Source organism: Mytilus edulis, chromosome 11, assembly GCF_963676685.1.
Source record: "Mytilus edulis chromosome 11, xbMytEdul2.2, whole genome shotgun sequence".
In the NCBI taxonomy this organism is placed as follows: domain Eukaryota; kingdom Metazoa; phylum Mollusca; class Bivalvia; order Mytilida; family Mytilidae; genus Mytilus; species Mytilus edulis.
The window spans coordinates 19,755,389-19,827,477 of record NC_092354.1 but is presented as its reverse complement, the minus strand read 5'-3'; the positions used below and the strand labels follow the sequence as shown (position 1 = coordinate 19,827,477).

General features: G+C 33.6%; 1 protein-coding gene and 1 long non-coding RNA gene across 3 annotated transcripts in view; both read right to left on the bottom strand.

The window, feature by feature from the left end:
* Nucleotides 1–22,950, bottom strand: part of LOC139495289 (uncharacterized) — a 28,800-nt gene extending 5,850 nt beyond the window's left edge. Inside the window, exons 1-2 of the long non-coding RNA XR_011657310.1 lie at nucleotides 22,843–22,950; nucleotides 7,226–7,364 (exon numbers count right to left, since the gene is read on the bottom strand). This is a non-coding gene — a long non-coding RNA (uncharacterized lncRNA). The remainder of the gene's footprint in view (nucleotides 1–7,225; nucleotides 7,365–22,842) is intronic.
* Nucleotides 22,951–38,965: 16,015 nt separating this feature from the next.
* LOC139495295 (uncharacterized) lies at nucleotides 38,966–68,935 on the bottom strand. 2 transcript variants are annotated; one of them, XM_071283604.1, is made up of 7 exons: nucleotides 68,585–68,724; nucleotides 47,874–48,059; nucleotides 47,017–47,137; nucleotides 43,308–43,556; nucleotides 42,414–42,599; nucleotides 41,536–41,550; nucleotides 39,398–39,537 (listed from the first exon to the last, which is right to left on the bottom strand). In XM_071283604.1, the coding sequence occupies exons 1-6, from the start codon at nucleotides 68,586–68,588 to the stop codon at nucleotides 41,544–41,546; spliced, it is 753 nt and encodes a 250-aa protein (XP_071139705.1). In that variant the 5' UTR covers nucleotides 68,589–68,724; the 3' UTR covers nucleotides 39,398–39,537; nucleotides 41,536–41,543. The 2 variants fall into 2 exon arrangements, with proteins under 2 accessions (XP_071139704.1, XP_071139705.1); XM_071283603.1 differs by lacking the exon at nucleotides 41,536–41,550 and having other exon boundaries at nucleotides 38,966–39,537; nucleotides 68,585–68,935.
* Nucleotides 68,936–72,089: the final 3,154 nt, after the last annotated feature.

The window sequence follows — 72,089 nt, the reverse complement described above, 5'->3', positions numbered from 1 at the left end:
AATCCGAAATACCCAGAGGGAGTCATTGATCATTGGCAGGATAAAGGACAATTCTTGTCAAGTAAGATCGGAGTCGAACACGCCAACCACGTGATCACATCTCGCTATCTACACCTTATAGTTGCCAGGCTATTTAGGCTGCAATTTTCCACTTACAATAATTAAAATTGGGGGAAATCACGAATCATTCATTCATTCATTAAAGAAAGTAAAAATGTGGGAAAAGATCATCAGGAAATAAGTATGAGGCCCCTCATGGGGGGGTCCTAGTAATCACATAATCACCATTTTTTTGCCAATATAATCACATAATCATTAAATATTTGCTTATCTTTAGTAATCAAATAATCATAAACTAAAAATACAGTCCTAGGTAATCAAATAATCATGAAATATTTGGCTTAATAATCAAATAATCATTAAAAAAAAGGCCAAGTAATCACATAATCAAAAACCCCATGAGGGCCCTCAAGTATCAATGGTTAAAAGAAATTAATTTCATAAAGTGAAACGACAAGAATATTACTGAAAGAGAAATCATAAAGTCAAATACGGTTTTAACTTATCCCCCAAGAGCAAAACATAATTGTATGTCCTGCTTGAGAAAGGAGAAGTCTGACAAACAATAAGTTGCGCTTTATATTCCGTTTGTCTTTATAAAATGCAACATACAATTTCTATTGCTAATTCTTAACTCAATAATCAATTTTCAATGGTATTTTGAAACTCCGCGTATGCCTAGACGATGAACCAATTAATTTAACAAAAAGTGGGTTGGACCATCAAATTCAATTACTTACTTTTTCTTCACCACTTGTTATAAACAACTGAATAACCAAGTTTGTTGATCTAAAGTCTTCCATGACACCTGTTCTGCATTTCGATGTTTATGTCAATATTTTTCTTATCATATCAATATACAAAGTTGAAATTAGAACTGTGCATTATATAGAGACGATCGACCAGTTTTATGACCAATTTGGTAATTATTTGAACTTCCCACAGAATCCTTTCTGCCTGGCAGTTTTTACGACAAATTTGTCATATATCAATACACTAAAAAATTGGAATGATAATTACTTGTGCAAACAAGCAGTCAATCATAAAGTCATATTTTGTTGATATTCTTCTGTATTTTTTTTCATGGCCCCTTTCTTGAGCCTTAATTAACACCCTGAGAGCTATATACTTCGATTTAATGCATAACTATTTAGATATATTTTTTCATAACATTTCAGAAATTATATTTTAAAAACGATCCAATCCTCTGATAATAAAAGTACACTTCTCAAAAATGTCCCCTTCTTGTGCCTCAATTTACATCTCCTTTCATTTAATGCATACTTATTTAAAAATAAAATAATTAAAACATACTGGCTTTGACACCTCTATATGGAACTTTCCAAAAAATGTCTCAACTTTCTTGTGTCATATTGTACATCTCGATAGCTATATTTTTCTTTCCTGTGCATACATATATTATATATTGATAGAGGGTTGCTGCTCACAAGGAAGCTATGAAACCAAAAGTTCCAAATGGTGAAGTTGAAACCATCCCTTCGTAAATTTTACGGACGCCATCACGAGTTGGTTGACCGTTATGGAATAACCGTTTCACAAAAGATATCGGATATGTTCCTTACGTCGTAACTACAATCCCCTTCCCTTTCATGAATGTAACCTACCGAATTAGACTATTTACCGGATTTATTATAACATAAGCAAGCAACACGACGGGTGCCACATGTGGAGCAGGATCTGCTTACCCTTCCGGAGCACCTGAGATCACCCCTATTTTTTTGGTGGCTTTCGTGTTGTTTATTCTTTAGTTTTCTATGTTGTGTCATGTGTGCTGTTGTTTGTTTGTCTTTTTCATTTTTAGCCATGGTGTTGTCAGTTTGTTTTAGATTTATGAGTTTGACTGTTCCTTTGATATCTTTCGTCCCTCTTTTATAACGATATATTTTTTGCATCATACCATATCGGTAATTTGATTTAAAAAAAAATACCAATCTGCTGATAAAGTACAACTTTCTTAATGTACCTTCTTGTGCCTCAATTAACGCTTAATGTCACTGTCACTTTTTCCATATCAATACACTGGAATTGGAAATGTACATTAAAAGAAAAAAAAAATATTTTCTGCGGTAATCGCAAACAAAATTACCATTCTTTTGATAAAGTACATTCAAAGAATATCCCAAAGTCCCCTTATTGCGCCTCAACTTGCATCTCCAAGAACTATATATCACGGCCATTTTTTTCCATATCAATACACTGGAATTGGAAATGTACATTAAAAGAATAAAATAAAGATCATCTTCTGCGGCAATTGTATAATGACGCCTTGTTGTCTGACACTAGATTTATTGACTGTTCAACATTATCATGATCGGGACCATAATCACTTTTTTAGCTACAGCCAACTGTCATGGCTGTGAGAGAATCAATGTTTATTGTTCTCTAGAGCTGTTAAGGACTTTGTAGAAATGTATCAGCCTAAATGGAATAATGGAAATACCCTGGTTATTGTAATTGCAACACATGTCATTGCAAAACATATTGATGCATTTTATAAGTGAGGAATACAACCGCTCTACATGTTACTTTTAGCTACAACTCACAGGCACTAGTTTCTGTCAATGTGGGGTTTACTATCCATACCAGTACACACAAAAAAAACACAAGGTAGCTAACGGAAATTTTCAATGTGTTCCATTCAACCAATATTTTTTTAATTTCCCTTGATTTTTTAACAAATAAAAGTACACCAGTCTGTCGGTAATTGATTTATCTTTACAATGAAACAACTTTCACGTACCTTGAGAATACCCCTCAAACAGAATAACACACTTCAGATGAGAATTATTGACCTTTTTCCAGACCATTGAATTTGTAAGGACTTAACTTCCGGTTAACTTAGGAAGTTAATATAACTGTGTAACTGTGTTAGATATACTGTTCCCAGGTTTAACTTTATATTTAAACACCATGACAGCCATGTCGAAACAATACCTCTGCCTGGCTTGTGTTGCAAACATTTTGCAAATAAGAGTGCAGTGGTATCTACAATTCCGAAAGCTCCAATCCAGCTTCATCTGATCTGAGAAACCGACAGAATATGCCCTTATAATTCATTGTCATTTACCTTTTTGATAAATCAAATTAAACATTCAAAAAGTGTTTAATAGTGATTAAATGCTCTTGCACTTTAAACTTCATACCAAAATTTCCAAATATGTACATATTTTGAAATTTATAGCTAAATATTCTTGGATAAGAATTTGTGTGAAACTGTTACAATACTACATTGTACGTTCATATGTGTTCCTCTAGCATGCCCGAATTATTGGTTATTTACTTTTTAGATCAGGTCTTCGTATGAAAATTCACTATGTATCAATTCATACCAAACAAAACGATGTAGTGATCTCTTTGAGTAGTTCTTAAATTATTTCTCAATATTGATCGTTGCTATGGCAATCAAGCAGTCACTTTTAAGAAATCGAAATAATATACAATCTAAAGAGAGGATAGATAGATATATTGAATCGTTCCGTATTTTGATAGATGTTCTCGTCGGTTCTCGCGAGATTACAACTGAAGAATTATCTTTCATTAAGAGCTATTTGACAGTAATTGCTGTTGACACGTGCCGGTTTTGTAGCGCCCTCCGGAATAGCATTTACAGTTACAATAATCGTCCAATAATTTACAAATTTGATTAAATTTGATTTATGACCGGTTGATTATTCTGTACATTGCAAGTTTTATGATTCTTGCTTTCTTTGTGGTTTTAATCGAAACCCACGAGAATAACAGTTGTTTGTGGTGTTTAGCTTTTTCTAATTTCCAAAGATATCACTCTCCTTATGAATGTAGTTTTTCATTTAAAATAAATATCAAACTTGTTAGATAAATTTACAATGCTTAAAATGGATTTTTTTTGTTCATTTAAATTGTAAAATTGCACAAATAGTATGTACATGTCTCAAAAGGCCTATTTATAAGCCGAGGTTTGTTATCTTGGAACGACAGATTCAATCGTTTAAACTCGGTCGATTCCGTCCCCCATAGAAGGAAGGTGGCGGATTTACCCGAGGATTGCCGATTGCGACGGCTTGTCAAATTACGTAAAATATAAATGACAAAATACTGGTTGCCTTTATCCTTAATTACTTTGCTTCCATTGACCACTGGATGTTATAAACAAACAACAATTTATCAATCAATCCATTGAAATATATTTTGCAATTGGTTGCAGTGTTATTGATGTTCATCCCGCATTTTTCTTCCTTCATAAAAGTTTTTTTCATATATAATATTCAGTGGCGGATCCAGAAATTTTCATAAGTGGGGGCCCACTGACTGACCTAAGAGGGGGCCCGCTCCAGTCACGCTTCAGTGATTCCCTATATAAGCAACCAAATTTTTTTCCCAAAAAGGGGGGCCCGGGCCCCCTGCCCCCCCCCCCTAAATCCGCCTCTGCTCATAGTTTAAAAATAAACTGACAACGCCATGGCTCAAAATGAAAACGACTAACAGACTTTTAACAGTACAAAAAAAAAAACAATATAGAAAACAAAAGACTGAGTAACACCCTAGCCAAGGGTTAAGATCCAGTCCCCTCGTCTTAACCCATAGCAGATTAAGCCACCATTCGCGATTACAAAGTTTTGGCAATTGCCATCTAAAAGTAGACAAAAGTCACGCCCATTCCGACTTCATTGTTCTTGACAAATGACAGCACTTGACTCTCTTCGGTTGGAGGTGTATAAAATGGTTTTATCAAGAGTTTACAAATTTCATAGAGTAAGAACCGAAAATAGACTTTCACATTCCAACCATTCCACTAGAAACATACCAAGGAATTTCAATTAGTAGATAATAATTGCCTCTAAATATTGTCCTGTTGCACAATCGGGCGTATGACATTTGCGCCGATTTTGAAAATTTTCATTCTTTCATTTGCGCCGATTTCATTTTTTCATTTGCGCCGATTTTATATTTGCTCCAAATTAGATTTACAGGTAAGTTAAAACTTGTACATGGACTGTGCTATACCATTGGTAAAATCTGGTTATAATTGTTTTTCATCCATGTTTAAGTTAATTTTGATTCATATTGTTCTGGAACTTCGTTGTAACTTGATGGTCATATTGCACATTGAAACGGGCCGAGAAGTAAATTCTTTAATCATCAAGGACCATACATATCGGAAGGTCAGTGTTCTCAAACATAACTACATATCTTACTAATGTACCATAAAATCGTGTAAAAGCCAGAGTTACCACGGATTCTATTGTCAAAACACAGATCGAGCATAACCATGTGGTAAATGTCCGAAAGACAGATGCTAAAGAATTACGGATACGGTCAACAAGGAAACAGGTCTGGAGATGTATCTTGTAGGCCCTCTTCCACCTCCCAGTGGTGAGCAGGGGACAACAGTTATATACATGTTGTGATTGACAATTCATTACATTTGTACAAGTGGCAAATGGAAGAGGTCTATAATGATAAATGAAAAATAACATGACTTGGATGGAGAGTTCTCTCATTGACAATCACATCTTCTTATATCTATTCACCTGTAATTTACCTGTAATAAAATCGGCGCAAATGAAAACAAAAATCGGCGCAAATGAAAGAAAAAATCGGCGCAAATGAAATGCAGATCGGCGCAAATGCAAAACGCCGGCACAATCAGGTATTTTCATTTTCTAAATTTTCATGGGATCATCTTAGAGGCGATTTTCGATGACATTAACTACGAAATTCTATCTGAATCCGCCAAGGGTGGAGTTTATGGGATTGGATCTTAACCCTCGGCTAGCGACGATGGACCTTTACGAACGAACCCTACCAAAACTGGAGGTGATTTCATCAGTGTGCTCCAGAAGGAAGCCAATTGATTTTAAACACGTGACGTCATTGGTTTGACACTGTCTGCAAACACTACCCATTATGAGACCACGTGACCATCGATGTTGTCCTAAGTATGAATGGAATATGTGTTTTTAAAATCGAACTTTCCAATATTTAATATAGATATCGACTTTTTACTATTGCATTTAATAAAATGTATACTGAAAACTATTTCAATAGAACATGTGTTAGTCATATTATATAAAATGTATTATACATTCAGCTGTTGTGTATGTAGGCGGATTTCATCCTTTCAAATAAAAAGTAATTACACGTGGTAACATTTGTAGGATAAAAAATTGACATCACTGTATACTAGTTTTATTTTTTTCTAATAATTATCATCGGTGTCGTTTGAGCGTCATATGTGACTCGGTGTATTTCAGTGACGCAATTTTGTTGACAAAACGGACAAGGTCTTGTTTTAAATCTTTGGAAATAGCAAGCTCGCCCTCACCTTTTCTTTTTAATGATGGTCCTAATTGTTTTATCGTCTTTTTGGTCTTTAGGCAGATCGATAGAAGTCTACAGATCCTGTGTCCACGCCGCTCTTAAAGGGAAACCAAAGCGTGCACACAGGATCTATAGTTTAATTAGATTGATAGTAACATGTCTATTTCTAGTTTAAGGAATCTTTTTATGGTATTTAAGCACTCGTTTCGTTGGCCAATTAGCCTTGATGGATTTATATAGCAGAAAATAGACAATACAGCACGTCTAAAAATACTGTCAATTTATTATTGGAATAGTGATACAGAAGTCCCGCGGTACTCGTCAGCACTCATTTTTGAGTTGTGTGACGCAGATTTGGGGAGTTGGATATTAAGGTGAATAAAAAGTGGAGATATGGGATACAAGAGGGATCTAGGAAACGGAAAAAAAAATGGGAAGTGGGACAAAACAAGAAAAAAGCTTAATTTCGTGTTACCACCCCTCCACTCATTTTAAAGATGATCAAGTCTTTCCAAAGAATGAATAAAAAGTAAACTTTATAAACAATTAATATTTTAAGAAGAAAAAAAAACACTTGGTATATTATACCTATATAATGTACTAAAGTATATATTATATAGAAAAGAGTCAATAGAACCAAAGACAGAGGAGTGTTGTTATATATAAATACTTTTACATTTCTGTATTTTGAAATGACTTTTACTGTATGTATAATTTTGTCAGTGTTACTGTGTACTTGCTTACTTGGTTAAATTACAATTCAGATTAAGTTTTAATTTGTCATTATAATTAGAGAATTAAAAGAAGTTAAGTGTAAAAGGAAGACAAAACAATTCCAACATACCGGTTTTTCATTCTCTCATTCATCTAGCTGTCCTATAGCTGTCTCAGATGCTCGCCAGTATATACAAATGACAAATCCAGACCATCGATGTCTTCCTCTTTTGTTCAGTGTTAATAACATACTGGTGTTAATCAAATCACTGAAAGAAAACAAAATCTATGTAAACCAATTTGCATAAATGACGTCGTTTATTTCTTAACCCTAATATGATAATGAAATATAATAGTGTTTCTTTTGATGTCAGCTCTTAATCATATTGCACTTAATATGTAAATAAAAGGAATTCATAATTATTTACTAGCATTATAATTTGAACTTGTTCTATTGCGTTGGTCATAATCGTATATTGCTAGATGTTCATTTCCGTACTTTCGCCTTTTTTTGTTTTCCGAGTCCTCTGGTTTTATCGAAATGATAAGCACCTTTAAAAAAAAATGATGGCTTAAATTGGCAGTTATAAAAATTACTAGAACAAAAAGTAGATTTAAAAGTTTTCTCATCCTTGGAACCCAAGAGTGAACACATAATTCGCAGTTTAATCAGAATGCAGCCCCCTTTGACATTGTTTGGCCGTAAGAAGACCATTTTGTTAATTTAGCTCACAAACGTTTTATACCCTATGCTTTGCAAACTTCAGTTTTGGGAGGGCTGTACGAAGTTGTATTTGGAAGCTTGTTTAATCCCCCACATTCTGTATATGCCCGTCACAAGTCGGTCAGGACCTTTTAATTAAGTGTTGGTCGTTCATTGTTGCTGTCTGTCATATTGTTTTTCGTTTATTCTGTGGTTCATAAATCAGGTCATTGGTATTCTCGTTTGAACTCTCGTCTGAACTGTCTTCATTTTGTCGCCATTTTGGATTTACTGTTCGGTAGGATGTTAAGCTCATTGGCTAAGGTCGTTAGGAGACATCCATTTGCTTACATCTACGTTATTTGGTATTTAGTGGAAAGTGTTGTAAATGGCAATCCTACAACATCTCCCTTTTTAAGATGGTATGGGTGTCTTCCTCCATCTTGGATTGTAAAAAACAGAGAACCAAAGGTCCAGATTTTCTATCAAGTTAGCAAAATTTGATGCAGGAATGCAGATATTTAATGTGAATTTTCATTTAAAAGAACCAATTTATAAGAATATAACTTATACATATTGATATTTTTGCAAATGATGATTATTTTTGGTTGTTTTTAAAAATAAATTAAATTGGCATTTTAAGGGGAAGCAACTCTAAAACAGTGCATTTTCTGAAGGATTCTACATGGAATTTTCCTATTTTGTATTTTAGCCGGAAAAAACGTACGGTGACCCTATCTTTTCTTTTGATATTCTCAAAGCATTGTCTGAAAGCTATCTTTTCTTTAAGTATTTAACAATTCCATCATTTTGTTTAGTTTCTAATCACAAAATTGTGTTTTTTCCCTGTATAATCCATACAAAATGTGTCATTTTGTCACGCCCTGTAGCTTGAGAAAATGCGCGGTGACCTATAATTTTCATAACATTTTTCAACATATATCAATAGATACTACGTTTTGGCAAAGTATGAACAAATTCTATCATTTTTATTTTAGACTCCCACACCACCTTAAACTGATGAGAAATGCTATCAAGGAACTCGTTTCGTGGACACTCTTAAGATTAGTTCCTTCCGTTAAAGTGTTTATGTAATTTTGTTATGTTTGCTAAGTTTCAGCATTGTTTGATATTTGTTCATTTGTCATCATCTGCTAACCAAAGTTGTGTCGTGTCTTTGTTTTAAGTCTGTTTCAGATTACAAAACATAACTCCAAAATAAATAACAATGACTCTTGAAAGGCTAATTGACCAAATACGCATTATGACTGAGTCTTTTATAGGGCTTCTTATGAGAAAAATGTCTTATTTTAGGTACGGTTTGCTAGGTAAATGTGTAATTCTCAACTATCTTTAGAATCGTGGCATCATGTTAAAATTTAGAAAAGTTCCGAACTGCCTGATCCGACGCCATGTTTTTATTGTAAATCACGTGTCAGAAAGCCATTTCCTGCAACAACAAAGAAATCTCAAACAAACTTCGGTCATTTACACCAGGAATAGTAAATGAAATAAGCAACACACTGAACATTTAATTGAGAAGACACTTCCGAGATTGTTTCGTGTTTGTTCTGATGGTCATTAAGACTATCTCTTTATAGTAGATTACAATGCAATCGTCACTAATATCGTATTTCAACACATACAAATTATTCCGTTGATTTCAATTTAAACAAGAGTTTTCTTTGAAATGGGAGACAACATCTAACGCTGAATTATTTTCTGATAAATGAGGGGCTTGATTGGGGGTCTGTAATTTAGGTATTCTTTTATTTATTTATTTCATACTTTTTGTCCATTATTCTTTTTTCTTATATTGTAGGTTAGCTCCTAATTGTTTTGTATTCTTAATTTTTTTTATCCATTTTTCTCAATTTATTTTTTTTACCATTATTTTTTATTCTCTGAACCCCCATCCAAACCCTCCTTAATGACAGACTATCGATTTATATAGGGATAAAACTACATTTGTAAAAACAAAGCTATTAACCCATTCCGAAACAGCTCGGATGAATTCAAGTAATTTGTTAAAATACATTAGAGTGTTTTACATGTGTTCGTTATCAAATTGGATTTTACAGCATCTAATATTGATATCGATGTGATAAAACGCTCAGAAAACCGCGATGTTATGGACCAAAAGCGAGATGTGCAAATATTGATTTTTTCACTAATTTTAACAAGAAATATTGACTTGCTAGATTATTACTGAACTTTATAGTCCACGAGGATTGCATGTTACCCTTCTGCTAGCGTCATTAAATCCTACAATAAAAGATTAATGAGTTCCGTGTCTATTTAAACATGTAATAAGGCAACAATTCAGAAGAGTGCACTGTTAGAAATTCCGTGTTTTTGCTGACAAGCGTTTTCCAAGACAAATATAGACATTTTTACAAGTAAAGTTGATATCTCACTCTCTGAAAGTGTGTATGAAACGATACTTTGGAAAAACGTCACACAGACATCAACACACATTGTCACATATCATCCATGCATCTATAGGTTTCTGCAATACGCAAAAATAAAAAGGTGTCTACTCTACATGCAGGACTGTAGTTAGACTCATATTGAAATTATAAAATAATATCAAAGAAAGATTTTACAGAATATCGTAGATATGTCTTAAATAGGAAATTTGAAATATCATGGCCGTAACTAGCCTCATTTTAAAGTGACTATATACGTCAATGAGACTGCAACCTAATGAAAAAACTTCTACAGGTTTTTAAAATGTATTCTAAAAATAGCAGTTTCTAAAACTACTTAAACAAATTTCAAATCAACCTAGCATAAATTGATAGCACATTCTTATTTAGAAGGTCTGCATAGTTGGTGGACCGTTTTATTCTTCTTCTTTTTGTTTTTTTTTTTTTATCTATTTTGCACATATAATATCTTTGCTTTATATTTTGCATATTTTTTTCCATATTCAATTTTCCTCTTATTCTGTACTTGTCTGCCCTTTATTCTCTATTCTGTAAACCCCATCCAGAGATCACCAATCAACACCAAAATTCCCTAAATGACACCCTTAAATATCTATTTCGTGCAATATGATGTATGAATTGGCAAATACCATGGAATTATAAATTTGACTTCGAATTTATCAATTTGGGAAATTATAACGTGCGCAGTCATCTCCATAACGTCATCCGTCAGTGATACAACATTTGCTTTCCGTGAGATTATTAGAAATGTGTGTGGACGTATTCCACTTTTTTCATGAAATAACGGGAGTTCTTTCCAACCTTAATTTGTTTATATTGGTCCATGTTTTCATTTATCAATATTTAAAACAGCATTACACAGCACCCCATAGCCTGCTGTACTCTTCGCTTGCTATTTCAGAAGGGATAACATTATATGTACATTGACATTTGTTTTTATCAAAGTTTATATTATTACATTTACCCTAACGTGTTTTTTGTTAAAACAAGACAAACATTGAGAATAATGTTTTCAAGGTTTACAGGGGATGTAAGGTTTTCCACTACTATAGCCAAGAATACTTTGCCCTTTCAGACGTAAAGTCTGAACTCAGTACTCGGGACTTGAAAGACAGAAATTCATCAATTTGCTTGGTTGATTTTTGAGTCTAAGTACGTACCAAATTGTTCTATGACTACATGTGTATCCTGGAAGTGGCGTTTAACACAAAAAATAAATCAATCGAAATACATGTATTACACTATTCGCAGGGTAGTTAATTTTGTCAGAAACATGTTCCATAATTTTTAACAGCATAACTTAAACTGTGGTTTAAATTATAAAACATAAAATCCAACTGTGCGTAAATGTTTTGAATCGAATATCTGTTTTAACTGACTGTTAACATGGTAAAAAAAAGTTAATTTGATACCACATGTTACAATTTGTATAGTTGAACATGAAACAAAAACAATTAATATTGACACAGATATTGGTCCCAACGCAGTATAAATGGGGAATACATTAGTTTATTAAAACAATTAAATATGAAATAAACAATTCAAGCTCAATTACTACAATGAAAATAAACAATTCAAGCTCAATTACTACAATGGCTGTAAAAAAAAAATATGGTACATTTGTAAAATAATTGAAAACTATAAAAATGAATATTAACAAATATTATAGTCCCATCGCAGTTTAATTAGGGGAAATATTGTTTAATTAAAACCTAAAACCGAAAAGAGTGTAAATGTATCGAACGGATGCTCAATATTTACTGCCTGTAATAGAAGTTTTATTCGATACCACATGTTACCAATGTGTAATTATCGACAAAAATTAGATACCATATTAACTATGATTATAAAGTCCCAGGCTAGTATAACTAGGGGAAGTATTGGTTAATTAAAATATTTCTAGCGATGATTTATATCATAAAGGGGATAAAATGAAAGCCAAAACTTGCATTAAGCTTTGGAACTTGGAAATGTAATTGAACATCTAATAGTACTGAGGGCCCTCATGGGGTTTTTGATTATGTGATTACTTGGCCGTTTTTTAATGATTATTTGATTAAGCCAAATATTTCATGATTATTTGATTACCTAGGACTGTATTTTTAGTTTATGATTATTTGATTACTAAAGATAAGCAAATATTTAATGATTATGTGATTATATTGGCAAAAAAATGGTGATTATGTGATTACTAGGACCCCCCCCCCCCCATGAGGGGCCTCAGTACTTAAAGCAAAATTGTTTCGTGTCGTCGTGGGGAATATGTCCCAATGGAGAGAAATGAAATTTAGTACAATGACATACATTCCATGATATGGAAAATAATGATAATTGTGCGTGCGCACAAAAAAGCCTCATGACACTCTTGGCATAGATTCAGTTTGCAGCATGAAAATTCCCGCTTTACATTTGGTGGCAGCTGTCGCAGTAGCAGAAAAGCTATGCAATATTGATGTCATTGTTTCAACAATGCAGTATCTAAATTCGCCTTTTCAGAATCTAAAGGACTATGGGTAATCTTATTATTCGTACACCAAAGTGAAAATAACGGTACGTCATTGGTTGTATTTCCATTGTTAAGAACGTTTTAAACCAATCAAAACGTTTTGGTGTACGTTTTTGAAAATATTACCCAAAATGCATTAGATTCCGAAACGGCGAATTATAATTAATCAGAATCCCTCGACCAATTAATTACTAAACAGCAATTTGAATAAAATTGAATGCGTAGAAAAAAATTTCCAGAATTAGAAGCACATGGACCATAGATGTTATTTGAGGCCCTAGATATATGCAATTCATCGTTTGATGCATTCTGGGTAATATTTTCAAAAGTGTACACCAGAACGTCGTGATTGGTTGAAAAACGGTCCAAATTACTCATAGAACTTTAGATTCTGAAACGGCTTAACTTCTTGTGTTTTGTACGAGCTACTGATAGGCAACTTTTAAAGGTTTGTTGTTCATTCATTCTGCAATGCACTGAGTCCCTGCTAAAATTACCCATCTGACTGTGGAAAGGTAACCAGACGGAATGTCCATTCATGCGTGTTTTTCCGTATAGGTTATCTCACGACCTTCAACAACGAGCAAAACCAAACCGCAAATAGCAAGCTATTAAAGACCCCGAAATGACAAATGTAACAATTCAAACAAAAAAATTAACGAAATGATTTATTTACCAACAATAAAGGATAAAAAAAACCATATGTTTAACGTCAACAAATGACAACTACTGTACGAAAGGCTCCTGACTTGGGACCGAATATCTTTACTTAAACAGTCCAGGAAGCGCTACAACATAGTATATATCTTTGACCACACAATAAAGCCAATTTTAACATATTACTCTGAAATTTGATGAACTTGTACTTTTAATGTCAAACAAACAACCCCATAACAAGGGGTATACCAAAGTTGTTGTGGAATATGAAGCTTCACCTAACCTGTTTACATAAAAATATTTGCAGCTTGTATGAGTAGCATGGACAAAAAGCTCCCTACTCTACTATTAAAGAATCGAGCGATGAAAATGCTTTATCTGAAGGTCTAGATGGGGGTCGATCGTTCTGTATTATTAATTTCTTAAATTATTTGTCTCCATTATATATCGTTTTGTCCATAATTCTCTATTTTCCATTATTCCCCCCCCCCCTTTTCTATTTCTTTATATTTTGGTTGATGTTACTGTACATTAGCAATAATCTGTACACCCCACGCTGACCCTCATATTTTACTACCCATCGGTCTTGTTAAAATAACTTCTCATTTAGGACATAGTTCACGCCCTTTTATTCGTTGCCTTATCGATCATGCAAGTAATAGATATGTAAGAACAGAAATAAATACAGTCGGGGATTACGTTAATTTACCATCCTATGACAACCGATCGATGCTATCTCATCAGTTAGCAGACGTACCAGGTTTTTAAATATAATTATTTCCTCCTTAGCTATGGGAGCACCGCATATTAAATCTCGCTACAGAGCATAAAAGATCAGTTTGTGATTAAAACTAAAATAGTTATCAGTTCTAGCTTACTTGGTTGTAATTGCATGAAACTAAGACTTGTAAAAAGCTCAATTTTACATCTTAAATCAAAGATAAAGATTATAAACGGACCAATGCTACTGTCAGAAGTGAAGATAATTCCATTTTTGTTTCAAATTACCAAATTTTGGCTTAGTTTAAACATATTTATTCATCATCAATACAAATATATCATCATACAAAATACACAATAATAATAGGATTCGGAAACAAGCTATATATAGCTTATATTAATCCGTTTCCTTGAAATACCAACTCAAGTTAACTATTACATAAAAATAGCATGCAATGTTACTATGATATGGAACAAGTATAAACTAAGTAACTATATAACAAAAAAGAAAGGAGAAAAAAAATCATTTTAAAATAATGAAAATAAATACAACAAAAGAAGAAAAAAAAGTAAAAAAAAGAAAAAAGAAAACTACACCGAAATACTACACACATGTTTAGATGAAATGCAACTTAGTGAGAATAGTGAATAACAATTTAACTTGTAAATCTCTTGCACTTTAGTAGGAATTTTTGTACTTTTCCAAAAATATCTTTATTTTGGTCTAAATTTAGAGCTTGTGACCCAAATAAAAGTAAATTCGTGTTTAGTGTGACTGGATAATTAATTGAGAAAATAATGTCATTACGCAATTCGTCATATTTTTTACAATGCAATAAGAAATGAGCTGTAGACTCGATCAAACCACACGAGCAGTTTGAAGAATCTACTAGATTTCGCTTGAACAAATGTTCATTTAGAGAACTATACTATTCATCCTTAATCTGGCATGTAATACTTGACCCATTCTTGTTCCAGTGTAGTAAAAATTTGGGCATTTATTATTTGGGTTTTTTATACGACTTTTAAAAATGCTTAAAGACGTAGAATTTCTCGTTTGGTCTGGTAACTTATTCCACAATTTAATAGACGAAGGAAGGAAATAATCGGAGTATAGATTGGTTCTTGTACGAATTTCCGAAGTATTTTGAGTCTGACGAGTGAAATGGTTATGTAAAATTGTAAAATTTTGGCTTCGCATTTATAATTTTTCAATAGGTTACCTAGTCTATGGTATAAATTCCTGGTAAACAGTCAAGTAGGAGCAACCAAATTGGGAGTAAAATCAACAATATAATCGATGGATTTTGGGGGGAAAGTTCACTGTTTTCCAAAGATCTGTAGTGTACAGAAAACATAGAACTTTTTTCCCTCATAAATCAAACCGATCGTAAGCTTGTGTTTACTTCTAATACGTTTAGTAAGTCTGCCTTTATAACTCAAAATATGCACACAAAAAAGACCGCAAACGTCCATATTTCCCCTTTAAAAGATTTACACGCCCCTCTTACAGGTATTTATATTGTGGGATGTTTAGCTATACGTATAAAACCAGGTTGAACTCTATATGTTGCATCGGAATATGCCTTTACTAAGTCAGGAATATTACAGTTGCTTTCCATTCGATCTATTGTTACATTTGACCTTCACTGTAGAATTATTTCAACTCAATCTGAAATTTGTAAATGTGTTTGTCATGCTTAACTTCAAACATTTACTTAACAGGAACATTTGTGATTATGTGTCTCTTTCTCGTTTACATTGAAGAGATTTAGAGATTACATTTCCGCTTCCTAATTCAACCGTTTCCGGTGTTGTCTGGATATAATCATGGCGTTATGCACTTAAGCACGTGTTTTCGTATTGATTGTTGATATTTCTTTTTATCGCGTAGCAAATCAACTCTCATCTCGATCAAATTACAGGCTTTAAAATGCATCATATGTGAAATACCATATATGGTATTGATTTTTGTAAACGGCGGATAACCTCGGATGTTTAACTCAAGAACTTTGAAGTATCATTTTGTCAAACAAAATTTAATGTATAGGTCATATATTGTGTACGTTAGAGCATTTTTTACTAGACTGACTAGAGGATGTGGATGGAGGTAAACAGCATTATAGAAAATAATAGTAAAAAAGCAAGAATAGAGAATGATGAGGTGCTAAAATGTAAAGAATAGTGAATGATAGACAAAAAGTAAAATCAAGAGAAAAATAGCCTAGAATTTGAGAAAAAATATAGAAATGAGGATACCTCTTATCCAAATTCTGGTTTACACGTCAGAAATGTTTCAAAAGAACACTAACACATCATATTTGCTCAACCTGTGTTATTTTTGTTCCCAAAGGATCTCAGCATTAATGTTAATTGTTAGCTGATCTATACTTTGCGTCTCATTTTCGGACAATGGTTCGAATAAGCATATTTTCATTTAGTTGAAAAGAAAGAACTCATTCACCCTTTCTATCTGAAAGAGTTAAACATACATGTGTGTTTCTATTGGTGGAACATTGAATGTTTGTGTGCGCATGTCTTTGAGCATGTTGTAATTCCAGTTTATGGTTTATTCTTTTGTTTGGTCGTTTTTCGTAGGTTTGCTTTTGACTTCTGAGGCATCTGTCGCTTTTCTGTTATCATGTTGAATGGTAATTCGCTCAGTAAAGTCGTTAAAATTCTTCTTCTGATATTTTTCTAAAGACAACAAAAAGACTATTATGGGCTAGATGAAGCACTACTCGGGTTGCGGGAGTTTTTCGCTGCATTTAAGACAAATTGGTGGCCTTCGGCTGTTGTTTTCTCTTCGGTCGGGTTGTTGTCTCTTTGACACAATCACCATTTTCATTCTCAATTTTATAAAAATGCAATGTTACAAAACAAAACAAAAAATAAGTAACATACACAAATGGTGAGAGGTTAAAATAGCCTCAAGTACCCACTTCTTAATATTAACTATTGTTTTATAAAGGAAATACAACTATAATTAAATTTAACAACCATGAAACTTGATATAACTACACATTATATATGACTATGGGCGGCCAAATGAGAATTCGTTTGCTATTAATATACCAAAATCAAGTGTTTCAAGAAGTATACTTTTCAACAATATCTTCGAGGTTAAAATATAACAGCGGAATGAGTTTATTTTGTTCGTATTTAGGAAGATAGTCATCAAAATCTCTGGAACGTTTGTTTGTCGGCCATTCTCATTAAAATATTTCAAGCTTCTAATTTACCTTGATTATTTAACTTCTGTTTCATATGGCCCGAGACCACAATTAATTCCTCTATCATTTCTTTATAACGTTTTGTCGCATTAAAAAAATCTTGCCTATTTTTTTGTCCAATTTTTTGTGTGTGTAATGATCAGTACAAATCCAAAAATATATGCAATTTTCAGAAAACTTTCATGTTTACATCATTAAAATTTGGCCACTACACATCCATGCCCCTATAGGCAAGTCAAGAGATGTTCCGAACAGTGTAAATATTACCTTTTTGCACCTGGCCTAATCACTCTTTCCTTATTAAAATCAGTTAAAAATAAAACATCCAAAAGTTTATTTAAGCTCTCTTCTTTCATTTCCACCCCAGAAAAGCTAAGAAATGAATGAGAAAGAGAAAGAAAAAAAAATAAAGAAAAAATACACTATAATTAAAGGGAACAATATTCGTGAACAACGAAAAGCGGGGTCATTAATTGTGGTCTTGGGCCATGTGAATGCTTCTAATCATTGATACAACTAATATCTTTGATAAGCTTTTGACTATTACAAACGCATGACGGGTTTTATTATTTATTCCCCTGAACTTAGACAGGGTCCGTGACTCGGTATGGTCTATTCCCGTGACTTTTCGCTTTTCAGAGACATCGAGTAGAATATCTGCCAATACTGACACGTATTTATAAGCAACACAACTCATCCAATCTTATTACAAATAAATAAGCTTATCCTAGAAGGATCGGTCACTGACAGTTTGTTCTTCTATCTGTTCTTTACCGGTATTTCACTCAGCCAATGAGATTCTTGTCTTCAAATTGTTGAAGTCGGCCATCTTATTTACTAAATTGAAAGACTGGTATATTAATTTGATATACTTTTATTCAATTTCTTTCAGTAAAAGACTTGTTACTTACTATTGCAAGCAGATACATTATATGTTATTCAGGTCTCAGACAGGGTATATACTGTGACATTCCCGGCTTAGAGTTTATATCCCCTGAGCCGAAGGCGAAGGGGATATAAGCCCTAAGCCGGGAATGTCACAGTATATACCCTTTCTGAGACCTGAATTACACATATATTACGGATTACCCCTGACTTAATGTTATTTTCCAGTGCAGGTATTTGTTGACAACACATATATATTGAAAAACCCAACCTGATATGTTCGGCATACGTGAAGGATTTTCTAATTTGCTGTGAACATAATTTTATCGTGTATGTAATAATTTATAACAACACTTTTAACATTAAATTTAAGTATTAAAAGTGTAAAATGCGTGATTTTGTATCAAAAATGTATTATTGACTGAAGCACGTCATTATTTTCCCTCTGTGAGCCTCTGACAGTCTGATAGCTTTTGACTACGTCACATAGTAACCGGTGTTATGATGACGTTTTTGAGGTTCTAATTGGGGACAAAAACGTCGTATATACCCCGGCAGTTTCCTGAATATATACTGACATCTCTGTGTTGTTATCCAATCACAAACCTCGACACATTTGTAATCCGTAATATAAGTTAGTGTGTGTGCTTGTATGTGTTTGTTCGTGTCGTTTAGTTAAAGCGTCTGTGACGTGTATATAATCTTTTGACGTATACCTAATCACCTCATTTCTTTCATTTACGGTGATAAAAACTGTGACACAGCTGCTGAGATTTTATTCCAAATGAAAAGATTATTTTCCATGCAGTCTATTCAAGATCTAAGTCTCTTCTCAGAAGGTGATCAGGTTTATTTTTCTAAGAATCAACTTGAGGAGGTTCAAGGTCAGAGAACACGTTACAATGGATGGAGTGGCGGTATCCCCCCCCCCCCCCCCCGTGGGCGGTATTACAACATTCTCTACGAGATTCTCTCACAGGCCTCACAGAGCTAGATAATTTGGAACCGACATTTGGACTTGCATTATAAGGATATTTGTTTTAAGCAATTTTCTTTTAAATGACTACTCTACATTTCTGTTTCATTACCGAGCTATTTGATTATATTTCCCGGATCGATGTATGGTCAACATAAATCTGCTTACTTTATATTAAAATCTCTATCATAAACATAGTTTTGTTTTGTGGCATGCAAAGTATTAATAATGACCTTAAATGTACAGGAAAAAAGCGTGAACATAAAATTTTATAAATTACCCAAGAGTATATATATATCTACAGCGGAAGTCTATTAAATTTGCTACTTAAATCTGGCCTTTTACATCCGTAGTTTTTAAGTGTCATGTGTACAAGTTCAGTGATATTCATCTGAGGCCAAACAATATTTGTTTATAGTTTCCTTGTTTAACCTTTTTATTTTGTATTCAGAAACGCCCACCTTCAAGATAATGTTTGTGAGCTGGCAGCACGGTTTAAACACATGTATATCCTAACGACAGACAGTTCATGCCATTGAAAAATATCTCTATCATTTTTTCGCGAATATATTGTTTTGTGCATGGCACTCTAAACAAACATTTATATTTGTGTGTTCTGATAAGTACAGTGAAACTTGACTAAACCGAACCTTTTCGGGACTTGAGATTTTGTTCGGTTTTGGCAGGTATTCGGTTTCATCAGGATCACAATTGCATAAAATGTGATATGATTGGTCTTCAGAACAAGTTTAGATAGGCTTCCGGTTTATTCAGTGTTCGGTTTAATCAGGTTTCACTGTACTACGAATGGTTTCCTGAACATTTTATTAAAATGAAGTTAGATTTGTTAAGTTGTGCTTAACGTTACTTTTCCATTTCTATCAGTCATCCCCACATTCACATGAATAATGAAAATTATCAGAAGATTTTTTTATTACCTTAGAATACTAGTATATCAAAAAGAGACGTTCTTATCAAGTATATAATCATTCAATCTATTTTGTTTTTTGTGTTTTTTAATTCTAAATTATAAACACTAGCTATCAGTTTAATAATTACACATGATATAGAAAGTTGAAGCCAAAACTAGCAATTTTTTCTCATTAAGGGAGAGAACCAAAATGTTAAGCCTCGGTATGGAACATCAAAGCCTCGATATGGAACAGGATGTGGCAGCCTTCGATTCACATCAAATTCTCGATATGGAACAGGAAGTGGCTGCTTTTGATTCACGTTAAAGCCTTGATATCGAAGGTCCGAAGAAGATACATTTTGTTTTTGATTACGTTGAATGCTGAATATGAAACAAGGTTACATGTATGGTTGCCCTCCCGAAACGTCCGAATCAGAAAACAGTCCCACTGTTGATGGTATTTTTTTTTATCAAAACAAACATTATCTACTCGAACGACATGCGCATTAGATTGTGTCCCAATTAGTTGACTTTAGGGGTAAATTTTTGTCAGTTTTGATTTTTCACAAAGTAATTTTCTTCTTTTTCTATTTCTTGTTTGCACTCAGCCATCGAAGTTGGAATGCGTCAACACGCTTGCTAGGTATGCAGGAAGAGCGGGGGGAATGGAAAATAGAGAATAACCGAGTGTTGAAATATCAAGAATAGAAAATAATAGGCAAACCAATAAGGATAGAGAAAAAGAAGTATAAAAATGTTTTATCTAAAAGATTATGAACTCCCATCCATAGTATACCCAGTGGCGGATCCAGAAATTTTCATAAGTAGGGACCCACTGACTGACCTAAGAGGGGGCCCGCTCCAGTCACGCTTCAGTGATTCCCTATATGAGCAACCAAATTTTTTCCCAAAAAGGGGGGGGGCGGGCCCCCTGGTCCCCCCTAAATCCGCCTCTGATACCCTCATGCTTTTATTCCCGTAACACACTCGATACTTCTATAAACAGTATCTTAGTACAGTTAAATTATATGTACATTACGATATTGAAATTATGCAGCATGACTGCCTCTCTGTCATAAAAAATCAAGTTTGAGTACATGCCCTATTAGACGCCATTAAACGAGGTATCCTAATCTCTAGAACGCCATTAAACGAAGTATCCCAATCGGTAGAAAAACATAAAATGAAGTATCCCCATCGCCAGATCGTTTCTGTTAATTTAATGAGAAGCTAACATCCTATATGACACGTATTAATACCTCATAGTTCTCTATAGTAAATCAATATATCATATTTCATTGTTTAATCAATAGTTTTCTCTGAAAATGACAATGAAATTTCATTATAGGGGATCTCCTCGAATGACCAATAATTTTAAGTCTGGATTCTTGAGAACCAGTCGTCTTGAACTAAATTCGGAAATGGAACGGGTTGTAGCACGGACTTTCTGTTCCTTGTAAAGGACTGTCATGTAAATACAATATTTGTACCTTTAAAATGATATGATTTTGATATTGTAAAAGGAGGGGGGTTATAGTAAATGCATAAATGGATGAGAGCGAATATTAATTTAGTAAAAAAAAAAAAAGATGCGAGATTGGAGAAGCCAAGACCATTGATACATATACGTTAAAAATACTGATTTTTTTTGGGCGCCTTGAATTTAGAATATCTTAAGGGAGGGCGATACACGTGAACATGATTTAGAAACAAAATGAGCTTTGGAGAAAAACTTACCTAAACTTCCAAACAGATTTAATTTTTGCAAAATGAAAACGGGAACAAACTAAACAACACCTTATGTTCGCAAAGAGTAACACATGTTCAGCTCTAAGCAGAGTTTTCTCAACTTTACTTTTGGAATGTTTAACTCGTTAAAATATTCCCAAACAATCAAGACTATATAATCAGTTGGTTTATTCTCAAAACAATGTTATGCTATTCGGTGGTCATAATACGCTTATTTTTTAGTTGTCCCTATTTATGTCAAAGTTATTTCTGGCTTTATAAGGTGACTATGTACTATTAATTTATAACCATAAACATGAGGTACATGCAATTTTTCACATTCGTGACGGATAAATATAGAAGGTAATTATGTTTTAAACAATCACGGAAAGTGAATGGAAGTGCATATACTTACTTAGTCTAGTATATGTATATACATGTAGATATATGTACATATATACATTTTGCTTTGACATATGTGACCTATATTATATGACTTCGCATTTTTCAGTTCAATATTTTTCTCTATTTATTTAAAAGTTTATCTTCACGGAGTGAAAACTGATGTGAGAGCTAACAAATATGCCAATTTTAAATTTCAACTTCAAACAAATTCAAATTGATTTCTAGTATTCCATAGAATCAGATTAAAGATGCAAATGAAAACCGAATTCAATCTCTAATTTAAAATGGAAACGAACACGCCACGTTTTCATAAATACATCAAGAAAATGTTGAAATATTATAATTAATCTTCTTTACACGCTTTATCATATATATGTATGTTAAATATGTTAGCAACTACAAATGTACATTTGTCAAGTAAAAAAACAAGGAATAGCTAATTTCATGCAATTAACATCCATCATTTAAATGGTCTTTTTCAATCCTCTATTAGAACCAAAAACAGACGAGTAAATAAGATTTTTAAAAATAATTACAATTAAAATACTATTAAAATTGTTTCCATACTTACGATTTTTTCAATAATTTCCTAATATATCCTTAATATCGCCATCTGGTTATGTCGTCTGCCTGTTGAAATTTCCCGTCCACGTCACGCACTAAAGCGCAGCTGCGCACTGGAATGAAACATAATGACATCCTTTTATGGAAAAACTATTTTCATTCATAAAAGTAACTTAAAAGAGGAATTTTTAGGTCAGTACATTCTCTCATTCGAATAATTTAATCGCCAATTACCATACAAAATCTAGTCAAAACCAGAGGACCCCGAAAGTCATTGTTGAATTGTCAATGTTTTTGCAGAAACTAGCAATTTAACTCAGATCAATAGTTGTTTACCACAAAGGGAAAGATCTGGTTTGGAGAGAAATTGTTACATTCTCACCGATATTGAAATGAATATCGGAAAATGACCAAATTGACTGATCTACCCAGCTGATGTCAAGTAGATAAATATCAAAAGTAAACAAAAGGATATAATTGAGTGCAAACTTTTTTAAAGGCATCCAAATAAAATTGGAAGACAGTATAAACATCAAGTTTTAAAATTTTATTGATGGTTATGTGCATTTCGTCAAACACGTAATGTAACATATACATACATGTTTACTGATTGATTTTAGATATAGACTGCTAATCAATATCCAGTGGCAAATATTTCAAAAACTTTCGAGAACACGTTACAGACATATGAACGTACTCCGTTCGCAGGTATCTCTTGCATAATACGCATGCGCATTGTCAAAATTTTAACTTATTATTGTGTTATATCCATCGAACCTATATACGATCGAACCTATAGACGATAATTTTCTGCATCCGAAATGTGCAATCACCATCAAAAAACCACCAAGGTCGTTGTGGATGGTTTGTTGCATGTTAAGGAATGAACGAATTTATCCGATCGAACTAGAGATAAAGGATACTACAGATACAGTTAATTCTGCCTCATATCTTGACTTGCATCTAGAAATTGACATTGAGGATCGGTTGAAAACATTACGACACAAGAGATGATTTTAACTTCACAATTGTGAACTTTTCATTTCTATGTAGCAACATTCCACCAGGTTGAGCGCCTGCATACGGAGAACATATCTCCCAATTGAAACGATATTCCCGGGCTTGTGTTTCCTTTCATGATTTCCTTGATAGAGGATTGCTGCTCACAAGGAAGCTATTAAACCAAGAGTTCCAAACGGTGAAGTTGAAATCATCTTTTTGTAAATTTTTCAGACGTCATCACCAGTTGCTTGACCGTTATGGAATAGCCATTTCACAGATGACATCGGATATGTCCTAATGTCGTAAATACAATACCCTTCCCTTTTCATGAATGTGACCTACCGAATTAGACTATTTACCGGATTTGCAATAGCATAAGCAACACGACGGGTGCCACATGTGGAGCAGTATCTGCTTACCCTTCCGGAACACCTTAGATCCCATTAGTTTTTGTTGGGGTTCGTGTTGCTAAGTCTTTAGTTTTGTATGTTGTGTCTTCTGTACTTTTATTTGTCTATTTTGTCTTTTTATTTTTAGCCATGGCGTTGTCAGTTTATTTTCAATCTATGAGTTTGACTATCCTCTGGTATCTTTCGTCACCCTTTTAAGCAGGATGTGTTTGCTTTACATTTCGAAGCACCTAAAATAACTCAAGTTCTTCAGTTAGCTTCGTCTTGCTCAGTCTTACGTTTTCTACGTAGTGTACTTCTTTAAATACTCGTTTAATAAGGTCGGGGTATTTGACCTCAGTCTCAATTTTGAAGCTTCGAAAAATAAAGGCAACAGTAGTATACCACTGTTCGACAAAACCAGAAGACCCCGAAAGTCACTTAGAAAGAAAGCAGAAGAGAGCGTTATTTTTATCCTTAAACGCGAAGCGAGGAAACTGGATATAGTATTTCAATCGGTCTAGTAATTGATTCCTTTCTAGACTACAAAAATCAAATTAGATGGTTACATCGAATTAAAAGTATGTAAACTGTTTTTTGTTTTGTTATTGCTTTCAAACAAAAATGATAATTCGAAAATGGATATTTCAAAGGTATTTTTCAACGCGGTTTATGTATACATATTTCTATCTTTTTATCAACGAGTTTAAGAGCAAGCGTCCTGGAAGTAAAATGATTAAAGTTCATTGAAAAATTACTGGCTGAATATTTTCTGTATGCTGTTAATAGATAGACGAAGGCTTAAGAGTATACAATACACGACGGGTGCCACCTGTAGCGGGTATATTTTCCCTTCTGTTTTTAAAAAAAGTGTGTTTAATAACAATAAATATGAATGCAATGCGCGTATTTTATTTTATCAATGCTTCTAAAATGATTTTTTTCATAAGACACTTTTCTCTGCACTCTTTAAGAGTTTAAACTGCGTGACATTGTCCTAGATCTATCCAACGTATTCTTGGAAACCTGAATATATCACGTGATAGCACAAACAATCGATTTATGAGAACATTATATTTAATTTTCAGCAGAATCAATGAACTTCATCTTAGAATTAGGAATTATTTCATCTCTATCGCTTCTGTATTGGATTTAATGAATCCCAGTGGGGCCTCTTAATGTCAACAGCACAGGAACGCAACTGTAGTCCCTCGAGGTGCCTCTTTATACAAAACAATTACGGAAGCACCGAGGAGACTCGTTTTGGAACGACAAATCTTTGTTTGTATAATTAACTTTGCCAATTTAGGGTATACTCTTAGAAAGATTGGTAATTGATGTAATTAATGGGGACAAGTTAAATTCTGCAGACGTCAGCAGAAATATATCATTTTTTGACTCACGCTTCTATTTAGAGTATTATGATTATTGATGTGCTTTGTTCGTATGTTGTACAGTTACGTACACCATTGTTCCAGGTTAGGAGAGTGTTTGGATCCAGATAACATATTTATATACTAACCCCGCCACAATGTGTATGTATGTGTCTGTCCCAAGTCTGGAGCCTGTAATTTAGTGGTTGTCGTTTAATTTGTTGCTTTGTTACATCTATAGTTACTTGTTTTTCGTTCACTTTTTTGCAGATTAAGTAGTCCGTTAGTTTTCTCGTTCGTGGTCTTTTAAAGCTGACTATGCGGTATGAGCTTTGCTCAGTGTTGAAGGTCGTACGGTGATCTATAGCTGTTAATTCATGTCTGTGTCATTTTGGTCTCTACCCGGGCATATATTTCTGACTCTGTGAAACAAATTGAGAGTGGAGAACAATGTACCAATGCTGAGGGGGAGGACATGGAGAAAGGGGGTAGGAGAAAGGAGAGGAAGGCTGGGAGAAAGGAGAAAAAGTTGGAGAAAGGAATTTTTTTTTTAATTTATCTCAAAAGGAGATGTTTTATTCTAATGGGAGAAAGGAGAACGGGGGTAGGAGAAAGGAGAAGAGGGGTAGGAGAAAGGAGAAGGGAGAAGGGTACCCCCCTGTCCTTCCCTTCAATGCTACTAAAAATAAGAAAACAATTTGAAAATAGAGAATAATGGGTCGCACACACAAAGAATAGAGAAAAAAAACACTTTAAAGTGAATAATAAAGAACCAAACGGACCGTTGAATAACCATTTAAAGCAAACATATTTATATCTTGAATAATAAAGCAATGGTCATATCATATGTCAAGCTTTTAAAATTCTACATATAAGTTTTGAAAAAAATCTAAAAAAGAGTCTAGAGAAGAATCTATCAACACCAAATCTGTGTTTTTTCTTGTCTGACCTTGTCTTAAAGAACTCTGTGAGACGATTGAGTCCTCACACATATGTTGTCCTCGCTTCTTGCTTTATGCGACTGTCCTAACCCGAATAATGTCAGTCGTTATATTCCGCCGATCTCCGTCTAATCTCCGATCGATAGGCTACAGACCGCTAGAGGACGCAGAATTATTCGAGTTACGCCTGTCCAGGGGTTAAAAAATCCACTAGCCCGACGCCCGGGACTAGAGCATTTACGCCTCGGGCAATCAAAATTTTTAACCCAATATGCCCGACGGACTAGTGACAAAAATATGCTTGGCGTTTCCAAAATAGATAGTAGAAAACCCCTTCATCCCTATTCTATCTTAGCCAATCAGATTCAATTACGTCATCCGGGATTCAAAGCATTTGAACTGGTTTGTACAGGTTTAGGGTTGCGTTCAATATCGTAGCCGCTACTTAGGGCTACACAGATTTATGACTATTGAACGTGTAGCTAGCTTAGCTGCTACATAGATATTGTTAGCAGCTAGGCTAGCTACTCGTTCAGTAGACAAAAATCTATGTAGCACTACGTAGCCTTTGCGATATTGAACACAACCCTGTTCTACAGTTACATGTTTTAAAAATAGAACAAATAACTCAGGGTGGCCAGGTATCATCTATTGATCGCAATATTTTACACTTTCAATATCGATTTCTCAGAACAGGGGGTATTGTACATTGCTTCTGTCGAGATTTTCAATTAACGGTACCGGTCATTATGTATTGGTCTTGTCGGACAACTGTTGAAAACGAAACAATACAACAAAATATTTCAAAATATTTGAGAACGGGCATCCCATGAACTTCGTTAGTTTCAAAGCAAAAATCGGTAGACGAAGGGGGTACTAATGAGGCTGAAAATTCATCCAGAAAAAAATGTAAAATACGATCGGGAAAAGCGGAAAAGAACATATCTAGTGACATGGACAGAAAGATTCCTCTGGGCAAGGTCGGCTGTGGCGCCAGGATGAAAAATCCGAGACCATGTTCTGCTAATATTGCCAGTGTTTTCCAGAGCACGCCAATAAAAAGTCTCCCTTGTATGTGTGGACAACAAATATAATAATTAAACCACTTGTTTCACACGATAAAACCAATGAACATGTTTTCTCTGCCTGATGACCCATAGTACTACAACGGATAAAAATGAACTAGTTTAATACAGTATTATTATGTCCCCTTCAAAACATGACATCCACCCTGTATTATGCAGAAAACTCTGATTTGTAAGGCATAGATGGGCTAGCAGTTCAGTTTTTATGGGCTAGCAGTTCTTCGAACAGGGCTAGTAAAATCCTGCTGCCAAAAATTCCTGGGCTAGTTAGCTGTAACAACATTTTTTAACCCCTGCTGTCCCAGTAGTCAGTGATTCAGTGGTTGTCTTTTGTAGGTGTCTGTCACTTTCGTTTGCGCCGGTTTATTATTTTGTCATACAAGCCGTTGGTTTTCTCGTATCAATTGTTTCATATTTTGCCTTTTATAGCTGACTATACGTTATAGGTTTTGCCAACTGTTTTGACAGTGCTAATTGTTAACAGTAAAAATAATTGAATTTAAGTGCACGAAGACTATATTTTCATAAGCTTTGTATATACCAGCTTGTATCTATTCGGTAAGGTTGGGTTTTTTTATTTGGATAGTGATTATCTATTGTTGGTTATAAGTTTTTTTCCCCATTATTTTCTGTTCTTAATATTTAGCTTACAATTGTTCTTTATTCTTTTGTCCCATAATGCATTATTCTCTGTGATGCCTCTCTTCTATCCCTATTTGCAAGCATACGCTAATTGTTCAATGATAAATCGAAGGACGTTTTATTAGTGCAGTGTATTAGTTTTTCGGAACTGTATCAAGCTGTCGATAACAACTGTAGACATCCGAAAGGTTTCTAACACCATCTATAACTATTTGTTTGAAATGAAAGCCAGAACTGCACTAGGGACAATGGAAACGTCCATAATTTTGATAAACTGTTTCAATCAATAGGAAATGACGAGACAAAATGGCGACACGAGACCTACAGAGGTTTGGTATCGAATGATCAAAGTTTCATTGTATATTACGCAATATCGTATCATCATTCCAATAGAAAAAATATCTACATTATTAGTATATTGATGAGTTTTTCCATTTTTGATGACCTGGATGGAGTTTGCAGAATAGAGTATTATAGACGAAAATTCCAGAATCATCCAGAAAAAATAAGTCTAGAGAAACACAGGCAAAACTTATAAATGATAGAGAATAACTTGATGCTTAAGGTGGTACCCAACACTTTCACTAAAATTAATTTGGCTCGTTTAATTTTCTTAAAATTTTGACAAAGTATTTACTTTGACCCTTTTACAAAATTATAAGAATTTCAAAAAATTTGAACCAACCTTTTTATCAGAAAAATTACACTGGTTATATAGCAGTTTGACAAACACTTATTTTGATCATTGAGAAGCTTAATATTCCCTTAACAACACAACGTAATTAAAACGTTTAGCTGATTTTACAGAGTTATCCCCCTGTAGTGTTAGGTACCACCTTAATATAATGAAAAGAGCATAATGGGCAAAATTTTTAAAAAATATATAGAAAAACGGTATAAAAGATCTTAGTCTCATTGAAGTCCATATTGTGACCTATAATTGTTGAAATCCATTTCATTTGGACTCTGATGAGTTGGCGTATACGTTTCTACCAATGACGCGGGTTTTCGCATGCTAAGGACTTACAAGTGACGATCGAATCCATAAGTTAAAAGGCAAAATATAGTTAGAAGTTTAAGTGCATTGCGAACATTGGCTCATACTAGATATTCAGTACTAGTTTGTCGGAACATTTCTTTGGAAAGTTATTGCTATGTTTGGAGTATACAACATAAAAAAGATTTTTTCCGCGTTATGCTTCATATATTAAGATGATTATTAGATATATAAAAAAGTGTTATGTTTATGGGGTAATTGACGCATACTAGACAATACTAAGTGGAAGAATTGCCGATCTATACTTAATTTTTGTCCGGGATCTTTTACAGAGTTCGGTCACGCTAAATTAACTTACAAAACCATTTCGTGTATTGGTCTTAATATCTCTATTTGACAACTCCGTCTATCCAATGAATTATAAGACACATTTATCCAATCATGGTTATTTCCTTTTTGCATTCAATCCTAGTGCAGTAATCATTATTAAAAATACACCGCGTTCCAAAATAACGTCGAAAATTCTGCAAACAATTTAGGACCCATTTCGTGTATTGGTCTTAATATCTCTGTTTGGTAACTATGTCTATCAGCATATATCTAATCATTTTAATTTCCTGTTTGCATTCAATCCTTGTGTAGTAAGTATTATTAAAAATACACCGCGTTTGAAAATAACACAGAAAATTCTTCATACGATTTAGGATCATGATTTAGAATAACAACTTTCGAGTATTCGTCTGACGAAATTTTTAATTAAAAAATGTGTTTATTCGTGATCTTAATATCAATTATCTTAATTGTATAATATTTATTGTTGGTCTTCATCTGAAATGCACATCTGTATGCACCCTAAATGTTAATTCTAATTGAACAAATAAAAAGCAAGACATGCATGGTAGTTGCCTAGGGTTAGATCCATGATCGAGTCAAACAAAACAAAAATAACATAGGTTTTACTGTACAGTACCAGACAATTAGCTTAATAGCAAAAACTGGTCGGCCGGTAGGGTGAAGTATTATCCCGAGTACTGCCACATTGTGAGCAAGTACGTTTAAAATTCGGGTTCATATTCATATCTCATAATCACGTTCTTGTTTTAATATGCATGTGCTATTTGCCACATGACGTTTAACAGAAATCCATCATATACAATTCTAAAAGTACAGTGATACACCTGAAATAGTGGTGTGTATAATCTTCTTTTTCGTTATGGCAAATCGTGTTTCTCTTGTTGTATCTTTTCTGTTTGCTTTTTGTTAATTTCATGACTTATTTTTATGAAATGATGAACTGCAAAGTATAAAAATATTTGGTGTTATTTCTTTTATGCTCCTTTCCTTATTTTAGCTTAAAACTTATTTTAATATATGCAGATTTGTGTATTATGTAAATTTTGCCCGGATATAAACTTACTATGACACTCAATACATAACTACGTTTGTGTTGCCATGGTAATAGCTACCATGTTGAACTTCAGAGTGGAAATAAATCAGCAAATTCCGGTATTCTTTTCTTATCACAACTTTGATCAGTTTCTAGGAGGACAAGATGTGCTATCATAAAAATAAAAACGTGTTGCAATATTTGAATTTTGATGTTAAAAGTCGTGTTTGTTTCCCAAGCAAGACGATCGTGTAGGACAAAAGGGGTAGCCATAATTATCATTGCAAAGATTTATTCGATATATCGACCCAGATTTAATCGTTATATTGACCCAGTTGAGTCACTTCAAGTTTCATGTATCCCCTTAAAATGGTGTGATATTTACCCAGTTTTCATATTTCTCAGACGTTAATGGAAATGGGAGAATAAGTGATACTCGAATGTCATTATAGCCCTTCTGTTTTAAATCTCAATCTTTCTTTTACCCATTCTCAAACATGGCCGACTAATCGAATCTGACACGATGACACTACTTTTGTTTAAAAGTGGAATCATTATGAAGAATTATCGAATAATTGTATTTGTAAATTAGCAAACTCTCCAAATAAATGATTATAACCACACGGGGACCGTGTAAGTGGCATATTATATAATGATTGTTTCATCTACGAATAAGGCGAGAATCCGTGGAATATCTGTATTTAAAGTGTCAAGCTTTTGATGATTCTGTAAACTCTGGGGTATTTTTATGACATATATCGGTCTCTTCTCGTACATTTACTCATCAAGAATGAAAAAGCCCAGAACGGTTGTATTCAAATTGGGTTTCGTGCAACGTGGCGGTGTTAATAAGTAATGATTTCGTAATTAAAGACTAAATGTTTCTTCAATTAAAAGGCCCATGGTAAATGTGCATCGTTCAAACATCGTTGTGAAATCATTTTACAATATATCCCGTTTTTATCCTATTTATTTCACTTTTTTCTGGAATTACAAGGATGAAGGACGAGAGTGTAAAAAAATGATCTTAGAAAAAAGGGGACACTAGGAAAGATTACAGAAAAACGCGCTTGAAACTGAGTCTCCCCCTTGGCAACCCAAATCAGTGATACCTATGGGCAATGAGACAAACGCAGCCATGATTCCGAATTTTGGCATACAACAAGAACATCAACACCCATTCGTCTCAACTCGGCCGATTACGTTCTAAAGATAGAAGGAGAGTAGCGGATTCTACCGAGGATTGCCGAATGCAACAACACCATCACAAATACGCATAATATTACACTTTTCAACGCTTTCAATCAATTCGTAAATCTATAAATATAAAGAATAAGGAGAAGGGTGTAATTGAAGCGTGACAACTATACACAGCAGAGTCTAAATTGCGTTGATTTAAGAAACAATAGGTCACCGTGCGGTCTTCAACAATGAGTAAAACAAATGGTTGTATAGTAGCCTGTAAAAGGCTCCAACGTGAAAAAAACAGAAAAAAATCAATAGTTTTTGTTGTATAGTATACTGAGAACTATCGTATATTAATATTTGAAAGACCGCAAGATACGGAACAGCAACAAGAGCGATGCTACATTGTACTTTGATTTTGTAATTTTTAATCAGATTGTTTTCTTGAATTTCCTATCCCATCCGCTGTCTTTCAATTCTTTTAATCAAAAGATATTTCATCCTAGCGTGTTGTAGCGCCTCGTGCATGCATGGCTTTCTTCTTGGTAAAAAACGTCATTTACAATTTCATTCTTACTCTATTCCCATGATACAAACATTTAGATGAATATTAGAATTTGTGTTAAACCACTTACAACATAGAGAAATGTTAGAGAAGTGGTGTAGAGCCTTGCGCATGCATGGCTTTCTTCTTAGTGAGAAACTTCATTCAAACTTTTATTCTTACTCTATTCCCATGATACAAACATTTTAGGAGAATATTCAGTGGCGTAGCCAGGGTTAAAAGGAATTGGATGCCAAAGTATCACCAAGCGTAGAGAATTTGTGTTAAACCGCTTACAACATAGAGAAATGTTATAGAAATGTTGTAGAGCCTAGCGCATGCATGGCTTTCGTCTTAGTAAGAAACGTCATTCAAACTTAACTTGTATTCTTACTATATTCCCATGACACAAACATTTTAGGAGAATATTAGAATTTGTATTAAACCGCTTACAACATAAAGAAATCTAAAAGAAAAAAATCGACCAATAACACGCATTTGGGAATTAATAATGGTAAAAGAAAATGTATCAGCATACGATATCTGCACGGTGCGTTCAAGCATAAACTTTTTTTCCCCCGTTGTGAAATCATTCTACTGTATATCACAATTTTATCCCATTTATTCCACTTTTTCTGAAATTACAAGGATGAAGGGATGACACGCATAGAATGAAATTCAAAACAGTGTGGCTGTGTCCATTGATTGACACATTAAATTCATCCATTGACTGGGACAATTTAGGTGAACGTTTGTATGTAACAAACACTGCTCACTATGTACGTTTTAAAGACACTTAAACTATGGGGTCACCAAAGGTTCTCAACACCTTAATAAAGTAATTCGAAAAATTAATCAGAAATAACACGATGTTTTGATTTATATCAATTATATAAATCAAAACATAAAGGTTATTCCTGATTAATTTTTCGAATTATTTTATAATTAAAGGCGTTCAGAAACCTTTGGTGACCCCACAGTTTAAATGTCTATCGTAGGTACGTCGTGGACAGTGGTCGTTACAGACAAACGTTCACGTAAATTGTCCCAGTCAATGGATGAATTTAATGTGTCAATCAATGGCCAAAGCCACACTGTTTTGAATTTCATTCTATGGGATGTGGGATATAGAAAGAGAGAAAAGGTCGGATCTAGGAAAAAGGGGGAAATGGGTCAAATTCAAGATTTTTTTTTTTTTTTTTTTATGGAACTCGTCAACTTAGTCCAAATAACGTCCATTTAAGCAACTATAGGTCACCTTACAGTCTTCAAAAATGAGCAAAACGCATCGTAAAGTCACCTTTAAATTGCCCTGATGATAAAATATGTCAAACAAGTTTTGTATGTGAACTTTAACATATAGTAAGTTAAGACCGCGAGATTTTGGAACAGACAATAGGTTCGTTTGATTTTATAAATATTCATCTTGAATCCTTTTCTATCTCTTTTCCTCTTTTTAAATTCTAGAAGGCTGGTATCACGAATAGCTTTCTTCTATGTAAGAAACGTCATTCTTACTCTATATTCCCATGACACAAACATTTTAGAAGAATATTAGAATTTGTGTTAAACCGCTTACAACATAAAGAAATGTTAGAGAAAAAATCGACCAATAACACGCAGTCTATTGGGAATTAATAATGGTAAAACAAAATTTATCAGCAGACGACTTCTGTATATCTCACATCTTCCCCAATATTGGACAATTTTATAATTACAATAGGTTTGTTGCCATGGTAACGGTTGATTTTAGCATTTTCCTTTTGTTTTCTAGCTATAGTAGGGTAAACGATTGATTTTGTGTCATCGTCAGAGCACCAGTCGTTGTTTTACACCGAAACTACTTTAATAATTCAACATCTTTAATCTTTCCTCTGTGGCGCTGGCTGTTAATTTTCTTCTAGATCACCGATACAGACTTAAAAGTGCGTCAAGGTCGGAAGAAAGATCTTTGTTTTAGGTCGCGCTTTTGATCTGTGAAAAATTATAGGACCATATCAGAGACTCCGCTAAAAAAAAAAAAAAGCGTGATTTATAGTTACGATTGTGACAGCATTGCAATACTTCGGAGTTTAGTATGACGTCCATTATCACTGTACTAGTATACATATTTTAGGGGCCATCTGAAGGACACCTACGGGTGCGGGAATTCTCGCTACATTGAAGACCCATTGGTGGCCTTCGGCTGTTGTCTGCTCTATGGTCGGGTTGTTGTCGCTTTGACACATTTCCCATTTCCTTTCTCAATTTTATTTAGTATTAGTTTATGGAAAGACAAATAACTAAATCTGATTATGTTGCATTTTTCAATTTCAAGCAGTAAATGCTCTTTTGTCTCAAGTTAAAAAAAAGTACAACGCTAGCAATTTCATGTCAGTAACACCTTATTATGGATTATCCCATTTAACTGATAGAGAAAAAAACCCATACCTTCAATTGCATTCTAGCGACATACGGTAATATTGTAACAGTGTTTTCTCGAGAGTGTTTGTGGAATTTTTTTTAAGTTCGGTGTTCTCGTGTAATGTGGTGACAGTTTTCACAGACAAACTTACTAGCGTACTCTTACAGCACTATTCATTTGTGAAAAGTGCAGAGGTCATTATGACCGGCTTTTTATCCTCGCTGTTAAAACTCACACGGGTGTCTTGATCACCCCCCCCCCCCCCCCCCCCCCCCGTTTTTGGTAGTGTTCCAGTGGCGGATCCAAGGGGGAGGGGTAGCCGGGGGTTTTAAACCCCTTTTTTGGCCGATTGATGCATTTGAATGGGAACATATAGCTGGACCCCTTTATACTGCGTTGGGAACCCCACTTTTAAATTGCTGGATCCGCTTCCGGGTTCTTGTTGCTCAGTCTGTAGTTTTCTATGTTGTATTTTGTGTACTATACTAGTCAACAAAAGAAACGATACAAGACTTTTTTTCAAATTAAAGATAGTTTTCCGTTTATAGGACCAATATTGAAGGTAGTAATACTTAATCATTATGGAAATATAAATCTGTTTTTAAAAAATATGTTTTTGCTTTCGTGACGTTTTTTTGGGATTTTTTTTTTTTTTTTTTTTACAAAGTTTACATAAAACGACAATTTGAAAAACAGAAGTTCCAACTAATGATGCCAACCTCTCATTTAAAGGTAAAGACAATGTTTGCCATCAAATTGTTTTTAAAAATCATACAGTTTCTTAGTTTATTTGTTAAGCAAAGTTCGGCCCCACGAGAAATCGTTAAAATGTATACATTATCAACTGATTTACCATAGACAGTATGTGTAAAGTGATATTCAAAAAGCGGCCACAATCTTAAAACTAATCCGAAAGGTTCCAAATCTACTGTGTGTTGTTTTCATATCTAAAGCATTGATTTGAGACAACAACAAAAAATAGCATTTTTTGAGATTTCAAGAAAACCCTTTTTTCCCCAAAAATTTGAAAAACAATATCTTAACCCATTAGTTACAACATGAAATACAACTTGATAAGCATATTGAATAGTTTTAAACAAATTTGAAATTTTATTTAGTACTTAGAAAATTACGTGTCGATTTTTCTTCAACTTTCCGCAAAACTAATTGGCACCCTATAATCGTTCACACGGAATTTAGATACTTTCCGACAAGTTTTGATTTTCATTAACACATGTGCATACATTGCAAATGAAAGCTTTTTAAAATTGTGTATCTCATTTTGTTTTATATTTAATACTTTTTGATAAATTTTATTTCAAAGTCGTGTATCGTTTCTTTTGTTGACTAGTATATTATTGTTTGTCTGTTTGATTTTTTTTTATTTAAGCCATTGCGTTGTCAGTTTAGTTTTGTCTTATGAATCGAATGTTCCTTTCGTATCTTTCGCTTCTCTTAGATCCACACAAAACATGAAGTAGAAAGGTATTTTAGGTATATAAAAAAAGAAGCAACATGCGTTTGTGTAAAATATATTTAATAAGAAAATATGTTTAAATCTTTTAGAGTCTCATATTATGACACATATATACACATATATAACTACATTATAACAATAGGTTACACAGAAATATGTAAATAACATGTTTGATATACATTTTACACATAGTTTAAATCAAGCATGAAAAATAATCCTGTGATAATTAATAAAATCAATAATTATTCCATGATGACAGATTCAACCTCAGCAGTTTTAGTGACTTCAATAAAAGACAAATACATTATCATTTTAACAAACACCCCATTCCAGAGGCAGATGTAGAGGGTTGCCAAGACCCCCCCCCCCCCTTTTTTTTTGTGGTTAACATTTGGTTGATTATACAGGGAATCACTGAATGCAGAAAATTTCTTGATCCGCCATTCGATACTTTTTTGTAATAGAAAAATACTGTTGTTGAATCGTAGCCTAGAAATGACCACCTGTCTAGAGATGGCTTTATATTAATGTAAAATCATCAGTGTGTTTGTGTCAATCACTTTCATAAATATATTCTAAGCTTCTAGGTAACATAGATTATTTCCACTCTGTTTCAGGTAAATGCTTAAAAAACATTGATGAAACTTGACTTTTACAAACGCATTACTGATTTATTGAGTTATCTCCCTGAACCAAGGTCTACCCCCTTAAATTATGTCCAAGGTCACATTTCGTCTGAAGATTCTAATTAGGAAATAATTGTATTGTATTTTAAGCTTGACCTACGTAAAACGTATGTTTTACTGTCGCAAATTAAGTTTACCTAGCGACCTGTGCTAATTTTTAAAAATTATTCTTTTAACCGTCATTGACAACTTGAATGTGGTTAGTGACTGCTTAGCTGAGTTTAGACTTGCTACAATTCCCTTTCTATTATTTCTCTCTTACTAATTTATGAGGGGGAGGACAGGGGGGTACCCTTCTCCCTTCTCCCACCCCTCTTCTCCTTTCTCCTACCCCAGTTCTCCTTTCTCCCATTAGAATAAAACATCTCCTTTTGAGATATTTTTTCTTGAAATATTATAAAAAATTTTAAAAGGAGAGATATTTTATTTTTTCTCCTTTCTCCAACTTTTTCTGCTTTCTCCCAGCCTTCATCTCCTTTCTCCTACCCCCTATCTCCTTTCTCCCACCCCCTTTCTCCTTTCTCCTACCCCCTTTCTCCCTGTCTCCCTTACCCCTGTCCTCCCCCTCATTTATATGTTTACTGATAAGTACCAGCCTACTGATTGCCCTTGCAGATGTCAGTATAATTATAATCTCCTAGTTATAGCAGTAAAATTATTAAAGGGGCAAAATTGAAATAAAAAAAAAACATAATTAGGAAGGGACATGTAGCAAGTCTAAGCTGAGTTGTAACATATCTACGTTCTTAGAAGTAATCATTGTATATGGCAAGCCGTTTTACTATTAATTCTAACTTCAAAATATATAATAACTTTATGAGGTATCTTATATATAATAATAGTTTATAAGACATTTTAGAAAGTTTCTATAATATCTCATATAATTTATAAAGTATATATACTTTTTGGGAAAAAAATTGGTTGCTTATATAGGGAATCACTGAAGCGTGACTGGAGCGGGGCCCCTCTTAGGTCAGTCAATGGGCCCCCACTTACGAACATTTCTGGATCCGCCCCTGCATAGGGCTGAAAAAAGCAACAGCATTACATTTTTAACTTTTAAATTCTATATAGGAGAGTTTATATAATTTAATATCGCATATATATTTAATGATAATGAAATGATTCGCTGTAAATGACTTTTGGCGTAAATGTGTGGAAATAAAACTTTAAGGATGTTCGCTCCTCTTGATTTAGAATGTTTGTTAGATATTCGGAATCCTCTGGTTTTATCCATGTAGTCTCATTAGAAATGTTGCCTGCTATGCACAATTTTGTTTTCATAGTTTATAAAAAGCCATACTTGAATATCTTAAAAATCTTTGTTATGTTTTTATAGTTTTTGAAAGAAAAAAAGGTGTGAATGTTAAAATGTATGAAAAATCTTTAAAAAAATCATTTCCCGCCAAATTTTCAATCGCGTATGTCTCCAAAACCTCCATTTTGGGGGGCTTTTAAAGTTTTTTCGTGGATATAATATCAATTCATAACAGTCTTTTAAAAAGCTTGTCATTTTGACAGAGTATCGAACATCCTCAACTCATATATAATACAAGCTTCATGCATATTTATAAACAGATATACCAAAAATTGCATCATTCACTGTAAAACAGCAAGACTCCATGTATATATTGACTAAAACAACAGATCAATAATACTAAATGTAATATCATATCATACTATATGTAAAGATATTTTCTTCTAAAAAAGATATACCCTGTGTAATACTATTTCTAAATACCTACAACACGTTTGAAAATACCATTGAAAGTTTATACAGATCGATAAGTATGTCATTTGTTCAATAGATATTTGAATATACTTGTCGTTTTATGAAATATCAATTTGAAATTTAAATAAAAAATAAAAAAAAGTTAAAACAAGAGTCGCCTATGTTTATAAATCAACTGCAATGGATATGATCTCAAGGAATTATCTAGCATAAATGCATTGATAGTTCATTTACTAGTAGTGTCAGTTATTACAACTGGTCAAAATTAATATGTTTTTCTTCTAAAAGAGTGTGTATCCAGTGTTTATCCGGAAATCTATCCAAAGATGGCGAAAGTTACCCGGAAAACTAGTCAGATATGGCGGAAAGTTTTTATTTTTCAAGAAGTACAAAGTTAATCGGGCAATCGTTATAAAAATAGCGGAAGATTACCCAGAACAATTTCCTGATAATGGCGGAAGGAAATATCTTAAGCACCTAATATCAAATGGTTTATTGCGAAAATTTATAGACACTTATTTGATTTCTTCAAGTATCTCCAAAACTGAATGACTATTCTATTCAAAAAGACAACTTTACATGTCATACCTACAAGTAACTATTGACACGTGACCCTAAATGAATGACATGTGTTGTGCTTGTACATTTCAGCGGAAGTTTTGTTTTGGAGATAACCATGTATATGGCGGGTGAATATTTGTGATCGATGTCACGTGTTGTGCTTGTACATTTCAGCGGAAGTTGTTTTGGAGATAACCATATATACATATGGCGGGAGAATGTTGTGATGTCACGTGCTAGTATTGTCTGTTGTGTCGATCATCACGTGCCATATGAGCCCGAGGTAACTGTCCATTCCTGAAAATATGAAATACAATATTATTCAAATACATCAATTATTGCCAAGAATAACATCATTATAAAGTGTAGTTTTTTCATAAAAAGATTAAATTGTTACGTATCAATCATTATGATATTAATTTCTCATATATATGTTCAACACATAGATAGCGTTCCAATGTGTCTTACAGAACTGAAATTAGATCGAAGCACCACTACAAAAGTTTTCAAAGTCTGGAGCCTGCAATTCAGTGGTTGTCCTTTGTGTACATACATCAGGCTGTGAGTTTTCTCGTTTAAATTGTTTTTCATTTGTCATGTCGGGTCCTTCTATAGATGAATTTATTGGCTATATTTTTTTTCTCATTGTTGAAGTTCGTACGGTTTATAGCTATAGTTGTTAATTTCTGTATAATTTAGTCTTTTGTGGAAAGTTGCAGGCTCGGATCCAGAGAGGGGGGTTCTGGGGGTTGGAACCCCCCTTTTTTTGGACGATCAATGCATTTGAATGGGGACATGTAATTGGAACCCCCACTTTGTCCTGGGTTAGGAACCCCCCCCCCCTTTTTAAAATGTTTGGATCCGCCCCAGAGTTGTCACATTGGCAATCTTACCACATCTTCTTATTTTCAAAACACATGTAATTCAGTCTAAAACGAAAAGTGTCAAAACAGCCAAGCCTATAAACATCCCGAGTAAAAACAAGATCTAAGGGAGCTACCATTTGATTTTTATGGGGGGGGGGGGGCTAGGATGAAAAAATTTGTCCTGCATTTTTTTTAGCTGTAATCTCTGTCCTGCCTTTTTATTTTTCACTCTCATCGGTCCTGCCTTTTTTTTTTTTTAGTTTATCCTGACTTTTTTTTACCTAAATTGTCCTAACTTTTTTGCAAGTGTCACATCCTGCCTTTTTTTTTACTCAAAACTCCTGTCCTGCCTATTTTTTTCAAATTTCATCCTAGCCCCCCCCCCCCCCCATAAAAATCAAATGGTAGCTCCCTAAGTACATTTTATTTACAGACTACCACATATATATATATATATATATATTGGCCTTCAAAGCCAAAGTTCCTAAAAAAATATTTAATAGATTATATAGTTAGTTCAAAAGCCACTCAACTTTGGGTTATATATAGTGTGTGTTTATATTAGTTTATTTTTAGGTTTGCTTGAACAATAATAGATAACAAATGCAACACGTGAATATTTATACGTCAAGTATTAAAACTAGTACATTCAGTATATTTTATTTTTGACGTGCAAACGCAGTTATCTTCCCTGCCTCATTAAGCTAAAATATTTACCAAAAAAAAGTCCATACATTCGTCTCAACTCGGCCGATTCCGTACCCTCATCCAAAAAGGATAGAAGGAGAGTAGCGGTTTCTACCGAGGATTGCCGAATGATTTACCATATAGAGATTATTTAAGTCCATTTCACATGCCGACTTGTTTTCAATTTTTTGTTTTTCAATAAGTAGGACAAACTAATATTCCTGTCAATGCAAGCATAATGTAAATGTTGTTGGTTTTTTTGTAAAATTAAGCTGTTCTAATGTTTCATTCTGTATTACACCAATTTAGAGAGCAACCATTCCAGTTCAAAAGGGGGGAGGGTATGGTTTTCTCAATGCGCGAACGTTTTTATTTGTTTTTTTCGACGCCATCAATTAGATTATCTATTTCAAAATGTAACGCTTAGAGGTATAAGGAGAATTTGCATTCAGAATAAAAAAAAAATTTGTCATTAGCTTGACCAGAATAAATTTTTCATCAAATTGGGGATCCTATTTTTTTTTAGGAAAAACCATAACATTCTCCCCTTCCTGGAAGTTATATGGTCGTTCCCTTAGTAAAACATTTTACCGACAATGTGCCTTCCGATACCAACAACAAAGAGCGTTATATTTGCATCGACAGGATACCAGTGTGTTCTACCAAAGAGTTGTTTCCCCTTGAAAATTCTAAAATTGGGAAAGTCGGTAGCTAAGAAATTGGCTTTTCAATTAGTACTTACCCGCATTACTAGTTCCTAATATAAGTAAAATATTATGATTATGTAAATACTAATCCTTGTGTAACTATTTACACCAGATTAGGGGTGACCGGTCGACGTTTATATTGCTTGGGATTAAGAAGTCCTCAACAACGAGAGAAAAACATTGCTTATAACATTCGTCTGATTCCAAATTTCAATTTGCAGTTTAGTTGTTGACTGCTGAACGTCCAACAACAAGTATTCCATGCAAATTTAGAACGAATTACGTTAGTCTTATTCCAAGTTTCAATTTACATTTTTGTTGTTGTTTGCAGAACGCTCAGCAGCAAATATTTCATGCATATGAAAAAAAAAATATTTAAAAATCTCCATTTGTTACCCCATATTTCCGACATCCAAAAACGTGTCATCCGCTCATATAATGTATTAATTGATAGCACATAATATCTACATATACCTGAAAATGGGGGGAAATTTACATTGCTGTTCTTCATCATAAAGCTGATGAAACTACGAGAACATTCCAAAGCCGCGCGGCCATTAGGAGTATATCAATGAATTACTAAATTGAAGTTAGACGGTGTCAACTTATTACAGTATATACATTACAAATGTATAACAAATACTCTGGATAGGATTTAAAGAATATAAATAGAGAATAATGAGCTAATATTACAAAAAATAGGCCAAAAAATTAACCTTAATACAGTAAAACCTGGCTTAACCAAATCCTGCATAAACCGAAAAACCTGTATAAAACCAAACATGTTCGTAAGTACCGTCATATCAAATTTTGTGCGTTGTGAACCAGATAAAACCAAACACCTGCCAAAACCGAACAAAATCTAAGTCCTGAAGAGGTTCGGTTTAAAGAGGTTTCACTGTAATACTCTTACCATCTATAATCCTCTCGTTTTCCTTGTTGATAATTTGTACCCTGGTAACCAGTATCTCGATATCCGGAACCTCTTTCGTAGTCTTTCCGTTCAAATGCTCTATTATCATATTGGGAGGATGGATTTTGTGGATTTTTTCCGGAATAAAATTGATATCCGTCTGCTGGTTCAGGTCTCCCTGCATCCCTACAAGAAAGTAAACAAACAGCATGACTAGGGGTCTGGGAGAGGTTTACCCACATGAGAAATATATGCAAATAATAAAAGAAGAGTGAATAACAACGAACAAAAATTAAAGATTCGAGAAAAACGGTACTTGATTTAAAGAATTGTACAGAAATTAACATGTTACCTGTAGCCCTCTGAAAAAAATGATTGTTTTACAGAGGAAGATTAAACCAGTTACACTTTACTACAGAGTTCGACCCCTAACGGGAAGAAGAAGAAGAAACCCTCATCCCAATAAAATCGTTATTACAAAATAGAAACAGTGTATGCTCTACCGACAATAGATTTGGTGAATTCCAAAGTTTCATCTCAAAGCTATTTATTCTTTTACTTTTCCTATGAAGAATTTATAATCGTTTACACACAAGATGAAACAGCTTTCTCTATTTTTTACAATAAAGTTATATCTGTGTTGGATATTTTTCAATACGTTATTGGACTGTTCGTGTAATATGATTCCCGAACATTGAGAAAGAGTGCTACAACATTTCATTCTCTTATACCATAAAACATTTTCATTCGAGCATAATTAATGGGTTGATGCGTTTAATTGTTTAGAATTATTGTTACTATAAGAAAGATAACTCTAGCATTCCTTAACACCATTACTAATTTCTACGGAGTAATCTCCCATGCTATGAATACAGTCTAAATTTTAAAACAAACCTTGACGGATTAGAACTAGGATTCGAGCCGTAACCCGACCATAAAATGGGGTCACGCTTTGATGTATCATAACGAGAGTCCGTTTTGAAATCATTACGAGGCTCTGATGTTATCTTTTTCTCATAATTGCCACTTGGTCTGTAGCCACGAATGCCACCACCACCTCCACCATTGCCATACTGGGCATAGCCAACCTTTTCGTTAATAGCAGACGGCGGATAACTGTTGACGTCGCTGTCTTTCTCTCGCCTGGAATGTGTATTAGTAAAAACATATCACCACATGCATACTCCTTCACCAGAACAATTATATTGTATCAATTCCAGACAACGTATAAATAGGGAAAGGCGGCAAAGTTTAAGCCTGATTAAAATGCAAATCCCGTGTCCATCAAGTATTGCTTTGTTTACTATTGGTTGTCTATAATTGGTCTTTTTTCTGTTTTAGTCATGAAGTTTTCTGTTTATTTTCGACATATGAGTTTTGTTAAAAAAAAGATCTGACAACACTCTGTCACAGTACTTTACTTTTTGATCTGGTCAATTTACATCAGCCAATGAAATTTCAGACTTCAATTTTTTTAAGGTGCATGTCATTCCGACAAAACCAGAGGATCTCGAAAGATCTTTTTAACAGAAAGTAAAACGGAGAGGTAACCGTGTCAGATTCTTTTAAGCAAAGCTTGGACACAGGATATGTATTTTAATCAGATAAATTGCGCTTTTATTTGTCTTTGTACCTTTTGCATGTTATATTCTATATAGCACATGCATTAAATTTATTTTTCCAAAAATAAACACATGTTACTTTAAAATGTTTAAACATTTTCTTGATTCGTGGATTATTAACGCACAACAAATACAAAATCTTACACTATATACATGATATAAAACGTTCCAAATTCTTATAATAGGCTAAAGAAGGATAACTCTAACTTTGTCTGACAACAGTGCCAATTTGCAATGAATTATCCCCAGTGCTACGGGGACTCTCTTAACATTTATATTTCAAATCAATGATATATATCATTCTTGTTGTTCAAAAATATATTTGTAGGACTCGGAACCGCGACGGTACTCCGTACTGCGATGGTCACGCTGAAGTGCGATGGTATACATAAAATCACGTGAAGCTTTGTTACTTAATGATAATTTAACATCAATATTTAAAATTATATCAGTATACTTTATTTCAGTTGAATCATTATCGTGCGACATTATTCCGAACATAGGATAACCCATTCGCTGACCAAATTCATCTTTCAGCCCCGTTGCTCCCCTTATTTTGCTGCCTGCCATGGTTAAAGATATTATTGTAACATCGACATGATATGCTCAAATCAGTTTGGGACTTAAATCGTTCGTTTTTTTCTTTTTCCTTTCATTTCCTTTGTGTGCATGAAACCTTCATCTACAAAATCATATCATCCTGCTTGCAAATCAATTTTGTATTTTTTAAAACGTTATATTATAAAACGTCCCAATATTCGAACGTCAAGCCAAACCATCGCACTTCAGCGAAAGGACCATCGTACTTCGGCGTGGACCATCGCACTTCAGCGTGACCATCGCACTTCAGCGTCCCCATCGCACCTCCGAGTCCTACATATTCAACATAGAAAATACTTTTTTGCTATTATAGATGCATCGCGCATTATCAAGGACATCGTGAGACATTTCTGCACAAGTTATTCGTCCTTGACTTAATATGTTTGTTTATTTGTTATATCAAAATGTCTTGAATAAAAATAATTTTAAAATAGACCCCAACCTTCGTCCCATAAATGTTATTTATGTTAATTACTCTCAACAGTTAACGAGCATTGAAAATAATAAAATGTTTATATATACAGTGAAACCTTACTAAACTGAATCCCAAATTATATGCATTGTGAACCTGATAACACCGAATATCTGCCCAAACCGATCAAAATCTTAAGTCCCGAATAGGTTCGGTTTAAACAGGTTTAATTGTATATGTTTATTACTCTTGTAGCCTCATACTACTACATCTAATACCTCTATTTGTCAAATTCGCTCAGTGATTCAGAATCTAATGCATTCTGGGTAGTGTTTTTAAAAGTGTACACCAACACGTTGAGATAAGCTTATAACGTTCTAAGCGATGCTTAGTGTAACTTTATTTTTTATTTTGGAGTACGAACAATGAAATTACCCAAAGTACTTCAGATTCTGAAACGAGGAATCAAAAGCGCCACCACGCTATACTATTTACAAACTATCAAATAACAATCAATTAAAAAAAATACGAAATAAAAATATTACGAGATTGTTGTCTCTCAAACTACAACACTTCATTTAATGAATGGCTGTTATTTATTTTGAATTTATTGAACCATAAAATTAATTTTTGACTCTTCACATTGAATAATCCGCGAATTTTTTATTTCACATTGAATAATCCGCGAATTATTTATTTTGAATTTATTGAACCATAAAATTAATTTTTGACTCTTCACATTGAATAATCGGCGAAGCGGATTATGTTAAATGTGAAGAGTCAAAAATTAATTTTATGGTTCAATAAATTCAAAATAAATTATTGCCATTCATTATAAATAAATTTCTATCAAAATAAAGGCTCAAAGATATATATTAATAAGGATAGCAACGTACACAGATTTTTGCTTATGAATACACAACGTAAGAGAGGGTGTGTCGCCATAAAAATTGATAACATTGAAAATAAACCTAATTCTTTTAACCAATCAGAAGACAGTAAATACACCAAATTTATTTATATCAAATTATAATATGACCTGCTTCTTTGGCTTTGTGAATAAACCCCTGCTCTAAATCCAATAAAATGTGTTTGCACATGCGTACATTGACTACTGCAGAATAACCAATTTGATCAAATTGTCATGCATTTAATATATTTCATGATGCACATGTTGTTACTAATTCATTTATTTTTACTGTACAATAATGTGTTGCCATTCAAGATAGACATATTTCATAATTTGAGCCAGATACGACAACCATTTATGCTGTCTGTTCAAAACTCCTCCCTCTGAAAAATCACATTGCCAGTCGTTTGTCAGTTTACAAACAAAAACGGGAGGTTAATGGAAGAGCGTACACAAACCCTCTACACTAATACACCTCGGACATAGACATTTTCTTAATTGGCATAATCAGAATCGAAATAATTGATAAAAGCTATTCTTTATCGTATTTTAAACATGGGTAGGCATTATATTCGTGTTATTTTTATAGCTTGCATCAATTATTTCTTAACTACAGCAGTCATCACGTGACTTTGGTGGCGTCACACATCACCCTTATCAAGCCCAAGTAAAACGTTTAGAAATGCACCAGGGCTTTCAGGAATCGGTAAAAAAAATTATTTTAAGTTCATGATACACAAAGTGTGGAAATATGTAGTAATTCCTCATATATTTAGAACTATATTTATGCCTTTTGGAAAAGTTTAAATTTTGATCTTCTCCCTTCCAAATGATTTTGAAAAAATTGTCTTGTTGCCTCGATAGTTCACAGTTGAAAATGTCAGCATAATTGACATGTAGATAAATCTCACTGCATGCTGGCAATAAATTACCCCATGACCATATGGTTAGTATTACTGCATTACCATATCTCGAACTTGAAAACACGTAAACTGTTTCTTACATGAACGAGGTAAAACATGCACTCCTCAATGATACATATTAACTTGGTGTATTTACCCGTCTTGTCTGTATTTCAGGGCTAAGCAGCATATTAACAAGAAACCAAATAACAGCACTCCACCACCAGCAGACCCAAGTCCAATTATCAACTTTTCATAAGTGTTTAACTCTCCATTCCCTGCAATGATAATACTGTTGTGAAACACAATTCGATCATACACCACGTTTAAAAACGGGATTGAAAATATGTTATATGATAGATCAACGAGTTTGAAATACATTGCAAACTTCCTATTTTTGATTGCCACTGGTTTTAGTGTTTTGCAGTGAATTTATGTTAAACATCTGCCAAAAAATCTAATTTATTTGTATATATTAAAGCTTTAGAGGGTGAAAGCGAGGCTTGCCGATATTTTCTCCTGTTTGTAGCGGGTCTATATAAACATAAAATGTTCTGTCAATCAGCAAGTATTGATTCGTCTTTCGCCAATTCAGTCGTGACCGCTTCATGTTTTTGCTATTTGCATCATAATTGCTGTCTTTAAGAGAAGTTACCGGTAAGAGATCTCAAAAGCTTCAATTTTAGCTATTTAAATTTATTTAAATCATAATTGCCATAAAAAGAGAAATGACCGTGAAGATAACTCTAAAATAAACTGTGACGCAAAACTTAAATCTTATAAAACCTATTGTTCAAAATATAAGGTTAAAATATCAGTGATAACCCAATAAAAAATCGGCAAAAATGTATTGTAAACGATTCCTATATTGTTAGTGCAATGATTGGCTTACAGCAGGATACAAAAAATGTATGAAGCTCGAAGCACTGCTCACTAACAATACATCAAGAAAGATTATTGTTTTATACATATATATATATATATATATATATATGAACTGGTATACATTCTTACATTCACAATTAAAAGTTGTTTCAGTCGGAACCCATACATCAGCATTTGAGCATGCAAGAGCATTAGCACCGGAAGTGAGTCTCCGTCCAAACTCCCGACAACCGACCCGCACAGCGGTTCCTTGAATGACACTGTAGTTGGACAATATGATGGTGTCATCGCTCGCTGTTTTCAGTATAGGACACACTGAAATAAACATATAAATATCTATAATTAAGGTAGATGGGGAAGGGGTCTTAATTAGAATCCATACATTTTTTTATATTAATTTGTTAAAATTTAGTTTTTATCATGCTTTTTCTAAAATATAATAACAAAGCATAGGTCACCAGACTTTTTTTCACGCTACAGGCTGTGCATAATTGTCAGATTTTGTATAAATTATGCATGAAAAATCCAATTCTGTGAGATACAAAGAAAACTGCACCATACAATTTTAAAATATGAGAAGATATTTTTGATAACATGTTTCCAGATAAGAAAAAGAAAGAAATAGGGTCATCGGTCTTGTTTTCTTGCAACATATCAAAATGGGTAATTCACAATACTTTCTATTATAAAAATAATTTTATTTGGGTTATCTCACCTACAATCTAAGTTATCTCCCCTTGTGTGGCAAAGATGGAAAAAAAACATATATATCAAACAAAAATCATGTGTCTTCTAGAAAATACAGCCCGGACAGCCGTACATATGACAAAACACATACTTTTCTAAATTGTTATGAAAATTTTTACACATGAATTACATACTTTTCTCAATTGTCATCTGCTACTTCAAAATCTAAGATGGAGGAAGACACATTGTATATTGAGGGCCCTCATGGGGTTTTTGATTATGTGATTACTTGGCCGTTTTTTTAATGATTATTTGATTATTAAGCCAAATATTTCATGATTATTTGATTACCTTGGACTGTATTTTTAGTTTATGATTATTTGATTACTAAAGATAAGCAAATATTTAATGATTATGTGATTATATTGGCAAAAAAATGGTGATTATGTGATTACTAGGACCCCCCCCCCCCCCCATGAGGGGCCTCTATATTGTATCTATAAAAACATTAGGAGCAAGCAGCAAGGTTTTAAAATGTAAATTAACTAAAATTCGAACTCTTTTTTTTTAAGGATGTACTTAGGTGAGGTTTTGGAATTTGTGTCAAATGTTCGGACTCCTTGGTGTTTTTGCGTACACTACATTGTAAAATATTTTGCCCAATAACACTCATTTATTTTTTCATATAAGACATAATAGCTCATGAAAGGTCATTTACCAAAATTTTACAAGATTCTTGATTTTCTTTCTTTTGTTTTAAGACCCAAATAATACTAATGCAAATATAAGGTAAAAGTCCGAGTCAACCTTTTCCCGCCATATTTTAAATCTCAAATATCTGGAAAAGGACGTTTATGACCTATCAATATTTTTAGCTTATCGTTATCCTTTATTGATGCTCTACCAGCTTATAGTATCAATTTTAATTTCTTAATTTCTTAATTATTACCTTACCTCACTTAAGTACATCCTTAAAGTAATAATATAATTTTTCTTTGATAAACATAAGAGATGAATCAAGAAATTTAAACAGACTGTTATTTTATGAAGGCTGAAACTTATAGTATTTTTAAACGCATATTAATAAAAAGTTATTTGAGACATTTTAAAATAAAATTAACTTCTTATTTCAACCCATCAATCAAGTTAGCGTTATAATGTATCTGACAAAAGAAGTGGAATTTTGAGACGTTGAAAATTACTTGAATAGTTAATTTATAATTTGATGAACATACAAGATTTATTCTATTGAGCGTTACAGGTCATTTTAAGTTGAAAAGTATCAAATGACTACAATTACTACTCAAGCAGAACTTACATAAGAAAAATTCTGAATCAAAAGGTTTTGTTACTTTCACGAATGGTGTGACGTTCGGTTCATTTCGGGCACGTTCTCTTAAATTTTTATTCGAAACTACGAGGTAGTATCTAGTTTTTTACAAGGTATGCCTCTTTTTAAGTAAAGGTCTTTAAGTGGCCTCTCAGTAGACACTACACAGATGTCATTTCTGTATAAACAGGTTTTGTCACTTTCACGAATGATGACCCTCTGGTACGATCGCATTCGGCCATCCTCGGTAGAATCCGCTACTCTGCTTCTATCCATGAGGGTACGGAATCGGCCGAGTTGAGACGAATGTTACGATGGGGCTTATTTTCAATTTATTATTTAAAATATGAGGAGCTGGTGCTCATCTTGTTTTTTTACAAGTCGTATAAAGTTACCTCGTTTTAGTTAAATAGACTCTTGTCAAGCCGAAATTACATACGGATTATTTCTGTATCACAAAGTTTTGTCACTTTAACGAAAGATGTGACGCTCGGGTCATTTCGAGCACGTTTTCTTTTCTATTTGAAAACTCGAGAGCTATTACCCTGTATCTCTATTTAAGTGGTAGCAGCCATATTACATGGACCATGCAAAGTAGAAATTACATTGAGATCATTTTCTTAACATAATGGTATTGTCACCATCACGGATGGTGTGACGCTAGGGTTATTTCGGACAATTTTGAAATATTAAAAAGGTGGTATCTCGTGCTTTACAATGTGTTTAAAAATACCTCTTCAACGGTATCAGCTTTAAAAAGAGATGGAGGCAACATTCTGAAAGTGATACTAAGGCTAGTAAAAATGACAACAAAAAATTAAATAAATAATTAATAAACATTCTAATAGTTAGTGAACGTCCTCTTTCATTTTTGTTTTTTATTTGAAAAATCAATTTGACCAAAAAATCGCCCTGCTCTGCTCCAACACCAGTCCTTAAATATTTAAAACCCATCACTCTAAACAATTTACAAATTTAAATAAAATTGAGAATGGAAATGGGGAATGTGTCAAAGAGACAACAACCCGCCCAAATAAAAAAACAACAGCAGAGGGTCACCAACAGGTCTTCAATGTAGCGAGAAATTCCCGCACCCGGAGGCGTCCTTCAGCTGGCCCCTAAAGTATATTTATACAAGTTTAAAAATTGTGATATAATACTAGTAGCAGATATCACAAATTTTCGAACTATTTAATGGCCATCAGCATGTTCAGTGGAAAAGCTAAAATGAATTTGACACTCATCGTTCAACATATCACAGTATGGCTGAATAATACCTATTTAACCCTCTCCCCCCCCCCCCCCCCCCAAAAAAAAAGAAAAGAATTTGTCTTGGATATGAAATATTTGCCACTGGATGTTCATAAAAAAAATTAATCAGTATGGCTTTATAATTGAGAGTAATACCTATTCACACATCTTTAAAAGGCAGTTTAAGTGAAATTAAAAAGGATTATGTGAAAATAATATTTCAGCTAGAAATTGAATAGGTAACAGATAAAGAAGAAAATATTTGAAAGTTGTTGATTACAAACTGTCCCGAATATGCATGAAATATTTGCTACTGGACGCTTAGCAAATAACAACCAATCAATCTATTCACTCTACCACCTCTTTTCTTAAAACAGGATCGTCCATTACGTAACTCTATGTTCAATGACGAACTGGATTGGGTTGAAAGAATAGACAGTAATTGGTCAAAAGAGCAGAATAAAGCTGTACATCATTTGGTGTCTGGTGGAGAGTTGTCTCATTGGCAATTATACCACATCTTCTTATTTTTATATTGACACTTATCTATCTACTGTAACATCTTGACACGATATATCTCAGTATGGCTTTATAATTGAGAATAGTACCTATTCACACATCTTTAAATGGGCAGTTAAAGTCAAGTTGAAAAGGATAATGTGAACTATATTTCATCTAGAAATTGTATAGTTATCAGAGGAAGGAGAAAAGGTTTTAAATTTGTTGATTATTACAAACTGTCCCGAATATGCATAATATGTTTGCTACTGGACGCTTAGCAAATTACAATCTAACCACTCTACCACCTCTTTTCTTTAAACAGGATCGTCCATTAAGTAACTCTATGTTCAATGGCGAACTGGATGGAGTCGAAATAATAGACAGTAATTGGTCAAAAGTACAAAATAAAACTTCTACGTCATTTGGTGTCTGGTGGAGAGTTGTCTCATTGGCAATTATACCACATCTTCTTATTTTTATATTGACACTTATCAGACTACATCTTGACACGAGATATCTCAGTATGGCTTTTTAATTGAGAATAGTACCTATTCACACATTTTTAAAGGGCAGTTTAAGTCAAGTTGAAAAGGATATATTTCAGCTAGAAATTGTATAGTTATCCGAGGAAGTATAAAATGTTTTAAATTTGTTGATTATTATACAAACTGTCTCGAATATGCGTGAAATGTTTGCTACTGGACGCTTAACAAATTACAATCTAACCACTCTACCACCTCTTTTCTTAAAACAGGATCGTCCATTAAGTAACTCTATGTTCAATGGCGAACTGGATGGAGTCGAAAGAATAGAGAGTAATTGTTCAAAAGTACAGAATAAAGCTCTACATCATTCGATGTCTGGTGGAGAGTTGTCTCATTGGCAATTATACCACATCTTCTTATTTTTAAATTGACACTTATCTAACTACATCTTGACACGAGATATCCCAGTATGGCTTTTTAATTGAAAATAGTACCTATTCACACATCTTTAAATGGGCAGTTAAAGTGAAGTTGAAAAGGATAATGTGAAATAATATTTCAGCTAGAAATTGTATAGTTATCAGAGGAAGGAGAAAATGTTTTAAATTTGTTGATTATTATACAAACTGTCCCGAATATGCATGAAATGTTTGCTACTGGACGCTTAGCAAATTACAATCTAACCACTCTACCACCTCTTTTCTTAAAACAGGATCGTCCATTAAGTAACTCTATGTTCAATGGCGAACTGGATGGAGTCGAAAGAATAGAGAGTAATTGTTCAAAAGTACAGAATAAAGCTCTACATCATTCGATGTCTGGTGGAGAGTTGTCTCATTGGCAATTATACCACATCTTCTTATTTTTATATTGACACTTATCAGACTACATCTTGACACGAGATATCTCAGTATGGCTTTTTAATTGATAATATTACCTATTCATACATCTTAAAATGAGCAATTTAAGTCAAGTTGAAAAAGATTATATGAAAATAATATTTCATCTAGAAATTGTATAGGTAACAGAGAAAGGGGAAAATGTTTTAAATTTCTTGATTACAAACTGTCCCGAATATGCATGAAATGTTTGTTACTGGACGCTTAGCAAATTACAATCAGTCAATATATTCACTCTACCACCTCTTTTCTTAAAACAGGATCGTCCATAAAGTAACTCTATGTTCCATGGGGAACTGGATGGGGTTGAAAGAATAGAGAGTTATTGGTCAAACGTACAGAATAAGGAGGCCCCTCATGGGGGGGGGGGGGGGGTCCTAGTAATCACATAATCACCATTTTTTTGCCAATATAATCACATAATCATTAAATATTTGCTGATCTTTAGTAATCAAATAATCATAAACTAAAAATACAGTCCTAGGTAATCAAATAATCATGAAATATTTGGCTTAATAATCAAATAATCATTAAAAAAACGGCCAAGTAATCACATAATCAAAAACCCCATGAGGGCCCTCAATAAGGCTCTAAGGGTAACAGAGAATGAAGAAATGTTTTGACTGAGTTCAATGTGTTGATAGAAAACTACATCGTCATAGTCAGTTGTTGTTACCATAAACCTCTTTCCGACCATATTTTACACCTCCCTCCAATCCTGCCTTTCATGCAACTGTCATACAAGTAAGAGGTTTAGCATAGAAAATAGAGAATTGAAGTTCGAGATTATATAAATTTTAAAACAAATTCAAGACTGTTTTTCGCCGATAGTATGTGCATTCTGTACGAATATTCACGTATTTTGAAACACTTTAATCAGTAATATTTAAGAAATAAAAGAGGTTTTTTTTTCGATTTTTAGGTACAGTTCAGTGAGCCGATGATGTACTATTTTATTATCTATTAACACTGAACAGAACTAGTACACATTTTTGTTAAGGAGCCATTTGAAGCCTGACTCCGGGTGCGGCATTTTCTCGCTGCATGTATTGAAGACCAACTCGTGGCCTTCTGTTGTTTTCCGCTCTTTGGTCGGTTTCTGGTCTCTTTGACACATTCCCCATTTCCATTCTCAATTTTACAAGTATGCAAAATTGGAACTAAAATCTGTGCCATAGCCCATTTTCTGTCACTTGATCTTAAAATTTAAGAAAATGTCTCTAAATAATTGAAAACTGATCCTAAACATCATTATAATATAAAGGTATAGTTTTACTTTCAATCAGTAAACTAATTCATGTGTAAAATTGTATATGTAGTTCGTATGTCCTCCATTTGAATAGTGTGTTGTCATTACATGTACTACACAGCAAAATTTGCTCACAAGATTTTCACATGAATCTCACGTGAAATTCACATGAAAAATTTCATGTGAAATTCACCTCAATCGAGCTTATACATGAAACTCACGTGAAAATTTTCATGTGAATTTCACATGAATTGAGATTCACATGACTCTGATGTGAAATTTTTCACATGAATTTCACGTGAAATTTACAACAAAAAAAATGATATTTTTCATGATTTTAATTAAATTTGAAAATTTAGATGTTATTTGAAATACTCTATTTCAAAAATTCATGTGAATTTCACATGAAAATTTTTTACGTGATTTTTATGTGAAATTCACATGAGTTTCACATTAGATTCACATGAAACTCACAAAAACTGATTTCACGTGAGTTTCACGTATTAGCTCGTTTGAGGTGAAATTCACGTGAATTTCACGTGAGATTCACATGAATTTAAATTCACGTGAAATTTATGTGAGTGAAATTTGCCTGTGTATCAGTATAAATTTGCCATTGATAATTTCCCGAATACTTCAATGAGACACCACCCAAATTATTCTATGCAGTTTACATGTCGTTTCAGAAAATATGGCCATAGATTAGGGATGTAAAAAGGTGAACTTAAAAAAATTAAGAATTTAAAATTGATACTTTGAGTCAGAAGAGCATTAGTTAAGAAACAAAATAAGCTAAAATTATTGATTGGTCATTGAGCTCCATTTCGTGATATTTGATTTTTAAAATATGGCGGGAAAAGGCTGACTCGAACTTTTACCTTATGCTTGCATTGGTATTATTTGGGTCTCAAATCAAAAGAAAACAAACCAAGAATCTGCTTAAATTTTGCAAAATGACCTTTTATGAGCTATTTAAATCTTATATAAAAAGATAAATGGGTGTTACATGTGTTATGGGGCAAAATATTTTACCTTGTATTATATGGTAAAAAAACAAGAATTCCGAGAATCTAACCCAAATTCCAAAACCTCACCTAAGTATACATCCTTAAATCATTCTTTTATTACATTTTGGAAATAAAGTATGTTAGAAATGTATAGGGGTAAAGCTTAAATCCCTCCATCAGTCAGTTTGATCTACAAATTTGTAACGAAACCTTCCGTCATTCTATACATACAATTGCAATAAACAGTCAGATAAGAAATTCACATAATTATGCGGAAGATGTGCATGTACAAAAGATAGCTCCTAACAGATAGCACACAACCGAGTTTAAAAGAACTATGCGGAAGATTTGTATTAAAATATATATGTAATTACATTTTTATAACATTTCCTAGCAATTTTATGGATCATACAATAATAAGATGTAATAGAAATAGGGAGGCTTCGATCTAGGAAAGTCTAACAAAAAATCTTAACAAGGACATGTATGAAAATTATAGGACTATGTTACCCGTTAAATTCAGCTACAAGTTAAGTCCTGCATCAATTTGCGAACCACCACGACTGTCTCTTGTCTCCTGTCCGGTCTTACCAAAGATTTGAAAATTGGTACTAATATTTGTCCGCTTAGCATGTGGCATATTTGGAGTACGATTAAAGACTGATAGGCTCAAAGACCGGATAATATGACGGGTGGTTGTCATTTGTTCCTTCTGAACTATCACGTACACAATCTGGCTAATTGTGTCGGTTTAGTAATAAAAAAACAGACTCAAGATAGTAAGGGACGACATCAAAAGATCGATGTGGGATAAAAAAAACTTAAATCGAATAGTTTGTGGGTGGGGGGTCAACATTACTACAAGTTTTGTTAATCTAAAATCGATTTTACATATATCCATATAGATAAATCAATTTTTCCCAAATTAAGTTAAGAAGGGGGGGTAGGGGGGTCAGCAAAAAAACTATGTGAATTAAGTATTTTATCCTACATTGAACTTTTGATGTCGTCCCTAACTACTAGTAATTCCATATACCAATTCTAGCGATCACTGAAGTTAACAATGAGAATCAACAAGCTGGAGTAACATTCTGTGAGTCTCAAAATCACAAATTGGCATGATAATATAACGTAGAAGTCATATGTCTCTTTATAATGTTTAATGGTCGCTAGATTTAGTCTGGAAGTACAAAACAGGGTTAAAATGATATCACATTCTTATATCCTCGTTCTAAACAGACATTATCATCATCATCATTTTTTTTCGAAACAAACATAACAACGGTTCTTATCGTTTTCTTGTAAATAATACTAAACATACATATATTAAACTCAAGTAAATCGTATTCAAGTATTTCACAAACATAGATATATTCAAACATTAAAAGGAAGATAAAATGGGGATTATATATAATCTTTGTATGTCTGTAAAGATATCAAGTCTTGTGCGTGTTATAAAGAAGTAAAATCGGTTAAATTTAACTATGCATTTTGTAACTGCAAACGCTTTGAACATACATGAAATATTTGCCACTGGACTTTAAGAAGACGTCAACAGTATTTTAAGGCTCTGTATACCATACCATAAAATTATTGTATAAATTTTAGGCTGCTTTTTTACTATATGTGTATTTATTGTATTAATGTAGAAACCAGACACTAATGATTCTGAAAAAAATGTTTGAATATCTTTCTTTACTTGTGATTATACATTGAAAATATGCTATGAATTCCAATCTTACAAACATTGTGAAATTCAAAAGATCTTTAACCTTGATATCTTAAAATCAACAATGAACTACATCAGATAAGGTTGTAACATTATTTATATTGCCTGGCAGAGGTTGACAATAAAAGTAGTGCCCCTGGCGGTGTGTAATAATACACATTAGCGATGTTTCAAAGGTTTATATAATTACATGGGTCGAATATTTTTATGGGTTGAAAAGTAAGAGCTAACTTTTACGAGTTACTTTAATACTTTGTTCAATTTGTGCCATTAAAATATTTTTTATGAAGGTCTGAAATTCGAATACATTCAGGAAATCTAACACTAGCGTTAATGAGAATAGAATCGAGAAATCTTAGACCAACGTTCGTCTCTATAACACAAATTACTTTTACGTTTTGTGAAATTGAACTTTTGGTGTTAATGGAAGATCTGGTATCCTTCTGTTCAATCTAATAAGGGGTCTTGGTGGCCAAGTGGTCTAAGTATTTCTACTACTGTAATACCAAGCTAGTCAACACTGAGGTTGTTAGTTCGAACCCCGCATGTGTGTGTTCACTCGACGCCAATCTTCATTGAAAAGGATTGTCAGTTTTCACATCGAAGTCGGTGGTTTTCTCAGGGCACACCGGTGTCCTCCACCAATAAAACAGGCCGCCACGAAATAGCCCAAAAGTGGCGCTTAAAAGTGGCGTTTAAACACCAACAATCAAGGAATCAATCTAATCATATTTTTCAGATTCAGACTGAGAACTAAACATGTCTGTTGTTGGGAGGTACATGTAGAACTGCATGAAGATGTCTTTTGGTTATTTGTTTTGTTGGGTTGATGTCCGTTTCCTGCACTTATATCCCTTAAATTTACAATCATTGGCGGATCCAGGGGGTCCGGGGGTTGAAAGGGGAGATATAGTTGGACCCCCCCCCCCCCCCTTTGTCCTGGGTTTGGAACCCCCCTTTTTAAAATGGCTGGATCCGCCCCTGACAATTGTGGGCTATAAGAATCCTGTTTGTCGTTTTTCTTTTTTTTGTCTGCGATGTTAGCTTGTTTGACTTGTGAGTTTAAATATCCCGTCGTTCTCATAAAAAAGATAATGTCTAGAAAACACATTGGAAAAAAAATAACGACTGAGTAATACGACCCCCCCCCCCCCTTAAACCCCTCCCCCCAAAAAAAAACGTGATTGACCTTTGGTTCCTCGGAAGGGAATGCAAATAAGCGAAGGATCCATCATTCAAGTCATCAGATTCGGAACAAACTCTTTGAATTTGTGAAATATTCCTATATGAATGATATTTAACCTTTATATTGTTCGATTGTCAAGCTTTGGGTGTAACTGAATAAGCAAATAACTAACCTAGTAGTAATCGAATAGTAGAACATATGTTCCTTAATTAAATATCAATTAATTGATTGTATACCTCCTTAATACAGTAGTGAAATAAACATTGTCAATCAATAAACACTATATGATAAATTATTTATTAGAAATGAACATCTTATGGAATTCTCGTAAACCCAATACGAGGTTTTCTAAACGCAATTTATATAGATATAGGGAGATGTGGTATGAGTGCCAATGAGACAACTCTCCATCCAACGGTAACAATACTCTAGTTCAATCAGGGAAAGCTTGTTCGCGATCTAGAATTCTGAGTGGGTCAAGCGTTTAATTAAAATTCATGCGAGAATATGCGAGATTTGGATGAACTGGGGGCAAAGTCATATAATATGGTACACATCAATATTCGGTATTTAATAGGCGTTTATTAGGACGCCTGCCGCTTTCCCGTTTACCTGTGAAGTCGTTGAGTGTCATCTGTTTTTTTTATATCAAGAATTTAAAAATGAAGATTCGTCCCCTTCTCAAGAACCCTTCATTCGTTTCTTTCTGTCTAAAAAGTGGATGACGTGATTTGTTAGTGACTTGAAAAAGAGCACAGAGAAGAATAACAGAAAAGGATGTCTTTGATATCAGGATCGGATCCAGTCGTTTTTAAATGGGAGATACTACCATATATCCCCATTCAACAGCATTGATCGTAAAAAAATGGAACACCCCTCTACCCAACTGGATCCGCCACTGGTTATCAATCCCCTTTCATGTACCATGTTCATGTTTTCTCCAAGTTAAAATTTGGACGCCGTTACTCAATTGTGCCATTTATTCATTTTATTCAGTAAAGAAAGTAATTTTATTTAGACGCGCCTTACCAACAACACTGACGTTGCTTTTTAGTTCAAATTTAAATTCAATTTCAAATATTTATTGCCATATACACTTCATACATTAAGTTTGTGACAAATATAAAATTAGTAGCCTGAAAATATAACTAAAATTCACACACATAAATATATATATATATGTATATCTTTCAATTATAGTAAATAGTCCGTGCCACTAGTCCTCAGTTCTACTGACATTTTGATTTAGGACCCCACTATATTTAATACTTGTGACGGTGTTGATAGATTGAGTATACAAAAATCACCATTTTTTAAGTGATGACAACCAATTTGAAAGTTTGTTATATAATTCATCTTCATCGTATATTACATAAGCATTCAAATTGTATATTTTTATGCCATCTTTCTTTGTATTATTATGTTTAATTTTCAGGGGCGTTGACAAAATCAGTGCATATGTTCAAAAGGACCAAACGCTGCGACACCACAAAGTGGAGACTAATTGCTCATGTATGAAAATTATTTGAAATTAACACTCCTTGTAATAACAATTGTTTTCCTTTTTTGTTTACATTTAAATACTCTACAGTAATCAATTTCAAAAATATATCTCTTAGGCCAAATAAAATAGTATTTGTGGTTCCAGTTACATAAAAAAAACAAGTTAGGGTAGGTACAATGTAGGTAGGGAATTTTGTTTTACGTTTTATTTTCTTCATTGAGTGTATGGGAGCAACATTCTGACGTTAACAGTGCTGAACTTTTGAAAAATTACAAAAATGTCTTTATGGTAGGCTATCATAAAGACTAAAAAGTAGGTTAGGTAGGGTAACTGGAACCACACATATATTTTCATTTGGCCTTATGAAAATGTTTATAAACTTTAAATATCAATACTCCAGTCTATGTACTTAAATTCTACGTCATTTAAACAAAGAAATTAAATTTACTTTTAACACCCACACTAAGATTTCGCTTCATTTACAAATATTACGAGACTTAGAAGAATCATAATTTCGTGATTTATTCGACCTTTTACCCCTTTTTCTCGTCTCATACATCTTTAAAGATTGGCTGAAGTATACAAAATGTATCTTTTTATAAATGTATTATGTAATTTTATACATAAGATGAGACGTAAATATGATATTGAATCAAATTGAATTGAACCAGTTTTGAATCGAGCGTCACTGACGAGTCAATTGTGGACAAAACCCTCGTTTGGCGCATCCAATTATATATTTGACGAGTTTTTTTCTCAGTAGGAATTAAAAATAATGTGTCAAGGAGACTAATTTTGTAAAATAGTGTTACAGTGAAACCTGACTAAACCGAACCCTTTCGGGACTTGAGATTTCGTTTGGTTTTGGCAGGTATTCGGTTTCATCAGGTTCACAATGCATAACATGTGATATGATTGGTCTTCAGAACAAGTTTGGATTAGCCAGGTTTCCGGTTTATTCAGGGTTCGGTTTAATCAGGTTTGACTGTAGTTGTGTATCGTGGTCATTTTTCCTCAGAATTTTTTTTCTATTTCTCTGTATTTATTTTTCTTCTTCAAAATTCATTAAATAATCCCTTTTCAAATATGACTAGATACATATATTCTACACTATATCAAAATTTCAAAATTACGCAGTACGTGGACTTATCTATTACAAATTAAAAACTTGTTATATTAACTAATGTCGTACGGTATTAATATGTAAATGTCAAAATTTACATGTACATGTAACGTATCATAATTACCGCTTATTTACATAACAATAAATATGTCAAACCATTGTACTTATAATTTATGTAAATACATCTTAAATGTAAGTACAAATATATTGTAATAAACTAACTCGAATTCTTTAGCGCCCTTTTTACGGTCGCTGACCTCGGGAGGTATTGTAGTGAGCGGAGTATAACGACTGGATTATTCGGGTTATTGATGATGACGACGAGGCTGCTAAACCCCAATCGTCAAGTAAAATGTATGTTCATGACGAGAATATGTTATTGTTATGATATAAATACTAACCCTGTTTGGCCTAGACCAAAATACTGAGCCGCACGGACTTTTAACATGCTAGTTCACAAGGTAACCATGGTAACAATCCACAGGAAGACATGCCACCCTACCCGGTCACATTATTCTGACCTCGCGCCAACTAATCTTCGCTCTTAATCCTTAATGCGGCATGTTTAGCAGAGAAGCAGCAAATGTTAATTTTAAAGTCTTTAGTTTGATCCAGTCTGGTTCTTGGTCAAACACTCGACTTCTGTCACTCGCGGGAAACACGCTACTACAAGACTATTACGTCGGTCAGATTATATACCATGGACAGTGGCGGATCCAGCCATTTGAAAAGGGGGGGTCCCAACACAGAGTAAAGGGGGTTTCCAACTATATGCTCCCATTCAAATGCCGATTGATCGGCCAAAAAAAAAGGGGGGGTTCAACCCCTGGAACACCCCCCCCCCCCCTGGATTCGCCACTGATGTAAGTATTATAATTATACACAAGACCAAAGTTATTTTGCCGGTTAACAGTAAATTGTGGCAGTTTTAACTAAGCTTTATTATTTTTGGGGTGCTGTTATGGCTGTGTACAGTGTCTGTGTTACCAGTAAAGTTGAAAGAATGCATATTAGGCGAGTGTAATATTTGAAAAAGACGTCTAGTTAAGGACTTTAATGCACCCACCTAACACACGGCTAATTTCTTTTTTAAATGAAAGAATAATGAATTAACTTTGATTTTTGCCCGGTCGTCACAAAATCGTACGGTGCAGTTTTTGTAAAATTGACGTTTATTTCAGAAATTAGTTGAAAATTATAAAATTACGACATATTTTTCAAGCAAAATAAATTAGTAGTATCTCTTCTTTTAGACAGAATAATTAAGTGAATTAGATTCTTAAAATAATGAAAAACAATATTTACAACTGTAAGTCCGCATGCTTTTGCATTCCTTCTAAATATTTGACATTTTGTACGAAAATTTTCATAATCCTGACCTTTTCGGATCTACAAATATTTTTTTATTAAATGCTTTTGCACTCTATCCGTTTTAGAACACACCAAATTACTCATCAGTTATCGTTTTTTCATTCAAGATCAAGACTTTATCTCAACATTTCTTAAAATCACGAATTTCTGTAATTTTATGATGTTGGGTAAAATCATAATAGTTTCCGGAATCTCTTATCTATTTCGATTTCGTGTTTTTTTTATTGAATATATTAGTCGATTTCCGTGTACTTAAAAGTGCTATTAGAGTACGATAAATCATATTTAAACGGTTCTTTTTCTATCTTTAACTTCAGTTTAGCTTAAATAAATATAAAATCGTCCGAAATTAAGATCAAATCAAAGTAAAACATAGTTTTTGAGTTCTGTAGAATTCATCCCTTTCTAAATAAGGAATCGTATCGGAAAATTGTAGAAAATCTTCCGAGTCGATAGTGTCAAATTTTCACAGCCCAGTTCACAATCAAACCCTTCCTATGCTAAAAAGCAAAAACTATCCGTTGATTGACACAGATGCATAGTCTGTCATGTATTTACTACATAGAAACTATGTGGTTAAACACTTAAATGAAGATACGGTTGTATTGCCGCAGTGGGAAAACGAAAAGATGAAGACTGGTCGATGAATATGAAAAAAATGAAAACATTCCATTTGAAAATACAAAATATTATAAGAGTTGCTATAAATATTTCAAAAGTAAGTTTTGTCTGTACAAAGACTTTGTACTACGTGTACCAATTCTACCGACCAGTCTCTTCTCATATATCAACGAGGGCGGTAGATGTAACAACTCATTCTGATTTTTCTGTTTGTATATTTTGCAAATGTATATAAAGCCTATAAGCAAGTTACACAACTTCATAAGATATCCTCTGAGGAGCAAACTCAAGCTGTATTGAGTGTTACTACATATATCTCCTACAATGATCTGATTTACAAAATAACTCATGTTAATTTTACTATTAAATCGTTATACCATCGAGCTTGCATCGCTAAATATTTGCTACAAAATTTGAAATCAGAAAGTAAAGAGCTATTTAATTCTGAACATAAAACAGCTTTTACTAACATTTCGACGATTGAAGATGACGTGCCTGTACACAAGGAAGTATTCTGGTTAACAACTTTACTGATTACTTGATCAGTTAACCGGGCTTAATTTCTGCTCGAGGATCGCCGCCGAGAAAACTACACAATATATTATCAGCTTCAACAAAAACTAAAAATATATGGTTAGTTTATAGTTATATGTATACAGCCTCAACAAGACCAAGGTAAATCCAATATTGTATACAGTATCTCTATAATGCGGTCTTATGCCGTAATGACGGAAAATTACCCGTTTAAAATGACTGTGCTATAAAGTCTGTCAATTTTAAAGATCTGAGCAGTGACTGCGAAACTGGTTGCAAGCACTTTATGCAGCTACTAGTATTTTACAGAAGCAGATATAGGGTAAAGTTGTAATTCAGTCAGATGAATATCTATTATCTAAAAACATTTCACTGGACTATTCAATTGAAATTATGCCACCTGCTTTAAAAATATTTCTGTATTGTCTTTTGGATGATGGCGCATCTGCGGCAGTCAATAAAGCGTACGATATTCCTATTGACAAAGTTCTTAGATGTATGGCTTTAGTAGAATGTATATTATGTATAAATATTTTTTTTACTCTTTTTCATTTATGCTTATCATTACAAATGCACCGTATTTATGGACACACCTTTGATAACTATTAACAAGTTTGACTGATCAGGAGATTAGAAAAATTGAAAATGGGGCATACATTCTACATGGCATTATTTTTCTTCTGGGGGTCAAATTTTATCCTAGACAATGTCGACCTAACAACAAAAGCAATAAGTTCTCCGTATGACTTTGGTTGGCTAAAAGGCAACATCGGTCCGGTATGATGTCATCCAACGTTCTACAATATTTGATCTGTTCACGCATTGGTATAGGTATAGGGGAAGGGTTGAGATTCCCAAAAACATGTTTAACCCCGCCGCAATTTTGCGCCTGTCCCAAGTCAGGAGCCTCTGGCCTTTCTTAGTTTTGCATGATTTTTTATTTTAACTTCTTGAGTATATTTCGAAGCTTAGTATGACGTCCATTATCATTTCAAACTAGTACATTTTTATTTAGGAGCCAGCTCAGTGAAGAACGCCTCCGGGTTTTGGAGTCTCTTGCTGCATTGATGACCCATTTGGTGGTCTTCGGTCGTTGCCTGCTTTTTGAACGGGTTGGTGTCTCTTCGACAAATCCCTCAATGTCCATTCCCAATTTTTAATTCAATCTGTATATAGTAGATCTTGTGTCCGCTTTGAGCAAAACCTCTGCTGGCTGTACTGATATATACCAATGCCAAGGAAGTTGTCTTTGTATGGATATGTTGACCGATAAGAATGATGAGCTAACAAGTTAAAATGAAGCTATAATATTCCGATATCGCAATATTCCGACACCTAAATGGTCGAACATCCCATTGGTCCGACGTTTCGATCATCTAGGTTATATGCTAACGGGATTTTAACATAAGAAAGTCAAATAAAAGGTTCCATATTAGGATACCTTGTCCTCCCTTTTGAAGCGGTGAAACAAAATATAAAAAAGTAATACTTAGTGCCAAAGTAGCCGAACGTCATCACTAGCGTAATTTTAAAAAAGTACAAACTACTTTGTCAAGTGTTGTTTGATTAATTAGATATCTCAAGATACACGGCGGCCGACTTAAGTAAAATCAAACACAGTTTGACGTACAATGAGTGATCATATTTTCCTTGTGATGTTTTATATTAAAATTGTCAATTTGTTGATATAAAAATACTAGTAGCACTTTACTCATTTTAGTAATGTTAGTTAGTACTCTTATCATATCTGATTTAGTGATGTAAATGAAATTGTGGTATGATCCAGACTCAACATATTGCACTACAATAATAAAAAAAAATTGCCCTATGATTGTCTCATCTTGAAGCAGTTGACAGGTTTTCAAACTAACAGGAGACCATACGCTTCCTCAATTTTATTGTACAGCTCAACATGGGACTTTTCTAAACAATTAAAAATACGTCATATGTTATATTTTACCCTTGCTTCAAATATTTAATTTCGGAATATTTATATCAAATTTAAAGTTATATGTTTGTAAATACGTGTAATCAAATGATATGGAGGTATCATAAGATTTAGATAATGCAAGGGCGACTATAGATACACTTGTGTGACTTAATGGTTGATTTTCAAGATTCTGAGAGAAAACGTTACGTAACATGCGTTACCGTTAAAATCAACCAAAATTAATTAATACTATGATAGAAATATATTTTCCCAACAGTAATACAGCATTTCTATAAAATTGTTTCGTTTTAGCATTTGTTTTGTCTCGATTTTTTCTCTGGAAGTATCCGAGAATTGAAATTGCACCCATGACCTTTGACCTCGATTTAAAAAAAAATGCACCATAATTTCTTTTGACGACCGGGATATTTAGAAAGTACACATTCTTAGCTTTCCAGTGATACATAATTTAGCCGTGTGTTAGGTAGGTGCATTAAAAATGTAAATCTGGCTCTCATATCACTCGCCTATATGTCCTTCCCGAATATAAAGTACCTTATCGCATAAAATCTAATCAAAACATATTCGTGTGGCACTAGTCGAGTTTTGTTTTAAAAATAGGTTACGTGTACTTTTAATGTTTGCTTCTTACGCTAGTACATTCGGCAATTCTCGGTAGAATCCGCTACTCTCAGTAGATGAGGGTACGGAATCGGCCGAGTTGAGACGCTAGCAGAAACTATAATTTATTTTGTCACGTGATTAAAAGTGTAAATATCAAAACAAATAAGGATAATCTTAGTTTGAATTGTGACCAAGTTAATCATTTGTTGTCTTATACAGTGAAACCTGACTAAACCGAACCCTTTCGGGACTTGAGATTTCGTTTGGTTTTGGCAGGTATTCGGTTTCATCAGGTTCACAATGCATAACATGTGATATGATTGGTCTTCAGAACAAGTTTGGATTAGCCAGGTTTCCGGTTTATTCAGGGTTCGGTTTAATCAGGTTTGACTGTATATGAAAAACTTGACAAATTAGTCATTTCTAAATTGTATCTGAACTTCCTTGAAATGTAAATATTTGTTTGGTCAGTGAGGTGTTACTTACAGAAGTGTATCCGTTTGGCCAAAAAATTCTTTGTTCCTTAGGCCACCCTTTCGAAATTCTTTGTTAGGTGAACATTACATTGTACGCACCCGTGCATTGTAGGGTAGATTTATTTTTCTTTTGACCAGAAACCAACGTTTTAGACAAGAAAGCCACTTGAGAGCATGCACACATTTTTTTAAACGTTGTGTCATACTATTTTTCGGGAAGGCTGCTTTTTAGGTGGGTTAGAAAAGAATAGAATATAACAAAATATTTTTATTTCCCAAATTATAGGGCCAATAAAGGGCATCTAACCAGTACCCACATCAATCAAATTCGATTTAATTTTCTGCCTTATATGTATGTATTTTTTAAGTGGGTTGTAACTATTTTTTTCTTTTATCTAAGCATAAAATTGACAAATAGTATAATAATGTTTGATTGAAAATCAGCTATCAATAAAATTTTAACTTCATTAATAATTTTAAAGCAATGAAGATTGCATTAATTTTGAATTTCTTTAAAAGTCTGTAGTATAAACGGGTGTATTTGTATGGGGGAAAGGGGGGGGGGGGGAGGGGGTGGAAAGAGGTGCACATAATAGAGAATACTGAGGGGATAAATAATAGATAAAATGACCTAAATATTTAAGAAATGTTGAAATCAAGGACCCTCCATCCAGACCCTATTAAATACATAATGCACTTAATATGACAAAAATCTCTACCCTTTAAAAGACAACACCTTAATTGTCGCTTTACAAAAAATACAGCAAGCATTATCGACTCAAAGCACACAATGCTTGTACTTTCTGCACTGTGACCTATGAACACGCACGTTAAAAATCCGACTCGCCGTATGTGTCAGTCTGGTTTTATACAGGGTTCATATACTGTTCCCGTTAACCTCTCATTATCCTAAAAAGGTGGCTTATGCAGTGGGTTCGGCAGTTGGAACTCCTCTTTTTAGACGATAAATTCTTTTAAATTTGGCAATGTTGTTTTGACTCTCCTTTTTTTTTTAGAAATGGTTGGATCCGCCCCTGAAATAGGTATATGATTTACCACTGGGCGTTTACGATCGTCCATCCTTCAAACCTAAAATTCGAATATTAGAGATTTGTGAAAACCTTTATCAAAATTTCCTATTTCTAAAGTTTAGATAGTTTTAATCACGTTTGTTGACCTTTAAGCTCAGATGGACCTTTAAATGTTTGTTGTGGGGTGTTTTTTTTTTTGGGGGGGGGGGGGGGGGGGGGGGGGGTGTTTTTCTAGTTTAAACATTTTATTTGTTTAAGTACAAATTGAATAAGACACAAGTCAAGCAGACTTATGAAGTCTTTTCCATTTAACATTTATAGCAATATAATACAAAAGGTTTTTTTGTTTCATTATGTTACTTTCTCATTGTCGTTCAACCCATATCTACTTTTAACGAAAGACTTTCAAGTACAATGTTTAGAAATATTTTTTAAAAATGTTTAGAGTGTCACGTATCCCTTCTTTTCACAACCTGGAAATATAGGGCGAATATGGACCATCTTAGTTTGTGTTTTCTCTTAGGGACGACATCAAAAGTTCAATGTAGGATAAAAAAAAAACTTAATTCACATAGTTTTTTTTGCTGACCCCCCTACCCCCCCCCCCCCTTCTTAACTTAATTTGGGAAAAATTGATTTACCTATATGGATATATGTAAAATCGATTTTAGATTTAACAAAACTTGCAGCAATGTTGACCCCCACCCCAAACTATTCGATTTAAGTTTGTTTTTTTTTTTTATCCTAAATCGATCTTTTGATGTCGTCCCTTATATGTAAAGTTGTTGACTTTTAGTCTCACTATAGAAAAGGGTATACATGTATATGTTATCTAAGAATTTAACATCCTCGACCCCTAATCCCACGTAGTCTTGTCTGTAACCCGGACTCTAAGCCTAGTTTTGGGGTTAAAGGTTATTGGATATTTGGATCCTTTTGTGTATGTGGTCATCAGCATTCAAGAAATCTAAACGTTTTGTGAGCTACATTAATTGATGATTAGTTGTAGGCTGCCTTACGTCCAGTGGCAAATATTTCACACACTTTCAAGACAATACGAGATCGATGGTTGGAATGAATTATAATTAAGGAATATAATATGTCTAATGACGTAAGTATTTGATGGTTATATCATTCATGGTACCCCTTTTTTATAGAGAAATATACTGTGTCCCTGAATATGAACAACTACAAAACTAGAAGTTCCATCATTGACAAGAAATAAGAGCAGTTTTCTGCACACTGGTTAAGTAAGTGTATACATATTTGATCATAAAGAAAAGAGATACATGTAATACATACCCATTGCTACTGCAGTTTATAGAATTATCCAATATTGCTATATTTATTTGTAGTTAGGGCGTAGGTTACAATTCATAGACACGTTCAATCAAAATTTGTATATTCCATACTTCATTTCACATGCCGGTATTCATACATTTCCACGAAGAAATGAACATCACAATGTCAATATCATTTCTCACATCCGAAACAAGTTGTTTCTCGTACCGGAGAATGTCTGAAGTTACAATTTATAAACAAATCTTTTTACCTATATCAATAAAATATGTAATATATAATTGCTTGTCTGTTTATACGACGGATCGAAAGGTAATTTCCTCCTTCTTTTACCTGTAAGGTTTTACCTGTCTCACAGTGGTCACGCATGAGTAGTTATTCGACCATGTATAACGGTACATAACTGATTCTATCATAATTAAAATACCGGTTTTGAACAAATTCGATCTATTGACACTATACTGTTATTTAAAGTTCAAAAAGTAGTCCTTTGGTTATTTCAAATCTACAGTACTTTTATAGAGAAGCAGTTTTTTTTTTAATTATTTTCCTCTGATTATAATTTGCCTATTTATAGATGATTATTATAATTCTTTCTATTTATAGATATATGTTTTGTTACATTCGATTTTTTTTTGTATTTTTTTTTTTTTTAATTTGTTTTTTAAGGGAGGCCCAGAGAATAACTAAGACATCTTTAATGAGTTGCACTCTTTTCCCCAGAAATAATTCATATACAGTACATGCCATCTTCGCTAGCCTAGGGTTACGATCAACTCCCGTGAAGAGAACGAGAGTGGATCGTAACCCTCTAACGTAATGTGGGGACTTATGTCTGAGGTTGGGTATTTCAAACAATATAAAATGCTTCGCTGAGTCCAGACTGATACGAACGCAGAGGTCGAATGAGCAAATTTGGACACCGTTAATATTCAAGCTTGATATACTATCTGAATTAGGATTGTCATCAATTTTTTTGTTTTACACAATAAAGGTTTCTGACACAAAATAAATGTAGTCAAAGATCTTACAAATATATGCGCAATACGGCATGTGCAATTGAAGATTTTTTTTTTTGAAACTTTTCTAAAATTTGAAAAGTCTTTCCTTTGTAGTATGGAACCTTGTACAATTTTAGACCGAGCCATACACTTACACACAAGTTATTGTTGTCTGGAAACTACAAAAATGCCTGTTTTGGTCCCTTTTTTGGCCCTTAATTTCTGAACTATTGGCACTTTAACCCCCTAAATGAATCTCAACCTTATACTTGTGGTTTTAAACATTGTGGTACAATTTCAGAGCAATCGAAATACTGATACACAAGTTATTATCCTGAAACTAGAAAAATATGTCTTTTGGGCCCCATCATCCTAAATATCAATCCCAACCTTCCTTTTGTGGCATTGAACCTTCTTAAAAAGTTTCATAGAGATCCATTCACTTAAACTAAAGTTATTGTCCGGAAACCAAATGTGTCTTCGGACAACGACGACGCAGACGACGACGATATCATAACATTATACGAACCAAAAAAAAAATATATAAAAGAATGGGTTTAAAGTTGAAGTGTGACACCCTACTCCACATTTTTTTCTCAGTGAATAAAAAAATCATGCGGCAATAATTTTTTCTACTGTGACACTTAGGTGCAAACGAAAAATGGAGACCTTAGGCCAGCTTGACCAACAACAAAAAAAGACCTTGAAGGATATTTCGTTCATTAACAACTTTTTTCATTGTTTACAAAATAAGTCCGTCTGATAACATATTCTATTAGAAAAAAATACGTCCGACTTTCTACTCCATGAAATTGAGAATGGAAATGGGCTATGTGTCAAAGAGACAACAACCCAACCATAGAACAGACAACAGCAGGTCACCAATAGGTTTTCAATGCAGCGAGAAACTCCCGCACCCGGAGGTGGCCCCTAAACAAATATATACACTAGTTCAGTGATAATGGTCAGTTTTTTTTTTCGTTGGGTACTTATGCACCCAAGTCAGGAGCCTCTGGCCTTTGTTAGTCTTGTATTATTTTTAATTTTTGTTTCTTGTGTACAATTTGGTGTTTAGTATGGCATTCATTATCACTGAACTAGCATATATATTTGTTTAGGGGCCAGTTGAAGCACGCCTCCGGGTGCGATAATTTCTCGCTGCATTGAAGACCTGTTGGTGACCTTCTGCATGCTGTTGTCTGTTCTATGGTAGGGTTGTTGTCTCTTTGACACATTCCCCATTTCCATCTCAATTTTATCAGTTAACATTACTGTACGACACTGTAATCTGATGTCTGTTGCGACGTATAAATACAATGTCTATGGGACAATCTGAGTAGAAGATTTGGGTTGGGAACCGATAAATGATTTCCTAGATAGACAAAGGGTGTCTTATTTTGCTAGATTTCATGACCTAGATAAGAATAGATTATGTCGAATAATATTTGACGAGCTTAAGGGCTTAACGCTACATCGAGGATGGGGATATCCTCAGTATATGAAAAATGTGTTTAATTCTGTTGGTCTTAATCATTTTTACAACTCAAAATTTAATGTTAAGGGTGCAATCAACAGTTTTTTTTTTTACGACGTCACATTTTAAGGGACCATGCATAAGTGACCCTTAGTTGTGGACTGATTAATAAAGATACTTGTATAAAACTAGATATCACTGGAATCAGAATGTTTCCTAGTTTATAATGAAATAAAAATAATGTGTACTTTTAATATATTAAAAATATTCCATCCAATGAACATGGGGGAAAAAAGGTCTAATTTAAACATAAAAAACTTGAAACCAGGTCATGTGCACACCCATGAAGACATGATCCATGCACATTTTACATAATCAAAACTGTATGAAATTTGTAGGTTTTTACCTGGCCTTTCAAAAAAATCTTGTTTCAGGGTACGGTTTCCTTCTCCGAAAAGAGCTACAGTGGCTGCAAATAAGTTTTCAATTTTCACTGCCAAAAAAACAGGATGTTTACAGTGTTGTCTCCCCTCAAAACATGTAAAGTTAATATAATTATTAAAATTATTTCAATCATTCAACCTGTTTTAATTGAAAGCTAATTAACTAATTTTTACAATCAAATACAAAAGACATGATACTTTTTCACCAATTGAGTAAATAAACATGGGTTTCCCTCCATGGTTATTTTTAGTCGGGGAATAACCCCTAGTTTTTTTTTTATACGAAACTGTTTATAGCACCCTAACCTAAATATTTTCAAACAGTTTTTTTGGAAGGTTTGTTCGTGAAAGAGAATTTTTAAGTTATAAGAAATAAAAGCAGTCTTAATGCTTTCTCCAAATTCAGACTTGCGTCTGGTAGACAGCCTTATTTGTCAAACTTGCTCGATTTAAAGTCTACAAGGTTAAAATTGTTAGCACGAACAAATTGTCTACCCATAAATCAAGTTTTGTATAGAATGAATATGTCCGACACTCCCATTTGTCAAATGTCACTGGGGTAAAGCAGATGACCGTAACTGCATTCACGG

Bases quoted from the DNA above. Each gene is read 5' to 3' on its own strand.
- LOC139495295 (XM_071283603.1), bottom strand. The intron at 47,138-47,873 runs GTAAGAATGTAT...TTATCATTGCAG, and splicing joins AACAACTTTTAATTGTGAAT to GGAATGGAGAGTTAAACACT. The intron at 43,557-47,016 runs GTAAATACACCA...TACACATTCCAG, and splicing joins CTGAAATACAGACAAGACGG to GCGAGAGAAAGACAGCGACG.